General features: G+C 34.4%; 2 protein-coding genes and 2 long non-coding RNA genes across 4 annotated transcripts; 2 read left to right on the top strand and 2 right to left on the bottom strand.

Moving 5' to 3' along the window:
* Nucleotides 1-729: 729 nt before the first annotated feature.
* On the bottom strand, nt 730-1,536 carry LOC132728159 (ATP-binding cassette sub-family A member 2-like; the record flags this gene model as incomplete). Its single annotated transcript, XM_060713790.1, has 2 exons — nt 1,458-1,536; nt 730-934 (listed from the first exon to the last, which is right to left on the bottom strand). Coding segments are annotated over exons 1-2 (271 nt in total), but the record flags the coding sequence as incomplete, so codon positions are not given.
* An 8,583-nt stretch (nt 1,537-10,119) lies between these two features.
* LOC132728161 (uncharacterized) lies at nt 10,120-13,668 on the top strand. Its single transcript, XR_009625448.1, has 3 exons — nt 10,120-12,068; nt 12,517-12,702; nt 12,932-13,668. It is a non-coding gene; the product is annotated as an uncharacterized LOC132728161 (long non-coding RNA).
* A 16,180-nt stretch (nt 13,669-29,848) lies between these two features.
* Nucleotides 29,849-31,605, bottom strand: LOC132728162 (uncharacterized). Its single transcript, XM_060713791.1, has one exon. The coding sequence runs from the start codon at nt 31,547-31,549 to the stop codon at nt 31,214-31,216; it is 336 nt and encodes a 111-aa protein (XP_060569774.1). The 5' UTR covers nt 31,550-31,605; the 3' UTR covers nt 29,849-31,213.
* A 1,450-nt stretch (nt 31,606-33,055) lies between these two features.
* Nucleotides 33,056-35,256, top strand: LOC132728160 (uncharacterized). Its single transcript, XR_009625447.1, has 3 exons — nt 33,056-33,610; nt 33,877-33,992; nt 34,921-35,256. It is a non-coding gene; the product is annotated as an uncharacterized LOC132728160 (long non-coding RNA).
* Nucleotides 35,257-61,215: the final 25,959 nt, after the last annotated feature.

Raw genomic sequence — 61,215 nt, 5'->3', positions numbered from 1 at the left:
TATCCGGATATTTATAAAATAATATCCTTCACTGGTTCTTTGAAATATTGTTTTATACGGCATAATGAAGTATTGCCAGAATGCATTCTGTTTTTGTTCTATTAAAGCTTGAAAAACAATTATTAAAAGACATTGGCAATCTTATTTTCAGGTTTGTCACAAATACGCCGGAATTTTCTAAATGACAGAAAATAACACAGAAAACTAGAAAATGGCCATTTAAATTTATAATAGGCAATTTCAGTTTGTATGGGTGTTTATAGAATATTAAAATTTGATTTAGTTTCTAGCTTTTTATCCTGGCATTAGAGAAAATCTATATCTAATAAATATATTCACTTTGAAATTTCGCTGTTTCACTCCGTAGCGAGAATTAATCTCAATCTTTGATTTTGTATTCTTTTTCTATTGTCTTGATATAAAATTTATGTATGCATGCGTAAATTTTTACATGTTATAATCATAACTGAACGATCAGTATTTACGCATTTAACTTTTCATTAAGCTAACTGTCTATGCGGCATGCATAGTTTTATCCCCCATTTACGTCACATCCAGTAAGGGAAGTAACTCTTCACTGACTGTTATCGCTTAAATGAAAGGGTCTATAGGGTGAAACTAAGTTAATGGCAGTTTCGATGCAAACACTAGAAAATTCAGGATGATTTGCATAATTACATTAACTGGTTTAAGTTCTGAATAGAATAAAAGACTAAGTTCTAATTTTACCTGGATGTACATTCTCTATATACCAGGCCAGTATAAAGTAAACAACTGTGTCCACTGCTATCATTATCAACACAATCTGTAGACTAAAATTATCATATTCCCGTGGTGACACATGTAGGTTCTCCCACTGTACACCTGATCCCTCTAACTCATAAAACAGGAAATACTTCCCGCCTACACCCAGAGCTGATGTTGGAAATATTGCCTGAAAAATAAGTTTTTATTACCGAGATTATAAAAAATACAATGTATTCTGTTTCATTAATTTCTTATTTTTAAGACAAAATATCCCTCAGAAATATTTTTATTTTTATTTCACAAAAGTATTTTTAGTTTTGGTGTTCTGTTGTATCTTACAGACAGTTTATAACTCATCTGCCATTTCATAACTGAACCATATTTTGGTTTTATGGCTTTCTGTGAATTAGAAACATTATTATAGTGACTTAGTATTTTGCTTTATACAGAATTTATTTAAGTTTGATTGTGTATGAAGCTATAAGCTTATAATAGACATACTTTTCAAATCTGCTCCTGGAACCAACCTGTACCGAGGTAAATGTGTCTAAAATGTCCTGCTCAAGGCAGCAATGTCTAATGCCCTTGACAAATTTTACTATTGTTATCATCTTTAAATTCTACACTTAACTTTCTAGTGTGACACTTGGTTACAGCTGGGTAAGGGCCAACATGTATTATGTTCATGAAGTTTTATGTCAGATACTTACAGCAATAGTTTTAATGTATGCTGGTATCCTGGTCCGCGTTAAATCCTCTCTGATGGCTATATACATGTATGGTATGTATGTTATAGTAAGTAAGTAAGTAAGTAAGTAAGTAACGACTTTATTTAACGAGGCTTACACATTCAGTTTCCCGATCTTCCATGTTGGCCTCAGCATAACATTATTACAATCAGTTTACATGTACACAACATATACACAACATATATACACAAATATTATTAAAATAGATCAATTAAATTGAAGTAATGATTGATAAAGCAAAAGATGATATGATTGTACAATAATACAGAGAAAAAGAGCAATATGTACAGATAGGTAAAACTAACATAGTACCTGTTTAAAACAATATTTAGTACATATTTAAAACAATATTTATACTTATAAATACACCATGGAAATTCAAATGATAATTTAAGTGATATTATTATCTAATACATATTGGCTCATGAGTTATTTTAAATATAACTAAAATATATCTACCGGTACATATATACATAAATTTAAGTTCAGTTGGAGTAGGAAATCATCATTTGGCATCATTGAATCATAAATTTTCCTATTGGGAAAATATGGGACAAAAGTAAAAGAAACGATAACAATAGTAATATAGTAATAATAAAAGTACAGGTAAGTAATTTATACAACAGGAATAAATCAACAGCTAGTTTAAGGTGAAAACTGCCATTTGATATAAGCTGATTGAAATTTCCGAAGAGTATCGGAATTTCTTATATGTACTGGTATGTCATTCCAAATTTTTGGTCCAGAGTATGCGAATGATTTTCTGAAGAATTCTGTTTTAGGTTTTGGTATAATTAGCTTTGCATTTTGTGCTGATCTGAGGTTTAAGTTGTGCCTTTCGTTTACTGTCTGGAATTTATTTTTCATATATGTTGGAAAGTCAGGTTCATTAATTGATTTATACATAAGAATTGACTTTTTGTATTTGATTCTTTGGTCAAAAGACATCCAGTTTAATTCTTTGAATAATTCACTTGATGGTGTCAAGGAGTCAAGGAGTATTCTTGCTGCCCTTTTTTGAAATTTAATGACATCAGATAGTAATTCGTTATTGCAGTTTCCCCAAATAGTACAACAGTAGTCCAAGTGAGGCAGTATGTATGCATTAAAAAAAAGTTTTCTTGAATGAAGATTAAGATACTGTTTAAGTCTAAGAAGTAAATAAAGCTGTGAGTTGCATTTTTTTATAGTTGACTGGACCTGTGTTTTCCATTTAAGATTGTTGTCTACATACATTCCAAGTAGTTTTTTAGTGTTTGTGTATTCTATTTCTTGGTTATTAAGAAACAAAGTAGGGGGTTGCATATTATCTGTTTTTGTGCTTTTTGTTGATAAATGCATAGCTTTAGATTTCTGAGCATTCAGAACCATTGCATTTTGCATGCACCATGTGTTAACATTATCAAGATCTTTTTGAAGGTTGCTGTTTACTTCTTGTAAAGTATTGCCAGTAGTTGTCAGAGAAGTGTCATCTGCAAACATATCAGTAATTGATTGTTTGATATGAAATGGTAGATCATTGATGAATAATGAATAGAAGGGGCCCAAGGACTGAGCCTTGGGGTACACCTGAGACAACTTCAGCTGGTTCAGATAATACACCAGAAACATTTACTTTTTGATACCTTTCTGACAGATAAGATTTAATCCAATTTATAGCTTGTGAAGAGAGATGATAAAAAGGTAGTTTTTCAAGTAGTAGGTTATGGTTTACTAAGTCAAATGCCTTAGATAGGTCCAGAAAAAGTGTACCAACAAGTTTGCCATTGTTTAGTGTATTGATCCAGTTATCAACTATATTTGTAAGTGCTGTTTCACAGGAGTGGCTTGTTCTGAAACCGGACTGTGTAGTGAAAAGTAAATTATTATTTTCTAGAAAGCATTTCAAATGGTCTGATACATGCTTTTCAAATATTTTAGAAATAAGTGGAAGTATTGATATTGGTCTATAGTTATTTTTGTCTGATTTTGACCCTTTTTTGTAGACAGGTATAACCTTTGATTGTTTAAGCTGCGTTGGGAATTTTCCATGTTCTATACTTAGATTTATTACAGAACAGAGAGGTTTACAAATGACGTCTGAGGCTGTTTTTAGGAATTTTGCACTTATGCCATCTAAACCAGTTGCTTTTGTAATATCAAGACTGTCCAACTTTTGTTTGACATAACTTATTTCAACAAAGGGTATTTTGAATTTATTAGAATGATTTAGAGTGTCAGATTTCAGAGAATCATTTAAAGCGGTTTTCATAGAATCCGATAATTCATTAATGTTTTCAGCCTTTTTAAATATATTTGCAAAAAAGTTGTTAAAAGTTTCTGCTGTTGATTTTGGGTCAGTTATTGGTGAACCATTCTCATCATTTATGTAGTTTGTTTGATGATTTTCTGTTTTGCCAGATTGAATTTTTAAGTTTTTCCATAATTTTCTAGGGTTTTTCTTGTTTGAGTTTATCTCTTGTTCAAAGAAATCTGTTTTTGCTTTATGTGTTAATGTTTTTACTTGTGATTTCCAGTATTTGAAGTCATGAATATTATTTTTCTTTTTTGCATAGTTCCTTTTTTGTATTGCATCAGCTATATCATCATTAAACCAATCAGCTTGGTTTCTATGTTTTACTCGTTTCTGCTTGAATGGAGCATGCTTATCTAAAGTTTGTAAAAATAATTTGTTAAATGTGTCTAAAGCATCATCTGGATCACTAAACATGTTAATGAGAGACCATGGCTGCTCTGACAATTCATGTAAGAAATTTTCTGCATTAAAGTTCTTTAAGTACCTATATTTTATAGTGGCATGCATTGGACCTTTGTTAACAGTTTTAATTGTTCGTCGTGTGAAAAATATAGGATAATGGTCGCTTATAGAGAGTATAGGGACTGCAGTGTAGGATACATTATGTGGCTGGTTACTGTAAATGTGGTCAATAGTGGTTGAAGTCAATGGTGTGACTCTTGTAGGATGTGTTATAAGTTGAGAAAGGTTAAATGTGTTAATAATATTATTCCACCTTGTATTATTTGAGCAATTTGTAACAAAATTATAGTTGAAATCTCCAAAAAGAATTAATTCTTTGTTTTCAATAAATATTTTATCAAGGATTTCTTCAATTTTATCATTCCATGATGCCAATGATGAAGGTGGCCTATAGATGTAACCCACCAGAAATGGTTTCTGTTAATGTTAATCGGTTTATGTTATAAAGTAAAATATACCCGCACATACTGCAGCAAGTTTAGCCCGAGAGAACATACTGTCAATTAAAAACCTGAAACACAACAGAAAACAATCAAGATGCTTTTGACTCAATTTGGGCTTCAATAACACCAATTATTGATCTTCAATATATTGAATTTCGGGTATATTTTTTATTGTTTTATCATATTTTTCCGTTTACTCTATATTATATGTTATTTTGGTTTTGGAGTGATATATGTGGATATATTACCTGTCAAGATTTTATATCACCCGAGCCGTTAGGAGAGGGTGATATTTTATCTTGGCAGGTAATATATCCACATATATCACTCCAAAACTAAAATAATAATTTTATTACCCTTCCCCTGCCGGGTTAAGACAATTTTGATATAAATCACTGCTACTTCTTATGAAACGTCAAAATAAGATTCCCTTTAAGGTCCCCTTCACCACAACATGATGTCACATAAATATATGACGTATGTTCTTTCGAACCTAACAAAAGTAAACAAGAGAAAAGGGGTAGTCTGTTGAAAGCACTTTTTTGGAATTAATATCAAGCTTTCACAAGGTCATATTTGTTTTCAATACTGATGAGAATATGTATCATTACTCTATTTTGGTAAATATTTATCATTTGACAGTTAAAAAGTGCTTGTAAATCGGAATTTACATCGCGTAAAATTAAACCGTACGGGCATCGCCACAGCGCATGTTGTTTACAACGTGGGGTACCCAACAGGAAATTTAGTGTGTATATTACCCGTCTGGCTCGGTAATATCAATTTCTTTCGGGTGACCAATATCCAATCAAAAAGGAGGAAAAAATCTGGAAGGGTAATAAATGATTTTTAAATATCACGTTTTCAGGCTTTACGACCAAAGTCTAGTTCCTTTAAGTGATATACTTACAAAAAAGCAATAGAAGACAGGGCAAACATTTCCAGGAACATAAACACTATGACTGGATTACTATGAGATAGTACACGTCCATAGTATAACATCAACGTCAGCGTTACCAGGGTAACAGTCATCTGTACCACGGCAGTTATAAACCACGCCCACCAGTGTACCCCATCATCTTCATTACCTGTAACTATGAGTAAGTTTTATAATATAATTGTGGAATACAAAACTAATGAGTGAAATATAACCTATACCGTTTATCATATATATCATTAACCCTACATCACTCATTTCTGAAACAAGAGGCCCATAGGGCCCTGGATCGCTCACCTGACAAATAGGTCAAACGGTCAAAAGTGGAGCCCCTTTTCACCCCAGAACTGAGAAGCTCAATTTGAAAACAAGGAACAGCATAATCTGAACAATTTTTGTACACTGACACCAGGAAAATTTTGGTGTAAAATTATTTTAAAATTGAACCAGTAGCTGAGATGTTGTTTAGCTCTTGTTTTCTAATTTTAGCTCTGGCAACCATTTTATCAAACAGTTCAGCCAGTAGGCTGTGAAAGGTAAAGCTAATAAAAAGATGACAGAAAAAAAGAAGGAAAACAAACATTTGACATGCCTGGGGATTGAACTGTCGACCTTAATCCCCTGAGGTGGGGTCAATTATCACCTTCCCAGCAAACACCCGACGTTGACCCAACGTTGGATCAACGTTGAATTTTGGTCGCGACGTCGGTGACCTTTATACAACGTCAAATCGACGTTGAATCCCCGACGTCTAACAGACGTTTTATTTTGACGTCGACTCGACGTCGGGTTTTGGTCGGTAATCTGACAATAGGTGAATTTAATTTATGAAACCAATATATATATAAATGAAAGCATAAACAGCGAGAATTTTAAGTTTAAGTTTAGAAAGGGAACATTATATATTTATTTTCTCCATCAAAACAACAGTATCACGTGGGTGGCTAACGTACGATATTCGATAGGTGGCGCTCTGTAAACGGATAGTCGCAGATCAGTATGAAATATATTTGCTCTATTTCCGTTTAAATAATATCTTATCTCCTCGAATTAGTCTAAGAAGTGTTTATATAATTTACAATGAAGCTGTTATCATTTTTGAGGTCTTCATTTTATAGTGGTAAATAATTTAGTAAATTCGAATTTGCGACTTATCGGATTTGAAATTCAATTGTATTGGCGGACAAAAAAACGACGGGTTGACATACAAAGTTGTATATTCCAAACAAAAGAAAAAGGTAGGCACACATTATATATTGTTTTTCAATGCTAATTTACCGCATGTTTGCATGGATTCGACGGTTATTTGATCATTGAAATGTTTGACTGGTAAAACTTAATGTAACGTGATTTCGCGAGATAAATATTTTTGTTTCCACGTAAGAACACTTTATCATTTGCTATAGAACAGTCTGTATAATCGGATCATTTTTCCCACACTATATCGCCATGCCAAATAAATGCACAATCAATGCCAGGAAATATCCTAGCAATTGAAATCAATAAAAAGTTAAATGCAGTATGTAAGACTCTTAAATTATTCAAATGCTGGTAAATAAAAGTTCCTCTTATTTCTTATCAACATGAATTTCCCTTATATGAGGGGCCAGTCATTTACACATGTATCAGATGCAGTTTGATTTTGATATCTGTGTAGTTGTTAAACTACTAGTTAATTGAAGTACTTTACCCATACTGTTAGCATACCATGTGTTTCTTATATTATGATAATGATTCATGGCATTTGATACATGTAAATGATACGACTTTGGTAAGATATATCTGAAAGCACATTGTATTTGACTAGCTATCTTTTTATTAATGTAATCAAACAACATATTATCAATCAGAAAACACATTATCATAGTTATAAATCAATAAAAGTAATAGTTTGTTGATTAGCCTGCTTATCAACAAGTTGTATGCTCGTATCATAAAACGTTTTTACACTAAGCCAGTCTGTCCTATATACACTTAGCAGACCAGATCATGCTGGGCAGAGATAATATCTATAAAAATGGCAGTAACATGTGAATTTCTTTGATGTTGTATGAGCATTTGTACAAAGTACATTGAATACAAAAAAATAACAATATCAATTTTTGCGGGAGTAGAATTAATTTCATTTTGGTATTTGTTAGATCAGTTTTTCATGCGCTTATGAGTTAACTAAGATTAATAGTAATTGGATTTTGCCTATTGTATTAGACAAACATCCTTCCACCACATGGTTAAATTCTAAAACGATTACATTTTCAGATTGTGAAAAGTATGATAATTCAACATGTGTCAAAAGTTCAGGCGGAAGATGAAAATATTTAGAGGAAAAGAAAAATGAAAACGTACCAAGATTTTGTGACAGGTATATTTCAAAATATTATAGAAAATACAGTGATCTTATTACCCTTGATTTAATAATGAAATTCACGAAGCCATTTTTATCAAAATTAATAGATATATACAGTAGGTACACGAAACTACATGGTTTAAACTAAATTAAAAATAATAAGTATCTTTTTAAGTAGTTGGAGAGTTTTGTTAGAATTTTGTTTAATTATAATATGTATAAGTGATTTATTTTTTGCCTTTGTAACTGATTATTTTAATTTTTTTAATTTCAGAAAGTGTGATGAGATCTCAGGTTGGAGACGGTAATGATACGCTTATAGTATGCCCCAGATCGACATAGCGTAGGAGGACGAAAGAAGCTAGAATACTAATGAAGATACATGAACATTGCTACTTATAGTTATAACAAAATATTCAGAATATTGTTCCATTTAACATTAAGATCTAGATTCAGTTATAGAATACAAAGACAAATATACAATCAGTGAGTTGGATAGATGATTGAAAAATCCCAAACTCAGAGTTATCAGTTCAGTGGTGATATGAGAAAAAACACATGCATGGATGTTTGCTATATAAAATGTCAGTGTTAATATTCAAGAAGGATTTTGTTTATTTTATTTCTAAAACATGCTTAATTAATACATGAAGCGTTATTAAAGTACATACCGTCAAGTTTAATAGTTTCAAAAAAATATTATGTAAATCTTGCATTTGTTATAGTACCACATTTCTTGTTTTGTACTTGTGATTCCGAGTATAAAATAAATTGCTAAAACCATAAGAATGCTTATTTATTAACCCTATTAAAGAGCTTCAAAATGAAAAAAAAAAACATATTCCAAAAGTTTTGAAAGAGGTTAAATCATGGTCAGAAAATTTGGTCAGATAAGGTTGGCATATGGTCAGATAATGGTCAGAAAAGGTTGGATTATGGTCAGAAAAAGGTTGGATTATGTCCAAATAATGGTCAGAAAAGGTTGGATTATGGTCAGATAATAGTCAGAAAAGGTTGGATTATGGTCAGAAAAGGTTGGATAAAGGTCATTTTATGACGTTGTATAGACGTCGGTTTCTGACGTCTAAAAAACTTTCAAATCCAACCTTCTGCCAACGTTTACCCAACGTCAGGGTCTAACGTCAGTACAACGTTGGTACAACGTCTTTTGTTTGCTGGGTTAGGGGTTTTATTTCAACAAACATGGTAGAAATGCACTAAAACGTGTTTCATGCCAAATATCAAAAAATTTACAGTTTTTACTATACACATAAGAGAAAAATCAATGACCCTTTGGGCTGGGCTTATTTTGACCCTAGGACTTTTATAAGCACAAAGTTGGCAGACATCCCGTCCCTAGATTTGCCACTACTTGCCAGCAATTTCCACTGAAAAGGGTGGCATTAAGTGTAAAAAAGGTGGCATTAACTGGAAAATGACAAAATTCCACTCTTTTTCCACTGTAGTGGCAAAATTGCCACCAAATGCCACTATCCTTTGGTGGCATTTAGGTGGCATTGAGTGGAAATTTGAACATAGACTTTTTTTATGGTGGCAAAAGGGTGGAAATTGGTGAAAAATGAAACTTAGTTTATTTTGAAGGTGGAAAATGAGTGGCTTTTAGTGGAAAAGTGAAACTCTAACTATTTTCTGGGTGGCAAAATAGTGGAAAAAAAAACTTAGAAAATTTTGTGAATAACTTTTAGTCGAAAAGGGAAACTCTTAACTATTTTCTGGGTTGTATAAAAAATTGGTAGAAAAAACTGAGAAATCTAATAATTGTGCATTGCAGGGTTTAAGATTTATTTAAAGTCAAAGCTCCAAACTGAAATAAATCTGTTTATAGTTTGTACTCTACCAAAGCATCAAGTGAACTTTTTATCAAAAATATAATTTATTGAAGTTGAACAGTTAGAAAATTTTATCAGAAACTCATATTTCTTAAAACATACTAGAATGCCATGAACACAATCTGATACAAAGTCACTGCCTCACAGTAACGGTATGATAATTCCAGCTGTAAAGTAGCAGGAAAAGACACAGAAATTGGACGTAAAATCACTTTTCCAGGCGTTAAACACATATAATTATGATCAGGAAAAATTAGAAAAGTATGGGTTACTTAACTTCCCATTTTTTATGGCAGTACTTTTCTTTAGGGATGTAAAATTTGACTTTCAAGTCAAAATGTTTATGTTCCATTCTATGCTTGTAAAATAAAATTACGGCTTTTAAAGTGTACTTTGTTCTTTAGTTATAATCTGTACATTAATTAAATAGTTGAAATGTTCTTCTATGCCCAGAAAATGCATATCTCTGCATAAAGTTTGTTGCTTCTTCTATGATATTTAATGTCAATCTTGAATAAAGTTTGACTTTTGTCTTTTCTTCTAATTGACATAATAAATTGTCTCTTCAATATTACTTTAAACTGATATCTGGAGAGTACTAACACTTTTCATGTAATGCTAACAATAATTAAAGTGAAAAATGCAAAGGGCAATAACTCCAAAAGTATGCAAAGAGTTATGGTTCTTAAACACAGCACATTACTCAAAAAGATCTATATCTGTGAAGTTTCAAATTAATATCTCCAGTACTTTTTAAGCTTAATGATCAAGACAAAAATTAAGCATAGAGAAGTAAAAAATGGCAATAAACCCCAAATCATGCAATAAAAAGTTATGGTTCCTTGGCATTGTAACTTCTCATAAATGAGATTTAGTTATATGTGGAGTTTTAAAATTATTGTCTCTAACATCTTTTGTGCTATGCTTTCAGAGGCTTTAAATCTATTGTAAAAATTAATGTGTGAAAAGTAAATAAGTCATAATGTCTGATAAATTTCTTACAATCAGGATAAGTAAATACTAGCTAGTAAATACTGCATCCTCTAAGATTTAACAACACAGCATACATCTCAGATCTGATAAAACTACTGCCCTCTTATCTAGTAATCCATGAATGGGGGTTAATAGTTTACTCATGCTGACCAGAATGTTCCATTTGATTATTTTGGGAGAGGCAACATTATACATGTTTTTATGTAGAATTTGTCTTAAAACAGCATGCTAAATTATCTTTCAAAAGCTTATTTCTACTCAATCTATTTAGGTATTAGATATAGTTATACATTCAAATGAATGTAAAAAATAAAATGATGGGTGCTATGGTTTTTGGAAAATCCCTCACAATTTAAAATTATAATGGACTGTCCATGCAGTTACACCGTTGTAAAGTTTGAATTCAAAGGAATTGAGGTCAGTCAAAGCTTGCAAACACAAAGGAAATTATTGATATTGTAGCAATTCTGGAGATATTTTGTTTAAAATGTAAGGGTGCATATTTTTGATTTCTCAAAGAAAACATTTAAAGTCTTATTAGTGTGGTAAATAGAAATGAGAAGTTTTAACTGAAGTGTGAATGTGTAGACAAGAAGATAAACAGCAGAATCATTCCCAGTCAAAGTTTCAGGTAAACAACTTTTACATACAATAATTATTGTTATTTATGCAGAAACTGTTTAGTTTTTTGACAGTAAAAATATGAAGTGGTATTGTATAAAATTGTGTTTTATATTTGTTTTGTTTGTAACTTGACTAAAAAGAAAGCTGCATGTACAATGTACATATAAAGAATGTAGGAATATAAAGAATGTAGGAAGATCTTCATCATTTCTTAAATACAATATGTTAGAAATTTTAAGTTTGAGAAAAAAAATATAGAAATTAATCAGTAAGTACAATATCATTATGTACAATATTACATCAATCAAACTATAGATAACCTGAGGTACCTATTACTACAACTTTCATGCTATAAAACAATTTTCCTTGTGTGTCACATGTGGAGCAGATTAACAGTAACTGATTTATTAGTAAGTTTCATTCCTTCATTGTTGTAATTCAGCTTTCATGGTGCAGTAGATAATTATATAACCATAACTAGACAGTCTAGAGTAACATGCTATTAGGAGAATGACAGTTCATAACAGAAACAGCATTAAATAAGAATTATTATTTTGCAGACACAAAGCAATGAGGAGCAGCCTGGAGCAACACATTTGATCTTCAGTGGCTTTACAAAGGTATCTTGTTAATTCAAAGTTATTTTAGAATTAATAGGAAAGAAGTGTCACAGTACCCAATAAGACACTTTTCAGTTCTTGATAAATATAGCTATTAGTCACTATTTACAAACCTACTTTAATTCAAACTCTTTATGACACTTTAATTTGCATTTACATTTTGTTTTACAAATTTTAGAGTTTTTGTACATTTTAGCTTGAAAATTTTATCAAATATTTATCCTGATGAAGGTTCGTTTAGAACTGAAACTGGAAGATTGTTAATTACTCAACCTGCACTGGTGTTGATGTGTTGTATTTCTTTATTTCTTTCTTATTTTAAAATTTTAGAGTTGTATACAAAAGTCATATACCAAGGTCTTATAAAAGTGTTTCATTTTCTGTCTTTACATATTAGATATTGATAATCATTTTCTGTCTTTATTTGATATTGTTAATCATATTTTAGGACCAAGTGATGGCAGAACTGATGCCATATGCCTCAAAAGTAAGAAAGGTACAGCAAAGCTCTTCAGAATGCTATTCAATATAGAAGAGATTAAAGGCCACTCATTGTTTGGTATGAGGAAAGGGAACAGAGAGTCTGACGCCAGACCTTCTTGTGCAGACAAGGCAAAACTTAAGTTCTTGGAAGGTAACTAATGAACTGAATGAAAATATCATTTTTGATTCTGCGTATATTTTCTGCCTTGGAGTAAATAAGAAAAGTCTGATTCTTCCACGTCTGCAGTGCTGTTTTTTAAAGTGTTTTAATCATATCTATGCACTCAAATTGAATATAAAAAATATCCAATAGTCATATAAAAATGTAAGCTTATGTTTTTAATTATTGTATTAATCATTCATAATTTTTTTTTTTTTAGATTGTGCGCTCGAAAAGTTGCCGACAACCTAAAGGACTGAACTCAAACCGTCCAGGAATAGCAAGATAAACTGAAGAAAATAAATGGACTAATGTTTTGCTATTTTTTGAGACAATATATAATTTCATATGGAAACATTAAAAAGGATTATTTTTTAAAATTTGTTTGTTTCCAATTTAGGGTACAGGGTGACTTTCAAGCAGTTTCCAGCTATTGCCACCCACAAGGTGGAAAATTTCTGAAAGGGTGAAAATAGGTGGCATTTAGTGGAAACTGAATTTGCCACTATCTGGTGGCAAAATGGTGGAAAAGTGTCTAAATACTCCACCAATTTTCCACCCTTATGGTGGCAAAAGGTGGAAATAAGTGGCATTTGGTGGAAAATAAGTTTGCCACTCAATGGTGGCATAATGGTGGAAATTTGTCTAAATACTCCACCAATTTTCCACCATTATGGTGGCAATAAGTGGAAACAAGTGGCATCTAGTGGAAAATGAGTTTGCCACCCTAAGGTGGCATAATGGTGGCATTATGGTGAAAGTTTGTCTAAATACTCCACCAATTTTCCACTCATTGGTGGCATTTAGTGTAAAAAAGGTGGAATTAACTGGAAAATTATATAACATCAGTCCTGCTCAAATTTTTCACCATTTTCATGATTTGGGTGGCGTTTTGGTGGCGTTTTGGTGGCATTATTGGTGGAAAATTGTCTAAATACTCCACCATTGAAAAGGGTGGCATTTTAGTGGCAAATCTAGGGACGGGATCTATTAGAAGATGTTTTATGCCAAATATCAACGCTGTTGCTCTTTTGGATTTTCACTAGAAGATTTTTTTTTTAATTTTTACTATATACATGTATATATAAGGAAAATCAATGACCCCCTGGGGTGGGGCCAATTTTGACCCTAGGGCTTTTATTTAAATAAACATGGAACACATCCATTAGAAGATGTTTCTCGCCAAATATCTTAGCTGTAGCTCTTTTGGATTTTCACGAGAAGATTTTTTAGTGTTTAGTTTATACATATAAGGGAAAATCAATGACCCCTGGTCAATTTTGACCCTGGGCATTAATTTGAAGAAATTTGGTAGACATCCACTAGATGATGTTTCATGACAATTATCTAATCTATAGTGCTTTTGGATTGTCACAAGGAGATTGTTTAAGTTTTAACTATATACAAATAAGGAAAATTAATGGACCCCTGGGTCGGGGTCAATTTTGACCCTATGTTTTTATGTGAACAAACTTGGTAGACATCCACTAGAAGATGTTTCATGCCAAATATTTAAGCTGTAACTCTTTCAGTTTTTTACAATAAGATTTTTTAAGATTTATTGTAAAAATAATCTTTTGTTTGCCACGACAACCAGAGTTTTTGATGGATCCAATTCTTTGAGCAACTTTGGTAGAGCTTCATGCAAGGAACATCCATGCAAAGGTTCAACCAATTTGGCCAAGTGGTTTAGGAGGAGAAGTTGTTCAAAGAAATTGTTGATGCACACACGTACGGATGGACGCACAGACGACGACAGTCGATGGACGACGTACAATGGGCCATCACAAAAGCTCACCTTGAGGACATTGTCCTCAGGTGAGCTAATTAAAAGCAAGTTCAGTTTTCTTGTTTATAGAATATTCTGCTTCAGTGTGACATTTTTAATAAACAAGTATACTATAATAAATATACGTTCATAAATGCTTGTAAAATATTTTATGTAAACCAAAAAAAAAACATTTTAAGGGATATTTAACAAGCAATATCAGGAGAGCCAAAAAAGTCATTTGAAGACAAAAGAAATGCAAAATATAAGAGGTAAAATATGTTAACAAAAATTTTCAAACCTCTTAATCTTTTCTCCTTTTCATAGACATTTTCTGTACGAGCATAGCGACTGAATAAACCCATGACAACATTAAACATAGCAGTATAATATGTTATTTTATCCAGATAAATCTGAAATCAAACATTTAATGTCATATAGAGGATATTTGTTTTGCATGTAAGATTGAGATATATTTCACTGAGTGGACACCAGATGCAATATTTACACGAGTGGCATAGCCACGAGTGAAAATAGAATAGCTGGTGTTCACGAAGGAAATATTTTTAAATCTTATATATAAAACAAATAAATTTTCTCTTTATTTCATGCTTTTTAAGTGATTTTAAGTATTTTTTACTGATTTTGCCGTGTAATGTCTTGCATTCTCCTTTATGACGTCATCACATCATGATGTCACATCATCAATTTTGAAATATAGTTCTGTTAAATTTCTCTAAAGCTCCATCGGCAGACGGGCAGGCAGTGAACCATTGCTTATTTAACAGAGTATCAAGGGAGACAACTCACGCATCCCCACAGCCCAACAAGGATATGGCATTCTGTGTAAAAAAGTTCCTGGACTGGTTACCGGCTTTCCAACCTGTATCTCAATAATTGCTCTCTCTACCAGGTCCTGTATGAATGAAAGTTCCTGGACTGGTTACCGGCTTTCCAACCTGTATCTCAATAATTGCTCTCTCTACCAGGTCCTGTATGGATGAAAGTTCCTGGTCTGGTTACCGGCTTTCCTGTATCTCAATAATTGCTCTCTCTACCAGGTCCTGTATGAATGAAAATTACTTAATATGAATTATGAATAATGCCAGGAATTTAAGGGTATTATGGTGCTTATAAATTTGCTCCAAGTTTGTGCACGAGCCAGCAGAGCTTTTGGTCATGCTATGAATATTTCAAAGCAGTCAATTATGACAGAAGTTTTCCTAGCAGAATGTTTGCGGAACTCAAGAGGCATTGTGGTCTGCAGTTCTTCTCTTTCTGGCCAATATATGAAATGTTTCATTCTAACAAACATAATATGTATAACCAAAGTAAATATACTTGATGCTGTGGTCAGGATGAAGTCTTAAATCTATATGCCAAATCTTACAATGGGAAATTATGTTTCAGTCTCATAAAAGTGAGCAACGCTCTCTCAAATGCCTCAAGACACATATTCTATTTCATTTTAAGAAATGGTGACACTAAATTCATAACCACCATCCAAGTCAGATAATATGGAAGGCCTGTATAATATTTTACTTTCTCATTATCTTCTTTGAAACTTTCTTGGTTCATGTAGAATGAGTTCAGTTCTGATTTTAAAGCCTCATTCTCCGACAAAAGTCAGAATTAATTTTACTATCTAATTCATTTAATGTTTCTTGATCATTTTCCTTACATGGTTGTAAAGACTTCCCAGGGACTTCTGTTTTCCCTTTCCAAGTAAATGTACAAGTCTCTGTTTCTACTTCATTGAATTCAAAAATTACTGATTCGCTGGACAATGTTACGCTGTCAGTGTGTCAGAATGTGTTGTAAATTTAAATTGAAATAAATGAACTCTAAATTACCTTTTACTTTCCTTTTCAATCTTTTTTTCTTCAACACTGATTTTGTTGGAGTCATAACACCATCTAAATTTAGCGTAGGAGCCAAGTCTGGATCTGAGCCATGGTACATAGATGCAGGTTTTCCTGAAACAGTCAAATATTCAAAAATTTAGTTTCAAAAATAACATGAGAAATAGGTTTTCATATGCATCTGGATCTATTATTTAATGTAAGACAGAATTGCTGATGTCGGAGATGACGGCACATTGCGCCAACTGTTGTATGTACATTTCGCTCCAGATTTACCTTACATTTACTATTTTACTCAATAATTTTATATTTGCAGAAATAAATAACACGAAGCTTCATATCTTATTTTATATGATTTGACAAACCTTTCAGGAAATGATTGGAGCAAATTTTAGAATATTTCGTCGGTGCATCTTTTGCGTAATGTTAACTTTAGAAATCCGCAGTATTCGTCGCCCTTCTGTCAAACTCTTCGTAAATTCTCCTTCTCATTCTCTGACAGATGGAACTGAATAAAATCCAAAGCTACACCTTTGGTTTGCACGATTACTGCAACCATTAACCCAACAAGAAATTACCATTTCTGTTCTAAATTTAGATTGTTTACATATAGGTTCATTGAACCACTGAACTGTATTGTTTGCCAATCAAAATGGCGGCCACGGCAGACGGATGATGGGAAGTCATGACGTCACATGAAAACTATCTATTACCACAAATAAAAGGCCAGGCTGCATATCTATAAACTCTGACCAGACAACTGGATGATCTCTAATTAGAGATTCTTCATTGAAATTTCAATCAGTAGCAATGTATATTTTTAACATGAATTGCGCACAGTTTCGGTTAAAAACTATGACAAAATAAATATCTTTCACCTGTATCCACACAAAACCAAAGTCATAGTAGAGTAAATCATTTGAACCAGTGCTTGGGTACCAGAATGGTGGTCTAATTATGTTGGTTTCCGGATTTAATGTTGCGTTTTGTCTGATCTTATAGTGGACATGCCACGGCAGTGTGTACATGTGATCATTTAACTTCTCGAAAAACCAGCCCTGAAATATAACAATAAAAATATGTTATCAGTTATTAATGATAAAAATATATACATGTAGGTAAAACATTAAGAAATTACACTGCTTTATAAGGTATTATAAACATTACATCACATGCTCTAGACAAAATAATTTACTATGAAAAATAACAAAGAGCAATAAATCCAACATTATACAAAATAAAGTTCTAGTTCTTTTTTCACTTCTTTATGAGATTTATCCACCAATAAAGTTTCATAACACTTATAACTTTTGAATTATGCCACAGTAAAAAGTAATATAAAACAAGAACCGGTTGAACCGGGTGATGCTCCCCGAGAAGGTTCTGGACACAGGAAAGTATAAAAAAAATGAACAAAGGGCAATAACTCCAAAATTAGACCAGGCTTTGTTTAGGTTCTTGAAGCGTTGCAGTTCTATCCAATTATATCTAGCTACCTACAAAGTTTCATGTTGATATCTCTAATAGTTTTAAAGTAATGTCCAGGACAAAAGTCAAAAAGTAAAAATAAACAAAGGGCAATTACTTCAAAATAAGGCAAGGCAGAGTAATGATTCTTAAGCACTGCACTTCCACCCAATGAGACCTATCTATCTACAAAGTTTCATGTTGATATCTCTTATAATTTTAGAGTAATGTCCCAGACAAAGTTCAAAGTGTCAAAATGAACAAAGGGCAATAACTACAAAAGTAGGCAAGACAGTGTTACAGTTCTTGTGCACTGCAAACTTACTCAATGAGATCTATCTACCTACAAAGTTTCATGTTGATATCTCTTATACATTAAGAAATATGTCCCAGACAAAGTTCAAAGTGTAAAAATAAACAAAGGGGGATAATTCAAAAAATTAGGCAAGGCAGAGTTAAGGTTCTTGTTCACTGCACACCTACTCAATGAGATCTATCTACCTACAAAGTTTCATGTTGATACCTCTTATACTTTTAGAGTTATGTCCCGGACAAAGTTCAAAGTGTAAAATAAACAAAGGGTGATAATTCAAAAATTAGACAAGGCAGAGTTACGGTTCTTGTGCACTGCACACCAACTCAATGAGAACTATCTACCTACAAAGTTTCATGTTGATACTTCTTATACTTTTAGAGTTATGTCCCGGACAAATTTCAAAGTGTAAAATAAACAAAGGGGGGTAATTCAAAAATTAGGCAAGGCAGAGTTACGGTTCTTGTGCACTGCACACCTACTCAATGAGATCTATCTACCTACAAAGTTTCATGTTGATACCTCTTATACTTTTAGAGTAATGTCCCAGACAAAGTTCAAAGTGTAAAATAAACAAAGGGGGATAATTCAAAAATTAGGCAAGGCAGAGTTACGGTTCTTGTGCACTGCACTTCTACTCAATGAGATCTATCTACCTACAAAGTTTCATGTTGATACCTCTTATACTTTTAGAGTTATGTCCCGGACAAATTTCAAAGTGTAAAATAAACAAAGGGGGGTTATTCAAAAATTAGGCAAGGCAGAGTTACGGTTCTTGTGCACTGCACACCTACTCAATGAGATCTATCTACCTACAAAGTTTCATGTTGATACCTCTTATACTTTTAGAGTTATGTCCCGGACAAAGTTCAAAGTGTAAAATAAACAAAGGGGGATAATTCAAAAATTAGGCAAGGCAGAGTTACGGTTCTTGTGCACTGCACTTCTACTCAATGAGATCTATCTACCTACAAAGTTTCATGTTGATACCTCTTATACTTTTAGAGTTATGTCCCGGACAAAGTTCAAAGTGTAAAAATAAACAAAGGGGAATAATTCAAAAATTAGGCAAGGCAGAGTTACGGTTCTTGTGCACTGCACACCTACTCAATGAGATCTATCTACCTACAAAGTTTCATGTTGATACCTCTTGTTGTTTCAAAGTTATGTCCCGGACAAGAAAAGGGGACGGACGGACGGACGGACGGACGGAAAGACGGACGGACGGAAGGACGGACGGACGGACAAGGCGGCGACTATATGCTCCCCCGAAATTTTTTCGGGGAGCATAAAAATACAAAGAGTTATTAAACCAAAATTATGCAAAAAAAGAGTTGTGATTCGTGTGTACTATATTTTTGTAATAATATCTATTCATCTATGAAGTTTCAAAATTGCCAAAGGCAAATTGCTTAAGCAAAAGAGAGTTATTGTTCCTGAGTTATGCCTCATTCAAAATTTGCTTATCTATAAAGTTTTTAAGTTTCCATTCCTTGTTGAGATATGCTCTGTACAAAAAAAAAATAAAAAAAAATATCCAAGGGCAATAACTCCAATTATATGCAACAGATTTATTATTCTTAAGCAAGGAACAAAAAGATGTTTATCCATCTAGTTAGTTTCAAGTTGATACAACAAACAGCTTTTGAATTATGCTCTAGACAAATAAAACCCTGACGTCTTTATGGATAGACTTACAAATTTAATGTGCGGAAATTATCATTCTGCATTCACAACACAAATACATTTGTATTTGAAATTATAACTTGAGTCAGATGTGTCGCCTTGTTAACAGTATTAGTAGTCAGTTAGGCATTTTAAGGCAACATTAAAAGTGATTAACAAACCTGCCACAATGGTGACATTATCCTGGAACCGTCTGTTTAAGAAATAATATTCTAGTTCATCCTCAGTACTGAAGCTAGTGAAGAAGTTCATATCTACATCTTTCACCAGGTTTAGCCAAGTACAGGCCATATTGTCCAGAAATGAGAACACTTGGCTCAAGGTTGAAGTTTCCTCCTTGTCCATTCCAGCAAGGTCTCCACTCTGAAATATATTTTCCCAGCATTGTGTTTAACATTAATTTCAAGTGATGATTAAATGCCATAGGAACAATGCTAAAATTAATCTGGAAAATGAAAGATTCCTCTAGAGCAATTTAAACTAAACAGGTGAAAAATGAAGACTTTGATTGAGATGAAGTATTGGGCACCATTTTACACTGAGATAAAGTATGGGCATCATTCAACACTGAGATGAAGTAGTGGGAACCATTATATAGCTAACAGTTAACAAATGCTTTTGTGAGTATAAGATTTTCGAAAAAGGGGAAAAGCAACAAAATAAAACTTCCACTTTTTTGCAAAATTTTCATATTGATTGATTGATTGATATGGTGTTACGTCACATCGAGGAGGAAGGAAGACCTCAGGTGCCCCTCCGTGCATTATTTCAGGCACCTGAGTAGAACCACCAACATTCCGTTAGCTAGCTGGATAGCTTCCTCACATGAAAGAATCCAAGTCCCTGTCGGGATTCGAACCCACAGCGGTGAGGGGCAAGTGGTTTCAAGTCAACGACCTTAACCACTCGGCCACGGACGCCCCAAATTTTCATATAGGGCTATTTACCTGTAGAATATAAATCTGTTGACTAATATTCCCAGAAATCTTCTGCCACTGTTCAGCATAGTATTTTATATTACTGAACATTGCCATGCTTGAATTCACCTATAATAACAGATAGTTTCAGATTTTTACAATAATTAGCTCTCTTGACAAAAGTGGCAGCCATTTGGGGGTCATTATATAAAACATATATAATTGAAAAATAATGAAAATATGTTCACAATCAAGTATATTGTCAAATTCTTTTACATAATATGATGAAATGTATTATTCCAACACCAATATCAACAAGATTTTTATCAGATAACTTGAAGACGACAGACTTGTGGGAGATTTTATCTTATCTGAAGCATAAATAATAAACTTTGCTTATAACTCTATGATATACTCGGGGACCGCAAAATTTATATCATTATTATCTGGATATTGTTATAAACCGAGAATAAGAGGTAATCAATTTGAAAGTAAGAGTTGGGACCTCGCATTGGTATAAGCTGTATATTGTTATAAGTGGTATATTGTTATAAGCGGTATATATTGTTATAAGTGGTATATTGTTATAAGTGGTATATTGTTATAAGTGGTTTATTGTTATGTGGTATATTGTTATGGTATATTGTTATAAGTGGTATATTGTTATAAGTGGTATATTGTTATAAGCTGTATATTGTTATAAGTGGTATATTGTTATAAGTGGTATATTATGCTATAAGTGGTATATTGTTATAAGTGGTATATTGCTATAAGTGGTATATTGTTTTAAGTGGTATATTGTTATAAGCGGTAAATTGTTATAAGCTGTATATTGTTATAAGTGGTATGTTGTTATAAGCGGTATATTGTTAGAAGTGGTATATTGGTGAAAGCGGTATATTGTTATAAGTGGTATATTGTTATAAGCAGTAAATTGTTATAAGTATATATGTTATTAGCGGTATATTGTTATAAGTGGTATATTGCTATAAGTGGTATATTGTATTGTTATAAGTGGTATATTGGTGTAAGCGGTATATTGTTATAAGTGGTATATTGTTAGAAGTGGTATATTGGTGTAAGCGGTAAATTGTTATAAGTGGTATATTGTTATAAGTGGTATATTATATTGTTATAAGTGGTATATTGTTATAAGTGGTATATTGTTATAAGCGGTATATTGTTATAAGTGGTATATTGTTATAAGTGGTATATTGTTAGAAGTGGTATATTGGTGTAAGCGGTATATTGTTATTAGCTGTATATTGTTATAAGCGGTATATTGTTATAAGTGGTATATTGCTATAAGCGGTATATTGTTATAAGTGGTATATTGCTATAAGCGGTATATTGTTATAAGTGGTATATTGTTATAAGCTTAATCTTGTTATAAGTGGTATATTGCTATAAGTAAACTGAAAGTAAAGAATCAAGTTAAAATATCGAAATCAAAATCTGTTTTTCATTAATTTTATACATCATATTAATTTGCAATAATACTGTTGCTCTATATATATTGAGATATACTCTGGTACTCAGCCATTGTGCGGGGATGTACTATTCTCTGGTCTCCCCCGGTCTAGTTTGACCGGAATTTACGAGAGACCGTCTAATAGTATCATATTTACTGCCCTGGTCAGTGCCAGTCTTCTAAACATTATTAGATCTTTCTAGATAAAAAATGTGTTGATATAATAATAAAAATAATATACATTTTGTATACAGTGTGTTTCCTTTCAAATTAATTGTTTTCTATTATGTATTTTTTGTTGTTTTATTTTTTGTTGTATTAATTATATATTTTCATCAAAGATAAAAATGTAAAAGTGTATAAATTACGGGAAATGACATTAATTATTTTATTTGAGCATAAAATACAGTCGAAACTGTCTTAAGCAGCCAGCCAAGGGATGCAGTCATTTTGGCTGCTTAAGACAGGTGGCTGCTGAATGGAGGATCCAGTTTTTATCCAAATAAATTATTCACTTCTTTGTAAAATAAATCTGATTTAAGTATAAATAAACCAGTCTGATTCATCATCATCATCATCAGTTTTTAACCATTTACAAAGGTATGCTTTTAATGGTTTAACATGTACACAATCCTTCCACCATATTAAGCTTTACATGAATGTAACACAGATAAACAAATGCACTCACGATTTATTATGTCAATAATTGAAACTATTTATCCCATAAAAATATCTTCTTGCACAATAATTTAAAATGCGTTATATTTTTTTCACAAAAAAGTATGAAAGTTTCTTTTCAATAGAATATTGTGTACACGTCATCTAAGTGTCGGCACTTCCTTTGATGAACAGCAGGGCTACAGGTTTGTAAACATCAAAGATTTTTTTGAAGAGACCGCTAGTTACCTCTTAGAGGTCATCAAGTGTGTAAACTTAATGGGTGTGATTTAACAGTGACCTCATTATATTTATGCAATTTTATTTTTACACATGGAGCAAGTGTTTTTATTAATTTATTACTGAGGAATTTAGACAATCGGCGATGTAATTCATTTTCATTTCTTTGGTAAGTACCATTATGTACGCACAAAATTTATCTGAATCGGGATAAACTGAAATTTCTTTCTGCCATCGACAATGCATTTTTTTCTTCTTTCTTTTTTTCTTAAAATCGGTAAATTGAAAAATAAAAAAAACTAGCGTACAGTAACTCAAAAGAACAAATTTGCAAGTGCGTTGAGACGTTCCAAACGTTTGTAATTACGACACGGATGAGCAATAATGCAAACTTCTTGAAATGTTGTGGTTTGTGTCACGGATTTATATTATAAATCGTGTTTGTGTTAATATCTAGCACCTGACACGTAGCTTTTGTTAATCCATGACACGTGTCATCTTTGAAAATAAATGACAGAAGATTGCCTGGCCGTTTCACCTGGCTGACCGCAGAAGATTGCCTGGCCGTTTCACCTGGCTGACCGCTTAAGATGACCGACTTTAAGATTCGGGAAGCATTTTAGGTGACCGTTGACCGCGGACAGCAGGTGACCGTTGAACAGATGTATAAAATAGAGTGGTTTTCGTCGGGAGCGTCACAAAATGGCCGTTAAGGTCAGGTGACCGCCGATAAGAGGTGACCGTTAGTACAGTTTCGACTGTATTATAAATGAAAAAGCATGTTAATTGTGTGTAAGTCTGTTAATTGGTTAATTTTAAAGCTGTTTGTTTATTTTTTCATTATTTAATACAATACAATACAATAATAGTTTATTCAACATTAAACATTTTACAATGTTTTTAGCATACATAGTATGATATACACAAAGAGAACATGGTTTACAGAAGAGTACATGATTATCAATTATGATTAATACTTAATTGATAATATTTTACTTTTGATACAAGAAAAAAGACTGATCATTTAAATATAAACTACAAGAAAAGAGACTGGTCATTTAAATATAAATTGAATCAGCTACACAAGGTTTCTGTTTATACCTCCCGCGCGTAAAATGAGATTCTCGTGCGCGTGTAAATACTTAAAATACTTCTATCTAGTAGTAAACCAACTAAATACGGGAAAAAATCGTGAGTTAAACTAATTATAGATTGAACATGCTGTATGAACTTTTATTTACGCGTCGCGACTTAGATTCGCATAGTATATAAATTTAGCTACATTATAAATAGTTTTATTCGAACGTGATGATAATAGTAACTCAAGTTTCTTGATATTTGGCCAGTGACAGAAGTAAGGCAACTTCTATCTCCTGGCCTTATGGTGCCCCCAAATCTCAGATCCAAAGTTAAGAACTGAACCAACCAACGTGTCAAATAAGTAAAATTTCTTTGAAAAAGTAAATTCTGCGTTATTAAACAAACGAAACAAATTAAATAATGCAAACGATGCGTGCTGAGCAATACATTTTTGTGTCCTCGACCAATTGCCATTTTTAAAAAGATTAATTCCTAAGTACTTAAAAGAGTCTACTATTTCAAGTTGTGTGTCATTAATATAAAAAGAAAAATTTGTGGTTCTTCCCTTTTCAAAGATCATGACCTTGGTTTTTGACGTATTTATTTTCAAACCCCAAGTATTACAATAAACAATGACGTCATTTAACATTGACTGTAAACTTTCAGGGGACATTGCAAACAGCACTTGATCATCTGCGTATAGAATGAGAAATAATTTTTGTTCATTTAGACTTAATATATCATCTATGTCAGTGTTTATGTTTTGTATTATATCACTAACGAAGAGCATGAACAGCAGAGGCGAGCTCGGGTCTCCCTGCTTGAGACCGATATCACAATTGTAGAAATTGGAATATGTATTTTTAAACTTTACACATGATTTTACTACAGTATACATCGATTTGATAGCTAGAAATTTGGAACTGAGATTTGCAGCAACAAGTTTTTCATATAAAAAATATCTATCTATTTTATCAAAGCATTGTTGGTAATCTATTAAGGCGCAATATAGCTTTTTCCTAGAATTAAGTACCTTAAGAATAATAGAATGGAGAACAAGGAACATCGCAATGCGATGCAACCAGGTTTTCAGCAAAATATTTCACAGAAGCTTTGTCATGCAGGGGCATTTGTTTTAAAGTGAACGCCCGCCCGCCCAACCAAAATCACAAAAATCTGATGATATGCACAAGGACTCTTGATGAGAAAGCTTCTGTGAAAGTTTGTCAAAATAGTTTTTGGGAGGGGTGTGCAAATAAGAATTTGTTCACTTTATATTCTATATATGGAACAAAAACAATATATTTCTATATAAGGGAAAAAAATAAATGGCCATAATTAGGTCAAACATTATCAAATCTCATAACCCTGACAACATGCAGCAAGAGTTGATGACAAAGCTTTTGCGAGAGTTTTGTCAAAATCCCTTGAGAATTGTAGGAGTTGCGCACAGAATTGCGCAGAGAAGAAGTGTTCACTATATATATTCTGTATAAGGAAAAAAAACAAAGGGCCATAATTAGGTAAAAAATTATCTAATCACAAAACCCCGACAATATGTGCTATGGCACTTGATGACAAAGCTTCTGTGAAAGTTTGGTCAAAATCCGTTGAGAAATGTAGGAGAAGTTGCGCACTGTAGAAATTGTTCACTATTATATTCTGTATAAGGAAAAAATACACAAAGGGCCATAATTCGGTAAAATATTATCCAATCACAAAACCCTGACAATATGTGCCAGGCATTTGATAACAAAGCTTCTAAAAAAGTTTGGTCAAAATCCGTTGAGAAATGTAGGAGGAGTTGCGCACAGAAGAAATTGTTCACTATATATTCTCTATAATGAAAAAAAACAAAGGGCCATAATTAGGTCCAATATAATTATACCAATTGCAAAACCCTGACAATATGTGTCAGGGCACTTGATGACAAAGCTTCTGAGAAAGTTTGGTCAAAATCCGTTGAGAAATGTAGGAGGAGTTGCGCACAGAAGAAATTGTTCACTATATATTCTATATAAGGAAAAAAAAACAAAGGGCCATAATTAGGTCAAATATTATCTAATCGCAAAACCCCGACAATATGCGCCAGGGCACTTGATGACAAAGCTTCTGTGAAAGTTTGGTCAAAATCCGTTGAGAAATGTAGGAGGAGTTGCGCACAGAAGAAATGGTTCACTATATATTCTATATAAGGAAAAAAAACAAAAGGCCATAATTAGGTCAAATATTATGTAATCGCAAAACCCCGACAATATGCGCCAGGGCACTTGATGACAAAGCTTCTGTGAAAGTTTGGTCAAAATCCGTTGAGAAATGTAGGAGGAGTTGCGCACAGAAGAAATTGTTTACGCCCGTCCGCCCATCCGCCCCGCCCGCCCGCCCGCCGACATACCTCAATCTAATAACCAGTTTTTTCCTTCGGAAAACCTGGTTAATAAATATACAATCAGTTATCCATTTACCCTTTTGAAAGCCAAATTGGTTTTTGGAAATTTTTCTCATATTTGTTTGACCAGGAAGTTAACCTATTCAAAAGTAATTGTGAATAGGTTTTTGCTAATGTATTAATAAGAGTAATGCCACGATAATTCTCAGCCTTATTTACGTCTCCTTTTTTAAATATGGGGGCCATTATTCCTTCACCCCAACTTACTGGATATTCCCCTGTATTAAATAATTTGTTATACAGGTTTAATAAAAAGGGGGAAATAATATCATATGAGGTTTTAAGCATTTCGCTAGTAATCTGATCACTGCCTGGCGATTTATTATTTTTCTGCCAAAAATGGCAGTCCGTAACTCTGTTTCTGTAAAATTTATATCAATTTCCGGAATTTCGGAACTGACAAAGACATTACCACTCATATCCTTTGAGCTGGTTTCCCCAAAAAGTGTTTTAAAATGATCACGTAGGTCATTAATATTAAGAGATTCTGGGTTGTCTATGACATTCTTATTTATTTTTTTCAGGGTTTTCCAGAAATTTCTAGTATTTTTCTTTGCTAGATCTTCTAGTCTTTTGCCCTCGTTAATTTTGAATTTCCGTTTCGCGATTTTTTAAACTTTATTATATTTTGTTCGCGCGTGCCCAAAGTTCCGTCTGATATCATCATTATCTCTGTTACGCAACAAATTATTTCGGACGCTATAGAACTGCTTTTTTTCGCGTAAACAAGCATAGTCAAACCATTTATTTTTGTTTTGGCCAGTATTAATTTTTTCTACGTTTGTTTGTTGTCTGAATACATCAGATTTTTAGCAGATTTTAAAAGTTCCGATGAAAACTTTTCAACAACAACATCTATTGGTTCTATATATTTAAAGCGTTTGATAATTGCAAAAACGTGTTTCTTTTATTATTTATATATTTTGTAAAAAGACTGACTTTATTTTGATCCCATACAATTCTTTGTATTATTAACGGAAGGTAACTGACTGATAGTTTTTGTTTAAATTCTTTCTAGGCAAACTAAATGTTAAAGGCGCGTGGTCCGAAAATGAGTTGAAATCGAGAATTTTGAAACTCAATAATGAGTCGAAATCCTGACGGTTTAATAGTAAGTAGTCTACAATAATACTATAATAAATAAGTGCAGCATTAATATCATAACGACTAATATAGATCAAAGAAAAAATTCCGGCCTGTAAATAGCGTCAAGCGTCAAGCAAATGATGACAATATCTAAAAAGATAAAATTTTCAAATAAAAGAATTAAACAATAAAAGAATTAAACAATTAAATATGTATTATTATCTTCATTGAGATCAAACAGTGAAACAAAATTAAATAGATATGTGCAACACAAGTTAAATATTGTAAATTTTTACTAAGTCAAGGGAATCATTCTAAAAATACTAAAAATATCCACACAAAAGTACCCAGGTGCACTGTGAACTACACATGCTGAGCAACATTCTTGTAAGGTTTCATGACTCTAGGTCAAATACTTTTTGAGTTATGTGCGACACAAGTTGAAAATTGCAAATTTTTACTAAGTCAAGGGCAATAACTTTAAAAAATTAAATATATGCACATGAAAATACCCAGATGCACAACTGCACATGCTGATCAACATTCCTGTAAGGTTTCATGACTCTAGGTCAATTACTTTTTAGCTATGTGCGACACAAAAAGGGAATGGACGGAGTCGGGGGCACAAAAAAGCCCTGGAATAACACCACTTAACACTAGGGCTGGGGCGAGTATCCGAGTACTCTGATAATCACAAATCAAAATAAAAAATCCAGTACGAATATTCGTCAAGCCAGAGATTGTGGATCGCGATCTAATTTGTTTATATAAATTCACTGTTTCTCACACTATTAAAGTCTCAAAAAATGCCAATTTAGTATGAATTATGCGATGTTTACTTAAATACAATTTGTCGAATAAAGACAGGAAGTAAACAAACAAATACCATGTTATGATGCTGAGCTAGGAAGTCATTAGTTTCAAAAAAGGAATCACTTTATCTTTATTGAGCACTATGTGTTTACATGAAAATAAATAAATATTTTTAGTAGTCGCTGTATAAAGATTTATGATAACATGACATCTATCGAAGAAGGTTTTATCTTTAATAATCCAAAATTTGCATATTTTCTCAAGTTAAGTCAGCCTGATGTCTGCAACAATGGCTGAAAATGAGTTTCGCCAATATAAAATTCCACCAGAAAATTTACTTCAAATGTTTGGAAACATTTGTCTGTTCATGAATTTGTTGTGCCTGTACGGTCAGTTCACCGTGGTATGTTTCACAAACGGCCTTTTCCCCTTTTTTTATTGAAATACCTAAGTATTACCAACTTGCAGGTGGAATTTTTTATATCGGCCCGACCCCTTTCGAAAAACCTTTAAACCTAGTGTATATTTGTATATATGTTTAATGTTTAGTATTGTTTAAAGAAAAATAAACATGTTTTCAGAACGTATATTCATGTTTTTATGGGTGTCTTGATAATAAAACATTCGTGGTTCGATTCGTGAATCGTAAGTGCTGAATCGTGGATCGGATCTGATCGTCACTTATCAGATGATCCACACCCCTACTTAAAACAAGGTAACTTTTCTCCCCCCTAGACACTTTAAAGCAGCAGATTTATGCTAATTTTCATGAAATTTTGAAAATGTATTAAGTGTAGTGAACTGAGAAAAAAGATTTCACATACAACCCATGTTAATAACAAAAGAGGTCAAAATAACCCTAACTGCGTTAATAACACGGTAGAAGTATGGTGAAAAATAATGCAAATCAGTGGTAAATCACACAATATAACATAATTTAAACTATGTAATTCATTTTAATATCTCCCTATTTCCCTGATAATTTATCTAAATGTACACATGTACCTACAATGACTTGATTAAGGGGAGATAATCATATCATGAATAAAGCTTAAATTATTTAAATTGATAAAATTAAAGATACAGCAAAAAAAACAAAATGAAACTCAATTAAACAAATTTCCTTTATACTTCCCTCTTACACTGACACTCAAATAAATTTGTCTTAAAGATTAAGGCAACAGGTAAAAAATCCATTATAATACAAAATCCAGTCCACTTACAAATGGAGGCCAAATAAATATAAAAGGGAAGTAACTCATTAATATTTGGAAAAACTATCCGTTTAGGAAGTCTCTATATTAGTAAAATTTCAACCTGGTGTTGTTTTTCTCGAATACATTCACGTCATCGCCACAGAATTGCTGTAGAAAGGGTTAAATCCCCGCAGAGGGAAGTGGTTTCGGTGAGTTAAGTCCTGAAACGAAAGAAGAAAATACCATAAAATAGTTCTACAAATAGAAATCTACTTTATTTCTACAATTTTATCCCAAATGTAAAAACCATTTTAATTATTTTAAACGTCTGATGTCTTGTTAATGTTGATTTTTGTCAAAGTAAGAATAAAATCCGCATATAAATCATATAACGTAATCACGATTAAACAAAATCACGGGGGAGGGACTGTTACAAGAAGGATGGAGTTCTTATGATGACTTGTTAAAGAGTTCTTGTCATAACTGTCAGGGAGTTTATTGGAAAACTTTGGTATATTATGCGGTTGTAACGACATTTGCCGTTGTGGTGGTGTTGAAGGTTGCGGTTGCTGTTATGTTTTTGGTGTTGTTTGTGATTGTGGTGGAGGTGGCGGGTGCGGTTGGGTTGGCGGCATCACAGTTGTGCCGGCAGTTGCAGTTGTGGTGGCGGTAGTGGTGATGGTTGCGGTTCTGTTGGCGCTTGCGGTTGTGGTGGTATTCACAGTTGTGGTGGCGGTTGTGGTGATGGTTGCGGTTCTGTTGGCGCTTGCCATTGTGGTGGTGGTGGCGGTTGTGTTGGTTGCGGTGGCGGTTGTGGTTTTGGTGGCAGTGGTGGTTGCAGTTGTGTTGGCGGTTGTGGTGGTGGTGTCGGTTGTGCTTGCGGTTGTGGTGACAGTTGCAGTGGCGGTTATGTTGGCAGTTGCAGTTGTGGTGGCAGGGTTCGTACAGACATCCAGTATCAAAATTCAAGAACTTTTTAAGCATGTTTTTCCATTTTTCAAGCACAATTTGTTGCGTCTATATCCTACACAATGTTTAACCAATATTAATTTATAAGTCATTTCTTGTTGAAAATACATTTTCTGGCTACAGTTTCTATAGAATAACAACAAAGATAGCAACAAATACAAACTTAACTGCCACCCTGTTGTATGGCCCCCTGTTAAACCCCTAACTTCAATATATCATAAACAAGATCGGGTTTTTTTTGTTTTGTTTTTTTATTTGTTGATTTTTACCGACACTAGTCTGTCATTCAATTATTTTCAAGCACATTTGTAGCGAATTTAAGCACTTTTTAAGCACTTTTCAAGAGAGTTATCAAATTCAAGGACTTTTAAGCACTTTTTATCATTTTTAAGCACTTTTTAAGAAAGGGACTGAAATTTAAGCACTTTTTAAGACTGTACGAACCCTGGGTGGTGACGGCGGTTGCGGTTGTGTTGGCAGTTGTGGTTGCAGTTGTGGTGGTGACGGCGGTTGTGGTTGTGTTGGTGGTTATGGTTGTGGTGACAGCGGTTGCGGTTGTGTTGGAGGTTGCGGTTGTGTTGGCGGTTGCAGTGGCGGTGGTGGTTGCGTTGGCGGTTGTGGTGGCGGTTGTGATGGAGGTTGTGGTGGCGGTTGCGGTTGTGTTGGCGGTTGAGGTTGTGGTGGCGGTTGTGGTGGTGGTTGTGTTGGCAGTTGTGGTTGCGGTTGTGGTTGAGGTTGTGGTGGCAGCTGTGTTGGCGGTTGTGGTTGTATGTTTATATATATACACATCACTAAATAATATATGGTAACAATTATGGCAAGATTTAGATCACCATGCAATTTTAGCCACTTTCTACTTGACATTATTCATCCATAATGATAGTTTTTATGTAGTTTTTCACCTTTTCTCCTCTAGGTGAACTTCACAGTTTCTCAATATGTCTTTCAGCCTCCTCTTGTTCTGATATATACAACCATCAGATTCTGTCAATGGATCACCTCTAAATTTGTAGAAATATCATCTATAACATCAGTACAGCATTGCTGGTATACACTTGCTCCTATTATCTTCCTTACAAAATGCTCCTATTACCCGGGTGTAGATTTTCCGAGGTTTATGAAAAAAACCATGGAAACTGCTTCAAAAACCTTGGAAATAAACCAGTTTTACAAGGTTTTTTCTTAATTCCGAGGTTTTTTTTAAAACCTTGGAAACTTTATCCATGGCTTTTGTATAAAAATCCTTGGAAATAAAGAAAACCTTGGAAACTATCTCGGAATTAAACACTCTGCCAAAAATCAGCTCGGAAAAAGCTTGGAAATAAGAACTTTGTCATTTTTTTGCTCGGAAAAGAACTTAGAAAATTTACGTAAAATTTGTTTGAAACACTTTGCCAATATTTAGCTTGGAAATGACCTCGGATAATTGAACTTAACTAAATTTCATCTCGGAAAATGTTAAGACATAATCATGATTTAATTTATAATGGGCATCAAAAGCAAGATAACAACCGAACTGTAGATTGCCATTGGATATTTCTTAATCCATGGTCAGAGCAAACAATTGTCCAACAGCATGGAAAGGAGAGATTTGGTCCAGGGAATCAATTTTTAGTATGGACATTGTCAATGGCCAACTTCCTTTTCAATAAATTTGTACTTTAATCTTCTGAAGCCATTTTTGTGGGAGGAATCAATTAAAAAAATTTAAGTGTGAAAACATGGAAAAGTTAAATACAATGTAAATGCCTTGTAGCCATAAAATACCTTTTATTAATGGCTATAAAGGTATTGTAACTAATCATAATAAGATAAAGATTATTCAAATAACTGATGATCAGAAAGACTTGAAAATTTTATTTTTTTTTATTTTCATATTTTTTTTTATTATTTATAATTATTGTTACTAGATATCTTCTCCATTTTTAAGAATAGATAAAAGAGCAAAACTTATAATTATACAAAAAGAAACAATCAGTGTTTATGTCTATTAGTTTCTAAATGCATCAGTATTTTTCCTGCAGTTTCTTTCTATATATAGACTTAACTTAGGGTTTCTTGACAGCCTGTAAGCAACACTGAAATATGAATGCTATTAAATAAATCTTTAATATATGTTTTTATGCCATATAAAATAGTATATTCTACTAAGCAAGTCTGTGACATACATTCAGATAACAATTTACTCTGCCATTAATTATGTGTACAATAAACATAAATAGTTATTAACTGTCCTTTTAATATATAATTATGTACAATTAATGTGTAAAATATGTATGCTTGATACCTTCTTATAATTAAGATAAATAAATACTGCATCCACTAAGTTTTCACACACAGAATATAACACACTGATCAGATATTACTAATGGCACCCCAGGTGGTTCCCTCTTATAATCTATGCATGATCAATCTTCTCATTGAGCATTCTGGGATAGACCAGATTGTTCCATGTGATTATTCAGGGGGAGTCTGGGTTTTTATACAATCCAAAACAGTCTAAAATGACACTGCAACTGTGATTCTCTTATAATTTTCAAGTTTTACTTTTATTTATCATTTGATATATTTGTACCTTCAATAAAATTAATGTAAAAATAAAATGATGATGGCTTTGATATTTTGGGATCACCCCTGTTTCACATTATGATTGCCCCTTCAGTTATACTGTTGAAAAATTTGAATCTCAGACATTAATGGGTCAAGTGGTTATAGTTGGAAGTAGTGCAAACCTGGATTTATTTTAAGCAATTTTGGACATATCTTGTTTTAAATGTTAGGGAGCATATTTTGGAATTTTCAAAGAAAACATTTATCTAAGTGTGACAAGATTCAGGAAATGTTTGGTTGTTGTAATTGAACCTAAAGATCAATTACCTGGGACAGGAAGATAAACAAAAGAAACATGATAGTAAAAAGGTTCAGGTAAATAATTTTAGATACATTTATGCATTAAATCTGTTGTTGTTTTTTTTTCAAATAAGTATTAAATACAAACTATTTTAGATCTATATTTTTAACCTAAATGTAAGCTAGTTTAAATACAATTGTTTAGAGGATATTTTATGAGTATTAATGTTATTTTTGTCTATGATTGTATTGAACAAGATGAGTGCATGAAACTATGATGACATTATTTATAAACTTTCATCTTTCATCTATTATTTGAATCTACAAATTTTTAATTACAGAGTCAGCTTGTAAGCAAGTTTGCAAGACTGTTCCAAACTACAAGAAGATGGCAATCCAGCTTTGCTGTGTTTTATCATAGTATATCATTGGCATCCAGGCATCGATTAAGGATACAGTATGTTTTTGTTTTAAAACTAGGTTTTGAAAGTTTCAATTTGAAATAAGAATGAATGAAGGTGTCTGGAACTGATTTTTTTATTGATACTTTGTTGTAAATGCTGTTAATGTTACATGATGACTCTCCAGCTTTATTGATGCAGATGTCACTTTGAGCAGACAGATACAATTAGTGTAGGAAATCAGAATCACCTTATGAAAAGTGTTATTTTTTGCAATATTTTTAGAGTGCTTTAGGTTGTAACATCCAGTATGACATTATCTAAAATAATAGTAACAGACATCGTTTCTTTTCTTAAGATCGCAGAATTGTCACACTGCTTACCAAAGTTTTCTTGAAATCCTGACACTAAGTACTGATGAAGAAAAATAAGAAATCAACATGAAAAAAATTAAATTCACTATTTCAAAACAGTAGACAAACATTTAAAAGTAACTACAGAAAAGGTCATTTGAAAATATTAAAGCCTTCATTTTAATCAATGGTCTTGAACAACTTGTAATTCAAGTAGTTTTGGATTTCACAAAAGTGCTGATTTTTTAAAACAATATATATCAACAGTGAACTAATATTTTTGTCTATGGAAACGTTTAAGGAATGTATCATTTTTTTTATTGATTAATAAAAAAGAAATTAAATGATGTAATTCTGATTGCCTACACATACTGAACTGTCCTCAGTATAACCACAGGTGTTCCTTAATCCTGGGCTGGATAGCTCCCTCAGAGGGAAGAAGCCCATCCTGGCTTCAGGAGTCAAAAATACAATGTTGTAAGGCAAGTAGTTTGAAGTCTTTGATCCTTACCACATGGAGAGGGAAGCGCCCAATGGAGAGGGGAAGCGCCCAGTGGTGATTTTATATAATTGTTTTTCTAACTTCTTTTAATGGCTGTACTTTATTAAATATTTACTTTATTTATTTCAGGAATTGTATCCTGGAGCATTTTCCACATGTGACCCCTGTGATGGTGAGGGAAAAACTAAGGGACATTTAAAAATCATGAAGAGTGAACAGGAATTCAAAAGATAGATATTTGAATACATTAAAATTTAACCGGATACCAAAAAATTATAACTGAACATTGAGTGTAATATTTGCCATTAAAGACTTCTAACTTAACTTTTCATTTGTAGTGCATTACTATTTACTTCACACTGACATTAAATGTTTAAGTGAGTCATGTGATCATTTTTTGCTCTGTATTATTACAAAGAAGTTTCTTAATTCCTTAAAAGGACAATATAATTGCTCTTTTCAGAATATTTCATTAGATGTTATAATTTCTGATTTTCCATGGATATTCTAGAAATTTCCAAGGTTTTTGCTCAAATAAACCTTGGAAAATTCTCTGATGCCCTTAAGTAAGAATCCTCGCAAATGTAACAGTATTCCCAGTTGTGAGAAACTTTCCGAGGTTTTCATTTAAAAACCTTGGAAAACAAACCACGGAACACTTTAAAAATCCTTGGAAATCGTTCCAATACTCCGAGGTCACTCATTTTCCAAGGTTTTCTAAACAAAATCCTCGGAAATTATTTTACGAGGTTTTTATTCTGAAATCCTTGGAAATCGTTCCAATACTCCGAGGTCTTACTTTTTACGAGGTTTTTCACCCTCTCCCTATTTTTCCAAGGTTTTTTTAATAGCAAAGTTTTGCATTTTCTTGTTCCAATACTCCGAGGTTTTTTTCCAAGGATTTTGAGCCAAAAACCTTGGAAAATCTACACCCGGGAAAATTTCACCTGTTGGTTCAAAAATTAAAATAACAATAATTTATATGACTATGTGTAATTTCCAAATTATTTGAAAATTACTCAGCTAAAATAGCCTAATATTGCTTAAGCAAGTATGTTGTTCTGTCAAATAGCAAGCTGAAAGAAAGCATGCATTACAGCAACATAAGTATGCTAAACTAGAAATGTGTCCATAGGACACGGATGCCCCCACACACCACTGTTCTGTCAATCTTATGACTCTAGGTCAAATATTTTTTGGACTACATGTGCCACAAGTTGAAAACTAAAAATCAACAAAGGGCCATAATTCTGTTAAATTTGGTCGCAGCAAAAATTCCTACCTTTACTACCATCTACACATTAAGGTTGTTAATCCCTGGAAGTTTAAGCAAAATCTGCCATCCGGTTTAAGAGGAGTTGCGTTCACAAAATTTCTACATAGTATAGAATGAAAAAAACAACAAAGGGCCATAATTCTGTTAAATTTGGTTGCAGCAAAAATTCCTTCCTTTACTGCCATCTACACATAAAGGTTGTTCATCCTTGGAAGTTTGAGCAAAATCTGCCATCCGGTTTAAGAGGAGTTGCATTCACAAAAATTTCTATATAGTATATAGTGAAAAAATCAACAAAGGGCCATAATTCTGTAAAGTTTGGTCGCAGCGAAAATTCCTTCCTTTACTACCATCTTCACCTTAAGGTTGTTCATCCCTGTAAGTTTAAGCAAAATCTGCCATGCGGTTTAAGAGGAGTTGCGTTCACAAAATTTCTACATAGTATATAGTGAAAAAATCAACAAAGGGGCCATAATTCTGTTAAATTTGGCCGCAGCAAAAATTCCTTCCTTTACTACCATCTACATATTAAGGTTGTTCATCCCTGTAAGTTTGAGCAAAATCTGCCATGCGGTTTAAGAGGAGTTGCGTTCACAAAATTTCTTCATAGTATCTAGTGAAAAAATCAACAAAGGGCCATAATTCTGTTAAATTTGGTCGCATCGAAAATATCTTCCTTTACTACCATCTACACATTAAGGTTGTTCATCCCTGTAAGTTTAAGCAAAATCTGCCATCCGGTTTAAGAGGAGTTGCGTTCACAAGATTTCGGGACGTACGGACGGACTGACATACGGACGGACGGACTGACACTGGGACGGACAAGTGCAACGCTATATGCTCCCACTCTGTGGGGGCATAAAAATATGGTTAGAGGTAACACACTTGGGCATGTTAGCAAAAATTATTCAATATGTTTTCTTCATAAATTGTAAGAAAAAAAAAGACTTGATTTGAAAAACAAACCTGCACCATTTAGAACTGTATGTCGAGCTATGGTTACAATTTCACGCACATTGCACTTGTTTATTCGGACTATTCAGGGCATTTTTTCCTTCTTTAGTAGGGGCCATTATAGGGCTGCTTCCCAAAAGAAAATTTTTTTAAAATCATGCAGTTTTCCCCCAAAATTGAATTTACATCAAGTTTTTTCTTCCCCTTTTGCAAATATACCATGACTGTAATTTTTCCCCAAAATTAAGGGCAGGGCTGCTTCCCCAACCTGTCAAAAAAAGCCCTGCTATCTATAGCTCCCGCAAGTTACGTCATTATGTGATCAGCAAACTTTACACAATGGCTATTTAAAACAATACCATCGGTCTTGAAAATGGACATATAACATTGAGGTTTGTTGACGTTGATTTAAATTTGTCATATCAAATATAGTATTGTTACGTTGAGCGTCGGTCCACCATGGCTGCAGATAACATCAGTATTTGCGGTAATTACCCAATTAAAATGTCAAAAAACGCAATAGAAATAATAACTAAAGGTAAGAAAAAGTAAATAAATTCTTACTTATGCAAACTACATTTGAAACTGGTGTGTAATGACGTAAATTATACTTAAAGCCATACATCAGGCAGATCATACTGTTTCAGACTGTTTTAACCTTTAAATTATATCAGGCAGCTTGGAAATCTCCTAAGCCAATAAACCATAAAGCATTACTAAGTTAAGTAAGTAGCTTTTTTATTACCTACAACAGTCTACAATGCAAATTTGGTGGGTACCACTAAAATACGCAACGGAGATTTTTTGGCGCAACGGAGATATTTTTTTTAGAAAAACCGGCACAACGCCTTTTTTTAAAGTCAATGACTGTGCTATATTTAAGCATCTAAAATGATTGTTTAGCACTATTAAGCCTCCGTCTCACTTACTCCCGGCAGAGCCCAGGACCATCCTGGTAAGTTACCGGGATGATCCGGGATGAAATTATTGTTTCGGTCACACTTACCCCGGCAGCACTACGGTAGTTGCATACTAACCACCCAGGATGCGCTCCTGATCATCCAGGCAGAGCCCAGGTGAAGCTACCGTTCATGCCGGTGCTTCCCCGGTCGTTCCCGGATGTCACCGGAAGAGCCCTGGTTGACCCAGGCAGAGCCCCGGTCGATCCAGGCAGAGCCCCAGCAGAACCCAGGACGATCCAGGCAGAGCCCCGGTAAAACCCCGGTGGATTGAAAACGCCCAAAAATGATAACATTGATACATAATTTTTATTAAATATAATATCTAAAAAATTTGTTCCAAAAGGGTAATTCATGATGATTTTCTGAAAAATCCTTATTCCATACTGGATTAAAGAAGGGAAAAGGAAAGGCTTGTAATACAAACAAGCGCAATCATCTCAAATTGTCGTTATTCTTTTGAAATGCTACGGGCTATGCCGGGGCTCTACCGGGATCAACCGTAGCTCTACCTTATCCTCCTGGGCTCTGCCTGTAGTTACCCGGGCTCTGCCGGCATATATCGGGGTTCTACCGTAGCTCTACCGGCTATTTCATACCCCGGATCATCCCCGGTTTGTGCCGGCAGAGCTATGGTGCTTTCCCGGTATAACCCCGGTCGTTCCCGGCAGAGCTAAGGATGAAGCCGGCAAAGCTATACCTTCCCGGATCATCCCGGTGATATTAAATATTTCATTCCATCCGAGGTCGAATGCCGGATGTTCCCGGATCACCCCGGACGTCTACCGGGGCTCTGCCCGGATGTAAGTGAGACTGTAGCTTAAAGTCAGTATGTTTTAAAATGTTTCATAAATTGTATATGTTTAATTGCACTGAAGGGTTATATGCCTGGCGAAATGGAAATTTCATGGCGCAACGTAGATATTTTTTTAGAAAAATACCAACACAACGCCTTTTTTAAAGTCAATATGCTATATTTGAGTATCTAAAATGATTGTTTAGCACTATTAAGTAAGTATGTTTTAAATTGTTTCATAAATTGTATATGTCTACACTGAAGGATTATATATGCCTGGCGAAATGGAAATTTTATTTAAGACAATTTTTGAAAATCGGCACAACGTATGTACTTAAATAAATGAAATTAATTAACCCCAATGTCATTTAAAAAAATATATAAAAACCTTAATCCTATATCAAATAGCTGCAATGTTGATGTTGTAAAGGATTGTGTGCTGGCAAAATGGACATTTTGTCTGCGCAACGGAGATTTTTTTTTTGCACAACGGAATTTAAAAAGAAAACAATGTTTGTCCTAATTAAGAAGTAATATGAAGAAGTAAATCATTAAAGATATTAACTGAATTACTGAAGCTATGTAATAAAAGTCTGTTTTATTAATTTAAAAATGGAAATAAATACGTTTTTATCGTTATTGCTGACACTGGAAGACAAGTATGGATTTTACAATCTGTTTCATTTTTTTCCCGTTCAATTCGTTATTTTTACGAAAAGTACTGTAATAGCTTTTCTATACATAATTTTCAGATTTTTACTTGAAGAATACGAAAAGTCCGTAATGCATACGCTGTGGACTTTCTAATGTAATCTTAACAATAAATTACCACAACCAAATTTCAACAAAATGCTGCTTAATGGCTTTACTGCTACACAAAGAAATACGTTTTTTTCCGTCATGGCGTATATTCGAAGATATTTATGAGTCTTTAAATCTGTTTCTTTTTTTCCCCGTGTATTACGTTATATTTACGTTAAATAGTGTAATGACTTTAATCAATGACATGTAACACTTAAGAAAACGAATTCATATCTTTATTCAAAAGATTTGTATTACAGCGCCTAATTACAACACGTTTACATTAAAACACAACAGTCATTTCCTCTCAAACATTGACCGTTAACAGAAGTATTTGCTAATTAGCACCATTTTTAAGCTGCAGACAACCAAATTGCTTCAAAGAGGGGTGTTTTTCATAAATAGTGTTTGTTCATTTTAAACAGTGCATAAATAACAAACATGTTAGTATTTGCTTAATATTATTATACTTTTGTGGATCATTTTTACTGTGAATAGTACTAGTTTAAATTTATCCTGTAATTTTTTAACTGTAAAATTTATTTTCTTATTTCTGCTGCCGGGAATATATAAGCAAATCACTATATTCGTTAAAAGCATGAACAGTAGCAAGCAATTTGCTAACCAAATTACATTATCTTTTTAGTAATGATTGAAATATTTTATGCATTTTTAAAATTAAAAATAGTAACTAGATACAAAATAGTAATTGTTTGATGAAATTATTAAAATAGTAAAACAACATGCATGTAGAATTTGCTGTTCTTTCTATTTCCATTTTAAAACAGTAAAAAACATAAAATAATTTAATTAAACGTTACTTATAACAATTCCTTCCCCAATCAGAAAACCCCGTTAAAATCAAATGCAGCTACTGTTTATTTAGCGAAACAACAGCAATTTGGTGATTGGCAGAAAGTTTATCATGGGTGTTAAGTACCGATAATTAAATTACCAATGACACGTGGTTGATGTTTATTGGACACGCGTTTTCACACCATTTAGATAATGTGATTAAGAGGAACATGTATTGACTTTAAGGTATTAAATATTTTTTATAACTTGTTATTGTCGAAAATATTGCTTTTGAAGCTTATTATGCCAATATTTCACTCAAACTATGAGAACAAAATGTGTACCGGTATATGAAATTTGAGACGTTATAAAACATTTTGGAGCCTGAATCCGCCACTGATGATGGTCAAGTTTTCTATTACAAGTGTTAAAAACATTAAACACCCATGCCATACACGTGCACGATATGTTGCTAATTGCTAACAATTCTTGCGTAATTGATTACCTTTTGTCAATATCATAATTATGAAATATTTGGATTGCTTTTGATGAAAAATACAATGTACAAGCAACAAACAATTATTGAAAAAGTACACAATGATTAATGAAAGATAATAAATTAATAAAATAATATAATAAAACTATTATGATAATCCCCGTTGCGCCAAAATGTTTCCATTTCGCCATAATTTAAATATCTATTACAATATCCTATTTTCAACATTTTCTAAAATAACAAGAAGTTCTTCTCAATTTACCTCTCAGATGTTCATTATCACTCCTGTACTGCTCTATCTTATCTGTCAACTTGTCAATATCTTTCAGTTTTTCCATACTGGAATCAGCCTGTAGGATACACACAAGAAAAAAAATATTAAAATCAGTAATAATAGAGTTTTTAATTGTCTCAAAAAAATATTAAAACACTGCTTGAGTGTTCTTAACATAAATATGATACTTAACATAGTAAGAATAAAGAATATCAGTAACATTGATGATGAAGGCGACCCTATCACTCCTCCCCACCTTAAAAACAGCCATTTTTTATTTAGATTAGAAAGGTCACAGTCCATATGACACGGATGCCCCCCACACATCCCATTGTCTTCCAGACTTGGAGTTGGACTTGAGGATAGAAAATGGCAATTAAAGTATTCGAGGCATAAAAAAAGCCTGAACTTGACCCTTATCAACTTCAAAGATCTAAAACATTAAGAGAAACAGCATGTAAGTGTCAGAAACTCAAGGACAACGCTGCAATTTTATACTCAACCTCCTTTTTTTCAATGGGGGCATAAACCTTATCTTTATTCTTGCAGCTATGAAAAGCTTAATGTCTATGTAAACCTTATCTTTATTCTTGCAGCTATGAAAAGCTTAATATCTATGTTATGTCAACAATAACAATTGGGGGCGGGGGAGGGGGAGAGGGTCTCTTCGACGGTCTTCTAAACAGGTTTGACTGTAATCATACTATAAAGCAATTTCAAAAGGCATGTAATGAATAAGGAAATTGTAACAATTGCAATTATCATAGTATTGCAAGCAATCCATAAGTCCCCTACCGGTAAGAGCCCAAGCAACATTCTGAAGGGCCATTGGCCATTCACTTATGTTCCTATTTTAAGTAAATTTGTTGAAAAAGTTCTTTAAAAGTGATCACAGGAAACAGTTTTTATGTACAGACAGACGGACTGAAGGACACTCTAAAGTTATTTTTTAAACATCCCTGTTATCAAAATATAACATTTTTAAAATCCTATCATGATTGAAGAAGTTGGAGTAAAAATTACCAATTTCTCAAAAAAAAAAGTAAGTTCAAAAGGGGCATAATTATGGAAATAGTCTTGCTAGAGTATTGAACACTCACAAATGTTGAGTGATAATAAGAAACATTTATATGAAGTTTGAAGTAGATACATTCAGAAAAAGAAGTTATTAAAAAAAACAATGTTTTTTTCATGATAATTTTAAGTTCAAGGGAGGTAATTCTGATAAATTTTGTGCTAGAGTTGTAAACTTTGTCACATATGATGTGGTTGATGACAAGCAACTTATATTTAAAGTTTGAAGAAAATAACTTAAGAAATAAAGAACTTATAGTGAAAAAACTTAAAAACTAGAATCAGAAATCTTGAAATTCAGTCTATTTGTTGCCATAGCAACCAGAATTTTCAACATAGGAAGATAAGAAAAGGATGTGCATAATTTCCATACTGCCATCTACCCATATGTCAAGTTTCATAAACATATTTTCAGTACTTTTTGAGTTATCACTGGATCCAGGTTATGTGTAAAATTTGCCATATTTTCAGTCTATTTGTTGCCATAGCAACCAGAATTTTCAACATAGGAAGAAAAGAAAAGGATGTGCATAATCTCCATACTGCCATCTATCCATATATCAAGTTTCATAAAAATATTTTCAGTACTTTTTGCGTTATCACTGAATCCAGGTTATGTGTAAAATTTGCCATATTTTCAGTCTATTTGTTGCCATAGCAACCAGAATTTTCAACATAGGAAGAAAAGAAAAGGATGTGCATAATCTCCATACTGCCATCTATCCATATATCAAGTTTCATAAAAATATTTTCAGTACTTTTTGCGTTATCGCGGGATCCAGGTTATGTGTAAAATTTGCCATATTTTCAGTCTATTTGTTGCCATAGCAACCAGAATTTTCAAAATAGGAAGAAAAGAAAAAGACGTGCATAATCTCCATACTGTCATCTATCCATATACATGTATCAAGTTTCATAAAAATATTTTCAGTACTTTTTGCGTTATTGCGGGATTCAGTTTTGTGGACTGACGGACAGACGGACGTTCTCACAGGACAGTAATTATGTGGCTACTCTATTGTTCTCTCTATTGTTCTTTTTAGCCACGAAAAAGAAAATAGCCATATAAAAGCATTACGGAATGAATGACATCAAAGAGAACCTATTGTCCCTCTAGCCACATAATTACTCTCCTGTGAGTGCGGACAGACAGACGGACAGACGGACGGAGGGTAAACCTAAAGTCCCGGCTCCGGTAAACCGGTAGGGGACTAATAAAGTTTAATATGTTATTATTGAAAAATTTATGCTGTTAAAATTATTCAGCAGAGTGAACAGAAATAGATATAAGTGTATATGATTAAACATATAGAAGTGGTGAGAGCAATAAGAAGAAGTAGTGAAAGATTGTCAAAAGAAGAGGGGCTTCAAAAGGGCTTGGCCCTTCCATCAGAGCCCAGAATCATCCTACAGGTATCCTACAGGTAAAGGAAAGTAAATCATTTTTAAAAGACTGTTACTTATTATTCTCAAATTCTTTAGTTATGTTCAAACATAAGATCTACCCGTTATGCAAATCTTCATTTTCCGTTGCGCCGAAATTATGTCCATTTCGCCGTCCATTTAGAATCTGATATATTCAGTACGCTACCTAAAAAAATCAAACTTATACAGTATAATTTTATGTAAAAAATATGTATAAAATATCAACAATACAAACTTATATGATTATTTTATGTTTTAGACATAATAAACAGTACACAGTTTTTAAAATTAAAATCTCCGTTTCGCAATAATCCATCCGCGGAACGGAGTTTATGAAAGGTATAACAACAATGCAATGAATGTTTATAATAAAAAAAATACATAACATTGATTTTGTAATATCAACATATGACTTTATTTAGTATACACTAATGCAAATTCAATTAAAAGTACTTTGTTTGCTAGTTTTGAAAAAAATAAATCTCCGTTGTGCAACAGAGATATGAGCGGTATTACAACAATACAATGCTTATAATATAGAAAATATTGTTTTTAGATGATTTCTATCAATTCAAAATATTATTTTATTCAGCACATACTAATATAAATTTAAAAATGCATTGCTAATCGTATTTTATTGCCACATTTTAAATTTTGCACTCCGTTGCGGCCGTTGCACCAATATAAATCTCCGCTGCGTATTTTAGTAGTACCACAAATTGGTCTACAATGAAGGTCAGAAATTTTGGGTTAAATACATGAAATTGTGCTTTATAACCCAAATTGGTTAGAGAAGGTAGGGTGAAAAATACAGAAATAACTCTTAGAAAATAGAAAAAAAACAATAGATCACAAAACGAGGGGTAATTACCCAATATACACAAAATGTTATCTGTTAAGCCCTGGTCCACCAAATTTAATTTTTAATGATCTTTCCTAAGCTCGAAAATACAACAGTGAATTAAAATTAAGTTCTAAGTCAGATGTTATTTAATAAAAATACGATAATTTGGACAAGTTTTACAAATTAATAGACCTGAATTGATCGAATTTTATTGTAATAGATTTATTTCTATTTTTATGTGCTATGTATCATCTTTTATAAACAGGTATAACTTGAATGTTTGTGTGTATGTTAATGTCAGGATTGATGTTCATTATGCATATTTTAACCTTGTCTTTCTATTGCTTAGTCCTAACATGTTTTATTTAGGAAATAGATATCAATTCTGAGTGCATTGTTGTAGAATAATGCACGGTTTGAGTTCAAATGCGTAGTAATATAATCACGAAGGCCGATAGGCCTGAGTGATTAATTACAAAGCATTTGAACGAAAAACGTGCATTATTGTACAATAATGCACGAAGAATTAATATCTATTTCCATTCTAACACGTCAAGAAAAGATATAATTATTATTATAAAGTTGGACTTTATGTTTGGCGGTTAAATTTGTTTTCGCCTTAGAGTTTCCAATAGAAACGTTCTTTAAAGGCCGTTCCAGTGGGTTGAAAAAACTGTCGTTAAATCTACCGTGTGTAGAAACATTTTGAGAATAACGAATTTTGAAAACGTTGATAAAACTTTGTTTGTTTATTTTATTTCATTCTATAATTTTCCAAGCGAAATACAAATTATTAAAAGTGAAATAAATGTAAAACTTAACTCGTCTGCGACGTTAAAATAGCGTACTTGATTTTGATTGTTTTGCACGTGCTGTTTGGCGCTACATTGTGACGTCACGTAAACAACACTTTAAACGTCTGTACAGCGTTAACGACTGAATTAAAGATATTGGTGTTCGGATTTATTTTCTTAGTTAGACCATTTTCTATCATTCTAGATAGTTTTCACAACAAAATTCGACAAAAAATTGTTTTTATTTATCAGATTTTTCAAACAAAATGGCGCCCTCAATGTGAAAATACACAGGGAGATAATAAGAACGGCGAGTGCATTGTTGCAGAATAATGCACGCTTCGGGCCTTCTTTGTCTATATAGAAAAATTTCCGATAGTGTTAGAATTATTTATATATAATTTGCTCTTTTTATAAGTTGGTTTGTCAATGCATTTTATTGTGTGTATGCATGCCTGATGTTCCTCTGCTTAAATGTTTATGTGTCTTATATAAGCTGTGATGTGTGATCTTAACTTTTAGTATGTATATTAATGGTTTTTTATTATTAGATCTAATATGTATTACCTCTTACTTTTGTATGCTATTGATGAATGCTAGTACAGTGCTGTTTGTATACTCTATTTGTTAATGCAATGCTATTTGTCTAATGTAGTACCGTATGGTACTGGTTACGGGAGTTGACGGAAGTTAACGGAAGGTTCCGGACCAACCGGAACTAGTGTGTTAGGCTGACAGTTGGGCGCCATATTTGTGTATAATATATAACCAGAAGAATTAGGCAATTCCTAGCTTGGCTACGATCCAGACGTGGAAGGTAAGTCGATTGTTTGTATTGTCAATCCCTTTATAATCAATCGCGACAGTTCTATATTGGTGGCAGCGGTAATTTTTACGAATTCCGTTCCGAAAGATAGACGCTACCAAAGGTCCATAATTTTACCGATTGTGTACGAATTTGCCCTCAAATTCTGCACTCATAGAACGAAGTCTACCTGAATTCTTGGTTTTGTTCATAGTGGGCCAATCTGCTTGAACGATTTAAACCAGAATTTCTACGTAAATAATCGTAGTTAAGCGGGAATTTGCCATCAAATTCCGCTTAGGTTAGACGTTGCCTGGAAGGACCAAATTCTTTGGAATTTGTTTATTTTTCGGATTTCCTTTTCGTTCTGCTGCCACTGGTACAGTAACTGTTATATTTTGATAAACTCCATTTAGCCCTTTTGCCATATAAAGGGGGAGAAGATAGATATTGAGATTTATTTAGTTAAAACACATTTTAACTTGAATATTTCTCGGTATCTTTCGTTGTTATGGAGAATATCAATATAAAGGGAAAGTTCGAGATATTTTCTCAGGAAGCAGAGGTTGTGCAACCACCCTTGGTTGCCATTAACTTTGCGTCTGAGGAAAGGCTACAGGCAATACCTAATGTGGGTGCAAGCCTAGCCAAGGCGCTCATTGCAGTGAGGGAGAGCTCTGGTATTATAACCAGGGAGATTTTAGAGGCCGTCTGTCGTCGCAAGTTCTCCCCTGAGATACTTGCTATGATAGACTTTAGACAGAATATGTCTCTGCCAGCTGAGAATACTGACAAGCTAGGCCAATCTAGCTTGGAGGTAGACACAGACGAGGACGAGGAGGTAGATATTCAGCCAAGTGCACATGATTGGTTGGAAATGGTGAAGGTGGTGAAAGCGGCAACCAATGTTCTGGCCCCTCACAAGCAGCAACAACGGTCATCTGTTTGCACCCTTGCAACAGATGACAAGGTTTTTCCACATAAAAATCTGAAGTTGATGACTCCTGCGGATTTTACTGCCAAAAAGTCAAAATCCACACACCCCCCTACCTTACCACTTCCAGACTATACCACCCCTAAACGTACCATACCTTTTGACCAGGTAGTGGATAGTGATTGCAGTGATGACTCTGTGTTCGCCAGGGCACCAATTGCCCATAGGCGTACTAGGGTTCGTAACCGGATATCTGCCTTTCCCGAACACTTATCATATGATGGTAAGAGTACTTGGGAACCGTTCTTTTTAAAGTTCACTCGCTATGTCCAACAAGGCGAGTGGACTGATGAAGAACAAGTTAGCTGCCTTGTCTGCTGTTTAGATGGTAAAGCGCTTGAGTATTATGCGCTTGTCTGTGAACAAGAAGGTCAGCTTACCTACAAGAGGCTGGTTAGCAAGTTGGCTGCCCGATTTGGCCAACATGAGTTGCCAGCTGCTGCACAGGTAAGTTTTCAGAATGCAGCACAAGAGACAACCGAGTCCCTAGATGAGTGGGCTGACCGAGTGCTCACTCTAGGTTATAGAGCTTTTAAGAAGCTGCCAGAGGAGTTTGTCACTGTCCAAACAGTGAACAGATTCTGTCAGGGTATGGTTGACAAAGAGGCCGGTCTCCATGTTTGCATGCAGCAACCCAAGTCTGTGCATGCAGCCATACAAATGGTACGCCAGTACCAGCAGGTGTACGCAGCCATGTATGGTGACCGGAAAAAACCGGAAAAGGTTTTTGCTGTTGCCTCCCAGCCATCACGGGAGCAGCAGGCAAAGGATATGTCAACTGATGATTTAAGCGAAGCCTTAAATGACCTGGAGCAAAGACTGACAAAAACCTTTTTGTCAGAATTGTCCCAACCCCGCAGATCAACCGGATGCTACAATTGTGGCGAAATAGGGCATTTCAAAAGAAATTGCCCTAAGCTTAACGACAACCATAAGTCGTTAAACAGGGACGGTGAAAAAGTAGGTCGTTTCCCGTCCCTGTCTGCAGACAAGACCTGCAAAATTAAAAAATCCCGGTTGGCTGCCAATTTCAGCCAAGTAAGCACGGGGGGAGTCGAACCAGACCCTATTGTTGTCTGTCAGGTCAATTCCTCTTCCCAGTTTACCATGGGGGTCCAAGTAGGGGATGTGCAAGTAACAGCAGTGGTAGATACTGCTGCCCAGGTGACCATCATTTCTGATAAGGTCTACAATTCCTTGAAGCACAAGCCCCCCAAGATAAGGGATGTCAAGCTGCAAACTGCTGGCAGGGAATTGTCTATGGCAGCCTTTGTAGCTGGTCCGGTTAAGTTGAAGGTTGGTCACCAGTGGTACCAGGTCAACATGTTTGTTGCCCCCATTGAGCAACAAATGCTGTTGGGCTTTGATTTGCTTCGTGACCCTGGCAAATCTGTGCTAGACATGAGCAAGGCAGCGCTTTACTTTGATGGTATGTGCATCTCCCTAGATGTCCATTCATCAGATAGTCCCTTGGTATCCAAGGTTACAGTGTCTAAGAGACAGGTTATCCCTCCACACTCTGTAGCGAGAGTCCAATGCAGGTTGCACTCTCCCCTGTATAGCTATATCGTGGAACCAGTGAACCAGAAGAAATTTCTGGCTCCCCGAGTGTTACATGAAGGCACTAACACCCCTGTGTTGTGTCTTGTTAATCCATCAGATAGCTACCGCCTTGTCAGGAGGGGAACAGAGATAGGGAGGGCATTTGCCATCAGTGAAGTTGTCAGGAATGAGTGTGATGTTGAAACATCTTTGCCCAGCAAAGTGTTTGAAACATCAGGTGCGGTTGGTCCAATACCACCACACCTGCAGGAGGTCTATGACACCTCTTGTGGCAGCCTTGATGAAGGTCAACGGATTCAATTAGCGCAATTGCTGATTGAGTTCCAGGATGTCTTCATCAAGGGTGAACTTGACCTTGGTGACTTCACTGATAAGGAACGTGATATAGATACCAAGGAGGCAAAGCTTGTGAAGCAAGGTATGAGGCGAAAGCCAACATGCTTTGCAGGGGAAGAAGAGGCCCAGCCTCAGGGAATGCTGAAGGCTGGGGGTGTACAAGATGCCACATCCAAATGGGCATCTGCTCCAGTTTTGATTAGGAAACATGACGGCTCTGTGCGTTATTGCATAGACTATAGGACGTTGAATAAGGTTACAGTCAAAGACGTGTATCCTTTGCCTTTAGTCGATGATTGCATGGACACATTTGCTGGCAGTGTTTGGTTTTCAAAATTGGGTGCCAACTCCGCATTCTTCCAGTTGAACATCAGAGAAGGCTTTGGTTTGTGTGGTGCCCCAGCAACATTTGCCAGAGCAATGGACTTAGTCCTGAGAGGTTTGACATGGAAGACAGTCCTGGCATTTCTCGATGATATCATCGTGCTTGGGCGCAATTTTGAGGACCATCTCTCAAACTTGCGGGAGGCTCTTTCGAGATTTCGGAGGCATAAGCTAAAGCTTAAGCCGAAGGAATGTATCTTCTTCCAACAAGAAGTTGAGTTTTTAGGCCGTAAAGTCGGCAAAGACAGCATTGCTATGACAGAGCATGACATAGCAGTGGTGAAGGATTGGCCTGTTCCAAACAGTGCCAAGCAGGTAGAGAGGTTTATGGGGTTGGTAAACTTTCATAGAGTGTTTGTTAAGGACTTCTCTAGGGTAGCAGCCCCATTGTACGCCGTCACAGGCAAAGCCAACTTTGTCTGGGGCGAAGAACAAGCAGAGTCATTCAGGACTTTGAAGTGCTTGTTGACGCAACCTCCGGTGTTAGCGTTGCCAAATCAACAGGACGAATTTATCTTGGAAACGGTCGCTTCCAATGATTCGATTGGAGCAGAGCTCTTGCAGGTGCAAGAGGGCCAAGAGAAAGTTGTTGCATTTGGTAGCTGTGCTCTTACCAAGGAGCAACAGGGTTATTGCATGACCAGGAAAGAGCTGCTAGCAGTAGTTCGGTTCACCAAACAGTTCCGACACTACTTGCTAGGAAGACCATTTGTGGTCAGGACTGACCATTCAAGTCTGAGGTGGTTGATGAATTTCAGGGAGCCACAAGGGCAACTGGGGAGATGGCTGGAAGAGCTGTCCCAGTTTAACATGGTGTTGAGACATCGTGTGAGTCGCGAGCATTCCAATGCTGACGCAATGTCAAAAAATACCACTGCAAAGTGGGACATGCCGAGGTGGAATTGCTGGTGCGCGGCTGGATCAGTTGCCTTGTGGTGGATGTGAAGATTGTAAAAAGGCCCATATCAATTGGGTCAAGTTTTTCACAGATGTAGATGAGGTGGTACCGTTGGTAACCAAACCAGTGGAGTCTTCGGATTCCGGTTTAGGTGGCCAGCAGGGTACCAGGGTTTCTGTCATCTACGGGATTGATTTTCATGAAAACCAATCAGATGCAGATGGCCAGCCGGTCCTTGCCAATAAGGTCGGTGAGCGTGGTCAACAGTCCCTCTCTGAAGGCCAAATCTTCAGTGGAGGGGAAGAGAAGGTAAGTATAGGTTGCGTTAGAGACCGAACATCTAATATCAGGGCCATTCCTGATAATGTAGATGTTCCGTTGCTGGCACAGATTTTAGAGGATATTCCCTGTGGCCAGCAAGGATCTCGGTGCCCAGTGCCGGGATGTTTTGAGGATCTTACCCAGAGACATGCTATGGAGGCCCACCTCCCTGGCATACTCCAAATGTGTTTGACAGGTGGAAGCATTACGAACAGAAGGATTGGTGCTTTGAAGCTGGTGATCAGGTGGTTATTGGGGTCTAATAGCACTTTGTTTGACCTGGTAACTTACCTGGAGTGTGCTGGTGTTCCGGTTTCTCAGGAAACTTGCACCAGTAATCACAGGAAAGCAGCGAAGGAGTTCTGTGAGGTTCTTAGGGTACCCTTGCCCAAAGATCTCACCCCAAAGGTAAAAGGTAATGCTGTGACAGTTTTGTTGCAGTGGCGCTGTCTACTGTCATTGATATCCATGCTGGAAAGACACCAGGAAGACAATCTGAAAGCCATGTTCAGCTTGTCAGCTGAGGAGTCCCAACTCCTTAGCTTTCCTAAAGTGTCTGACAGCCATTGAGTGTCTGGGTTTGAGGCTTGGCTGAAATCGGTACGGTTCAGTCAAGTAGGCCATGTTGTCCAGCCCTCTGGCATCATGGTCAAGTACCAGTACCGGTATGAACCGGGAAGCTCTAGTCTGCCCTAGGACTAGAGAGGCGTCAGTGCTTGGTTAACTTCCTGGAGCCACAGACCCCTCCTAAAGAATAGGACGGGGAGGAGTGTAGTACCGTATGGTACTGGTTACGGGAGTTGACGGAAGTTAACGGAAGGTTCCGGACCAACCGGAACTAGTGTGTTAGGCTGACAGTTGGGCGCCATATTTGTGTATTATATATAACCAGAAGAATTAGGCAATTCCTAGCTTGGCTACGATCCAGACGTGGAAGGTAAGTCGATTGTTTGTATTGTCAATCCCTTTATAATCAATCGCGACAGTTCTATACTAATTTTATCATAACCATTTTGTCATTTATCATATCTTAAACATGTGTTTTATATTATTGTAGTCGGTGTAAAAAGTTTATTATTGATGTATCCGACTTATAAATAAAATTTACTTGACTTGACTTGACTTGAATGACAAATCTATAAAATCGCGAAAATACATGACACTGAAACTATTGACACATATCTGTCAGTAAAGCCTATAAAATAATCAACTCGCTACAGTAAACAGAAATTCAAAGAAACCTTAATAATATTAACATTTTTACTGTTTGAAATTACCTGTCTGGTCCTTCATTCAAATGATTTTCATGCAAAGTTTTGAATCGTGTGGAGTTGCAAATGGTTTACATATTAAAGGGAGGTAAACGGTAAAAGGGACCGAGTAAGAGTACACTTTGCATATTTAGCCCCGCCTATAAATTAAGCACGAATTTCTTATAAAGCGTTATCATCATGATTAAAATAGACTATAAATCTGTGGAAATGATCAGTGTTACTGTGTATTAGTGCATATGCTTAATACCCCTAATAAATATACACGAATGTCTTATAAAATGGAAACAGGCTCTAAAGTGTTAAGTCGTGCAATAATGGTGCTTTCATTCATATGCCAAATGATTTAATCAGCATATGAACCTATGTGAGGATATTAAGTTAGATGACTAAAGGATCATCTGAATGTACATACAATGTATACTTATGTTCATATGAAAAATATATGAGGAATCACATCATAAAAGAACCAAGTTTACACAAAATAATTTTCATTGAGCAGAAACAACGCGATCACGTAAGATGACCAGGGAATCATTTAGATGTACAAATACTATTTTTTCATTGAACAGATATCAGCGGGTCACGTACTTGATGACCACGGGATCATCTACTTGTACACATAAACTAATTTTTATTGAACTGATATCAGTGGATCACGTAAGGTGACCAGGAGATCATCTAGATATACATGTCCTCTTTCTTATTATGGAAGGGATATATAAGGGGATAACGTAAGATGACCGGGGATTCATCTAATTTTACATATGCTATAGTTTTTTATTGATCAGAAATAAGGGAATCACGTAAGATGACCAGGGGATCGTCTAGATGTGCATAAAATATAAGATTCATTGAACAGATATCAGCGGATCACGTAAGATGACCAGGGGATCATCTAGATGTGCATATACTATAAGATTCATTGAACAGATATAAGGGGATCACATAAGATGACCAGGGGATCATCTACATGTACATATACTCTTTCTAATTATGGAACGGATATATGGAGATCACGAAAGATGACAAGGGAATCAACTATATTTACATTTACTATAGTATCCATTGAACAGAAATAAAGGGATCACGTAAAATGACAAAGGGATCGTCTATATGTACATATACTATAGCATTCATTGAACAGAAATAAAGGGATTACATGAAATGAGCAGGGGATCATCTACATGTACATTTATTCTTTCTTATTATGGAACAGATATATGGGTATCATGTAAGCAGGCCAGGGGATCATCTAGATGTGCACATAATATAATATTCATTGAACAGAAATAAAGGGATACCGATCACGTTAGATGACAAGGGTATCATCTACATGTAAATTTATTCCTTCTTATTACGGAACAGATATATGGGTATCATGTAAGCTGACCAAGGGATCATCTATATGTACACATACTTTAGTATTAATTGAACATATATAAGGAGATCACGTAAAACTCCAGTCACACTAGAGCTTACGATTACTTGCGACCACCGGCGACTTGTAAAACTGACGATCATCAGCGATTGTCTGCGACCAAAACCATTTTTGCACAGATAAATTTACTTTTGCGAGTATCGTAAGACAAGTCATCATTGACAATCTCACGACAGGTCATAAGTAAACGTACGAAGGTCTCAAGATTTCCTGGGATTTCTTACGACTTCCCGTGACATAACATGCGATCACCTACAACTTGTCGTACGACCATCACACGATTACTAAAGACTACTTAAGATTATCAGTGACTAGTGGCAATTTGTAAAGACTGTCGTAAGATTGTCGCACTCCGAACGACCATCGTGCGACAGCCTTAAGACCTTAAAAGATCTCCAGCGACCTGTTTGATCGCAAGGAGGTTTTTGTGCAAGCTCAAAAACCTCTCTACGACTGAAATTAGTCGTGGGACCTAAATAAGATAACCTGCGACTGTCAAAGATCACCGATGACCGTCGTAAGACGTTTTAAAAAGATTGTCCGCGACCAGAGGTCACTGGTGATCGTGAACTGGTCTTCACTAGTCGTAAGCTCTAGTGTGACTGGGGCTTTATATGACAAGTGGGTCATCTAGATTTACACATACTACAGTTTTCATTGAACAGGTATCAGGTGATCACGTAAGTTGACCAGGGAATCATCTTAATGGACATATACCGTACTTTTCATTGAACAGATATAAGGGGATCACGTAAGATGACCAGTGGGCCATCTAGATGTACATATACTATATTTTGCATTGAACAGATAAAAGTCGATCATGTAAGATGACCAGGGGTTCATCTAATTTTACATATGCCATAGTGTTTTTTTTAACAGAAATAAGGGGATCACGTAAGATGACCAGGGGATCGTCTAGATGTGCATATAGTTTAAGATTCATTGAACAGATATCAGGGGATCAAGTAAGATGACCAGGGGATTATCTACATGTATATACTCTTTCTAATTATGGAAAGGATATATGGAGATCACGAAAGATGACAAGGGGATCAACTATATATACTTTTACTATAGTATCCATTGAACAAAAATAAAGGGATCACGAAAATGAGCAGGGGATCATCTACATGTACATTTATTCTTTCTTATTATGGAACAGATATATGGTTATCATGGAAGCGGTCCAGGGGATCATCTAAATGTACATGTACTCTTTCTTATTATTGAAGGGAGATAAGGGGATAACGTAAGATGACCAGGGGATCATCTAATTTTACATATGCTATAGTTTCATTGAATAGAAATAAGGGGATCTTGTAAGATGACAAGGGACTCATCTAGATGTGCATATACTGTAAGATTCATTGAACAGATATAAGGGATCACATAAGATGACCAGGGGATCATCTACATGTACATATACTCTTTTCTAATTTGTGGAACGGATATATTGAGATCACGAAATATGACAAGGGGTTCAACTATATCAAAATTTACTATAGTATCCATTGAACAGAACTAAAGGGATCACGTAAAATGATCAGGGGGTCATTTAGACGTACTTACATGCTTTCATATTTTAGAGCAATAAATGGGAATAATGTAAGTGACCGGGGGGAATTTTCAGATTTACATTACATAGTTTTTCATTGAAAAGATCAAAGGGAATACGTAAGATACAAAGGGATCGCCTATATGTACATATATATACATTCTTGAACAGAAAAAAAAGGGAACGTGAGATAGCAGGGATCACAATAGTACATGTACACAATTATAAAAAAAATTTTCATGAAACAGAAAAAAGGGGTTTTCGACATTAATACAAGGGACATTAGATAAAATGCCCCTCTTTTTTTTTTAGGAAGGGAATAAGGGGAAAGAAATACCAGGGGGCATTTTTTTACAATCAATTTTTTTTGAACAGAAATAGGGGGATAAACGTAAATCCCAGGGGATCGCCCAGATTCATACACTTAAGATTCATTAAAGGAAAAAAGGGGGATACAAAGATGACCGGGGATCATCTACATTACATAATTTTTTCTAATTTTTGAACGGATATGGGTAATAAATCGACCAGGGGATCATTTATATTACACATTTTAGTATTCATTGAACAAAAAAGGGAACACGAAAGGCAAGGGGTTTTCACTAAATGACATATCTAATTTTTTGAAATTAACAGAAAAGGGGTAATTTAAGAACCAGGGATCATCTTTTTTTACTATCATTTTTTTTTGACAAAAAAAGGGGGGGACACTAAAACCCAATCGCAGATTACAACAGTAAAAAGATTCATTAACAATCTAAGAAGCCGTAAGATAAAAGGGGATCGCTATATTACAATAATACTTTCATTAACAGAAAAAAGGATCACTGAGAGGGGCGGGGGATCTCACTTTTACATTATTCTTTTTTATAGGAACAAATGTGGGTACCATGTAATCGGACCAGGGGATCATTTAGATGTACACATTCTATAGTAATTCATTGAACAGATAAATGGAGATCACGTTATATGGCAAGCGGGTCATCTAGATGTACATATACTATAGTTTCATTGAACAGATATCAGGTGATCACGTAAGTTGACCTGGGAATCATCTTGATGTACATATACTGTATTTTTCAATGAACAGATATAAGGGGATCACGTAAGATGACCAGTGGGCCACCAAGATGTGCATATACTATAGTTTTCATTTAAACAGATATAAGGGGATCATGTGAGATGACCAGGGGGTCATCTAGATGTACACATACTATAGTATTCATTGAACAGAAATAAGGGGATCACGTAAGATGACAATGGTATCATCTAGATGTACATATACTTTTAGTATTCATTGAAAAGAAATCAGGGGATCACGTAAGATGGCAAGGGTATCATCTAGATGTACATATACTATAATATTCATTGAACATAAATAAGGGGAATCACATAAGATGACCAGCGGATCATATAGATGAACACATAGTATAGTTTTCATTGAACAGAAAGAATAAGGAGATCAGGTAAGTCGGCCATCTATGTGTACATACTCTTTTTCATTATGGAACAGATATGAAGGGATCGCGTAAAAGGATCAGGTGATCATCTTGATGTGCATAATTATACTATAGCTTTTATTGAACAGAAGTAAGGGGATCACGTAAGATAACCAGGTGATCATCTAGATGTATAGATACTATTTGCGTCCGTGGCCAAGTTGTCTTCAAACTACTTGCCCCTCACCGCTTTGGGTTAGAATCCCGACAGGGACTTTGGGATTAGTTCGTGTGATGAAGCTATCCAGCTTGCTTACGGAACGTCGTTGTTGTTATCAGGTGCCCGTTCGTGCCTGAAATAATGCACGGAAGGTACCTGAGGTCGCCCTCCACCAGTAAAGCTGGAACGTCGCGATAATCTTACGTGATCCACTGCTCAATGAAAACTATAGTATATGTACATCTAGATGATCCTCTCGTCATTTTACGTGATCCCCTCATATAATGTTCCTTAATATAAAAAGAGTATATGAACATCTACATGATCCCCTTGTAATCTTACGTGATTCCTATATTTCTGTTCAATGAAAACTATAGTATTTGTACATCTACTCTAGATGATCCCCTGGTCATTTTACGTGATCCCATCATATCTGTTCCAAAATGAAAAAGAAAATGTACATCTACATGATATCCATGTAATCTAACGTGATCCCCTTATTTCTGTTCAATGAAAACTATAGTATATGTACATCTAAATGATCCCCTGGTCATTTTACGTGATCCCCTTATTTCTGTTCAATTAATATTATAGTATATGCACATCTAGACGATACCGTGGCCATTTTACGTGATCCCCTAACATATGTTCCATAATGAAAAAGAGTTTATGTATATCTAGATAAATTCTAGTAATCTTAAGTGATTTCATTATTTCTGTTCAATGAAAACTATAGTTACTGTATATTTTGCTACTACATAATCCCATGGTCATTTTTATGTGATCTCTTTATATTTGTTCCATAATGAAAAAAGTGTAAATGTACATCTAGATAATCCCTTGTAATGTTACGTGATCCCCTAATTTCTGTTCAATGAAAACTTAAGTATATGTACATCTACATGATCCCCTTGCATTTTACGCCGATCCCCTCATATATGTTCCATAATGAAAAAGAGTATGTACACAAAAGATGATCTCCTGGCCGTCTTACCTGATCCCTTTATTTCTTTCTCTTTAATAAAACTTAAGTATGTGTTTATTTAGATGCACCGCTGGTCATCTTACGTGATCCCCTTATTTCTGTTCTTGAATACTATAGTATATTACATATAGATGATACTCTTGTCATCTAACGTGATCCCTTTATTAAATGTATCTGTTCCATAATAAAAAACTATAATATGTACATCTACATGATCCCCTTTTCATTTTTACGCGATCCCCTCATATCTGTTCCAGAATGAAAAAGAGTATGTACACATAGATGATCCCCTGGTCGTTTTATCTGATCTCCTTATTTCTTTCTGTTTAATGAAAACTAAAGTATGTGTTCATCTATATGCTCCGCTGGTCATCATACGTGATCCCCTTATTTCTTTTGAAAGAATACTATAGTATATGTACATCTAGATGATACCATTGTCATCTTACGTGATCCCCTTATTTCTGTTCAATGAATACTATAGTATATGTACATCTAGATGATACCCTTGTCATCTTACGTAATCTCCTTATTAAATGTAACTGTTCCATAATAAGACATAGTATATGTACATCTAGATGATCACCTGGTTATCTTACGTGATCCTTTTATTTCTGTTCAATGAAAACAAAAGTATATGTACATCTACATAATCCCCTTGTCATTTTACGCGATATCCTCATATATGTTCCATAATGAAAAAAGTATGTACATCTATATGATCTCCTGGTCGTCTTACCTGATCCACTTATATATTTCTCTTTAATGAAAACAAAAGTTTGTGTTTATTTAGATGATCCACTGGTAATCTAACATGTTCCCCTTATTTCAGTTAAATGAAAACTAAAGTATATGTACATTTAGATGATACCATTGTCAACTTATGTGATCACCTTATTTCTGTTCAATGAATACTATAGTATATGTACATCTAGATGATACCCTTGTCATCTTACGTGATCCCTTTATTTATTTTCAATGAAAACTATAGTATATGTACATCTAGATGATACCCTTGTCATCTTATGTGATCACCTTATTTCTGTTCAATGAATACTATAGTATATGTACATCTAGATGATACCCTTGTCATCTTATGTGATCACCTTATTTCTGTTCAATGAATACTATAGTATATGTACATCTAGATGATACCCTTGTCATCTTACGTGATCCCTTTATTTATTTTCAATGAAAACTATAGTATATGTACATCTAGATGATTTCCTGGTCATTTTACGTGATCCTCTTATTTCTGTTCAATAAATTCTATAGTATATGTACATCTAGATGATACCCTTGTCATTTTACGCGATACCCTCATAGATGTTCCATAATGAAAAAAAAGTATGTACATCTAGATGATCCCCTGGTCATCGTAAGTGGGCCCCTTATTTCTTTCTGTTCAATTAAAACTATATTAAAAATACATCTACATGATCCCATTTTCATCTAAATGATCCCCTTATCATCTTACGTGATCCCTTTATTTCTTTTCAATGAATACTATAGTATATGTACATCTAGATATTCCCCTTATATATATATTCTTACATGATCTCCTTACACCTGTTCCATAATAAAAAAGAGTTTATGTACATATAGATGACCCCCTTGTCATTTATTTGATCCCCTCATATATATTCCAGAATGAAAAAGAGAACATACATCTAGATGTCACCTGGTCATCTTACGTGATCCCCTTATTTCTGTTCAATGAAAACTATAGTATATGTACATCTAGATGATCCCTTGGTCATTTTATTTGATCCCCTTACATCTGATATGTAACGAAAAAAAGTTTATGTACATCCAGATGATCTTGTAATCTGACGGGATCCCCTTATTTTTGTTCCATGAAAACTAAAGTATATGTACATCTAGATAATCCAATGGGCATCTTACGAGATACCCTTATATCTGTTCCATAATAAAAATGTTTATATGTATTTCCCTCACATATGTTCTTTAAGAACTACAGTGTTTATACACCTTAAAGACCAATACCCCTTTCATATATTCCCCTCACTACTAATTTACTAGTATTTCATCTAGATGAAATTCCCTTTCTCATCTTTCTAACCCCTCAGCATCTTCTATAAAACTAGAGTAAAATTTTTCATGAGAGGTCTATTGTCCTCTTATAATGTGATTCCTCATATATCTTTAAAAGAACATAATATCATTGTTAAAATGTGCATTCAATGATCCACAATATCTTACTTATTCCAACATAAGGTTTATACATGATCTCATTAAATTATTAAATATGAAAGAAAAACCATTTTGTACAGTTTTTTGTCCTAATTTAAAAACCTGTTTTTCCCTTTCTAGACAAGCTAAATTTATTAAGGGGGTTAAGCAATGCTTTTTTTCACAGGACGCTGAATTTCCAAGATTTAATCTAAAATTTTAAAATTATGATAAAGCTTTATAAGAAATTCGTGCTTAATTTATAGGCGGGGCTAAATATGCAAAGTGTACTCTTACTCGGTCCCTTTTACCGTTTACCTTAAAGGGAAGTAACGTACGTGAATTCGTACTACATATTTTCGTACCTAATCTGCAAAAACTAGGTAAAGAGGGCCAAGATGGCCTTTATATATCTCACCTGATAATGCAGACTCAATATCATTTTATTTCGTCTACGTGACCGAGCTTTTGACCACAGAAGTCCAGCATATTCAAATTTAACATAGAAATTATCAAATATGATAAACAAGATCAACAAGGAAAGGCGGCGTTCAATGAACGCAACCCCCACATGACCCAGCAACAAGAACCAATGGCAAGGAGCCCAGGGGGACCCCAAACAAAAACAGGACAGGGCAAAGACAGAGCACGGACAGGTTAATCATTAAATGATAATTAATTTGTAACTGATTAGGAATTCAAAGAAAATAAAAATAGGCACACAAAGGGGAAGGGGACAGGAGACCGGGGGGGAACAACCTTTCTGACCAATTTCAAGCATATTTTGATCAAAACTGTAGCCTCTTAGGCTAGAGTGTGAACACGTTTTATACTAAAAAAACACTAGTAATATCGGAAAAATGACGGTTTTAGAAAAGAGACATCTACGTTAAAAAAAATTGTAACATTCAATTATATTTGAGTTCTACAAACCTCTCAAAGGGTTATTTTATCCCGAAACCAAGTGCCTATGACCATGTCTTGCGAGTAAAAGCATATGTTACATCCGATCACTGTATCTTACTTGGGAGCCTATATATTTTAACTTGCATCTTACTTGCCATAACATGAAGTAGGCTTGTTTATATACTGTGAAAAGTGCTGGTCATCATTATTTAAAAAAATATTTAAACAGAATCGCTCAGGGAAATGAGAACGTCGGCTTGTTTCTGTCAACCTGAGGAAGAAAATGTACGTACCCACGGCCTTTTCTACAACAACAACAACAACAACAACAAACACTAAAAACCTACTGGGTAATGACAAAGTATAACAAATTGTAAACTAGGTAGCATTTTGACTTTCATACAATAATATGTCAAATGATTTTATATTCAGTGTTACTAACATGCTCTAAAATAATTGTTTTATCATTTTGAAACTTATGTTTGCTCTTTCAAAAGATGTAAAACATAATTATATATTCGTTTTCGGGTCATAATGTGCCTTTAAGTTTCCATTTTTCGTGACCTTTTCGTTGTCATAATCTATGTCGGTTAGAACTCGCATAGAAATTTTCTGCAAACATAGT

This window comes from Ruditapes philippinarum, unplaced genomic scaffold, assembly GCF_026571515.1.
Source record: "Ruditapes philippinarum isolate M1 unplaced genomic scaffold, ASM2657151v2 ctg5847_1_1_1_1, whole genome shotgun sequence".
NCBI lineage: Eukaryota > Metazoa > Mollusca > Bivalvia > Venerida > Veneridae > Ruditapes > Ruditapes philippinarum.
The sequence above is the reverse complement of the archived record's forward strand: the minus strand, read 5'-3'. Positions and strand labels throughout refer to the sequence as shown.

Bases quoted from the DNA above. Each gene is read 5' to 3' on its own strand.
- LOC132728162 (XM_060713791.1), bottom strand. From the start codon at position 31,549: ATGTCAAGTAGAAAGTGGCTAAAATTGCATGGTGATCTAAATCTTGCC.